The sequence below is a fragment of the Balaenoptera ricei genome, chromosome 7, assembly GCF_028023285.1.
Source record: "Balaenoptera ricei isolate mBalRic1 chromosome 7, mBalRic1.hap2, whole genome shotgun sequence".
In the NCBI taxonomy this organism is placed as follows: Eukaryota; Metazoa; Chordata; class Mammalia; order Artiodactyla; family Balaenopteridae; genus Balaenoptera; species Balaenoptera ricei.
Genome location: NC_082645.1, coordinates 119,263,120 through 119,332,026, shown reverse-complemented (window position 1 = coordinate 119,332,026; position 68,907 = coordinate 119,263,120). Strand labels below are relative to the sequence as shown.

Genomic DNA, 68,907 nt, shown 5'->3' with positions numbered 1-68,907 from the left:
ATCCTGGAGTCCCGTTCCCCCATGGTTTTTCACTCACAGATGGGGAGTAGGGCCACTCAGCTCAGCCCCTCGTACCCCGTCCACTCTGCGGTGACCCCAGGCACCTGCTCCATTCTCTTCCTGCCTCCTCCAGGGTAGTCTGTCTCACCTGGGCTGCTGCCTGTGTGCTGGCCACGGGGCTGAAGGCAGAGTGGTCTAAAGGGCCTCACGTCTCCATCAGAGGCGATACAGGCAGCGCGGCAGTCTCCTCCGACCCCACCCCCCAGTCCCGCCTTCCACAGCGATGAAGTCGTGCGGGGCCTGGTCAAAACAGTGGAGGCCTGCTCCCCGCCCCCCACACCCCACTTTTCACACCGGGACCGTATTGTGGTGTCGGAGCAGGGAGATGAATGGATTCTGGCCCTGGTGCCCAGCCTTCCAGAAGCTCCCTGAGCAGGAGGGAGGGCTCGACGCTGCTTCCTGTCCTGGCTGCCTAAATCCAAGTGGTGATTGGGGGCTGGGGAGGCAAAGTCCTCCCAGTGAGCATGGAGGGCTCTGCAAACCCGCTAAGTGGCCAGATACGGCTGTTTCACTGAACGTCTGAGTGCCTTCGGGGGCTCTTAACTGCATTTTTATCTACCATACATCCCCAAGGGCATGCCCTCCCCTTATTTCTAAACCAAAAGGAGCTTCTCCAAGCCCCTGGGCTGATTGCCCACAAGGGGCCTGGACATCCATAGGCTGGCCACTGTCTTTGTTCCCTGCGGATTTATGGCTCGCCACCCCTGCCGCTAACTGGTCCCCCTGTGGCCACTGCAGCCCTGCCCAGCCTCTGTTGGCCTCTGTTTTTGGATATGAGGGGATCAAAGAGCCCAAATGCTCAGGAAGTCTGTGCTCAGGCAACCTTTGAAGGGGGGATCAGTCCAAGGGGCAAATGGCAGGAATTGTGTCTGCTAGGGGAGGCCATGCAAAGGAGAAAGAAAGGGTGTGGTGGTCCTGAGACGGAGTAGCCAGGCTTCTGGGAGGAAAAGGCCAAGCCAGCCAGCCAATGGGCGCACTAAAGGAAATGGAGGCTGACTTCGAAGATGAGGCCTTGGGCAACTTCCAGTCTAACCAAGAAGGATTTTGCTGACTCACACTCCCTGCTCTATCCCTATACTTTCTTCCGCAAGGGTACTTGGTCAGACTGAGGCATATCCCAGCACTTAATTTCTCCATCCTTAACTCTAGACAGCATTCCTCAATCCCCCCACCCCATGTAAGACAAGGGTTATGAGGTCCCTAGCCCATGCTTCAGCCTCCTCCCTTCTCCTGACAACTGTCATCTGTCCTTTTGTTTTTACAAAGCAACTTTATATCCTGTAACCATAATTAAGCCTTCCTTGCCTTTTCTATAGATTGACTCTAAAATGTTGAAACCCTATGAACAGTGTTACATTGTTCTGACTGTGAAAGAATTGGCTACTGGGCCAAGTAAGCGCTAAGATTACACTTCTCTTCTTCAGCAGCTTTTTGTTTTTCCCGGAGTTCCTAGTTGCCTTTCTATTTTTGCTTGCACCGTTTGCCTTTATCATTCTTCCTCCACCTCCCACATTCAGTTCCCCATCCAATCAGGAAAAGATTAATAGTCTTTTCCCAGAGGCCTTCCCCAGAGCCCTGATCATCCTGTTCCAATACAAACTGCCTTTCAGGGAGAGCATTCTAAAATACTTGTTTGATCTTATTCAAACAATATAATCAATAACAGGAGGGGTATGAATCAGAGTACAAGAAATATCACTGAGTTTATTTTTCCATATCTGAGTTCCCCAGAATAGTAGAAACTTAATTGTAGTTTCTTGGGGTGGGGGTGGGATCTCCTTCCCTGGGGTGATGTCTAAATGGTGAGGAAAAGTAAAGTTATAGGCCAGCTATCGGCTCTCTTGGGGTTCACTACTCAAGCCCCTCCCCCACTCTGTCAGTCCCTCCACTAGGAGTATGGGGGAAGGGTAGTCAGGTCTCTGACCAGGCAGGGGAGGATGGGAGGAAGAGAGCTAAGCTTTCTGGCTTGTGGGGGAGACTGAGGACAACACAGGGTGATGGAAGGAAAGGAGTAGGTTCATACCTGGGTGAACAGCGCAGGGCTGGGGAAGTCTCCGGGCCCTGCTCACAGAAAAGCAAAGAGACAGCCAGGTGAGAATCAGCAGAAGGGGTTCCCAGGTACTTATAGAGGTCAGTGAGGTGACTTTGGGAACCATCAAGCCACTCACCAAACTTGCCCTACCTACGGAGGTCCCACTGGCGGGGAGCTGAAGTGAAACAGTCACCTGATGGGCTGCCAGATCCATCTTCAGATGGCTGGGGGCACAGGTGGGTGTCTGTGGCCTAGGCCTGCCACCCCACCACACTGCAGTCCCTGGATTTTTCTCTCCCCTGCTGCCTTCCAGCTAGGCTTGGGACACTCTCTCAATTTCCCTACCTACCCAGCGCTTCTGCTAGGCCAGGCTCTGTGCTGGGGGTAGATAAGGGGTCCTAGGTCAGACTGTACCCCCAGGGATGCTTGGAACCTGGAGGGGCACAGACCAGACCCTGACAATCCCAGTCCCGGGAGGGAAGCGGAGGACTGGGTAAAGGTGCAGCGCTACTCTAGAGCAGGTCCACTCCCGCTGGGTGGATGGATAGGGAAGCTGAGACCTGAACAGTGAGGAAACAGCCACTGAAGGGAGATCCCAGGGTGTTCCAGGTGTAAGGCGCTGTGTGGGCAAAGGCTTCACGGTCTGAAGGCAAACTGGTATTCTGGCTGTGCCAGGAGACGCCGTGGACCTAGGCCGGTGGGGCTGCGGCCAGGCTGGGGTCCCCAGGGAGCTGCCCCACCGCCCACGCACCCCACCCTCAGGGAGGCTGGGCCAGCAGATGGGCGGCCAGCCGTGGGGGTGGCGGTCGTCTGGCGGACACAGGCGCACCCACCGCTAGCTCCCGCCCGAGTGACAAAGCGGCAGAGACAAAGGCGCGGCCAACACCTGTCGCTCTTGGCTAGGCTGCCGCTTTTCTCCGCCCGAAGCGGCTGCAGCTGCCAACTGTCACGGGCATCAAGTTACGGGGACCAGACGGCGGCCTCCGCCAGCCGGGCGGGGAGTGGGGGGAGGGCTGGGGGGGAAAAGGGAGCCGAGGGGGGACGGGGAGGGGGACGAGGGGGACAGGAGGCGGGGAGGGGAACGGGTCGAAAGAACAAGGGTGCGCGGAAGGGTGGTTGGGCAGGGAGGGCGGGGATCAGGGAAGGGCGAGCTCGGGTTGGGGATCAGGGAAGGGCGGGCGGGGGTGGGAATCAGAGAACGTGGGTTGCGGGGCGGGCGGGCAGGGAAGGGAGGGCGGCGGTGGGTGCTGAGGGGGGAAAGGGAAGTGAAAGAGGGGTCGGGGAGCAAAGGGGACGAGAAGGAGATGAGGGGAACTCCGGTGCTGAGGGCGATGATGACCAGGAGAGAACAGACGGCCTGTGGGGACAGAGGATGACCCGAGAAGGAGGGCCTAGAGATGGAGAGGTGCGAGCGGGCCTGCGGACCCCGCCCCACTAGGATCCCTGAGCGGGCTGAAGGCGGTGTCGACGTTCGGATGTCAGGATCCACAAGTCCGCAAGAAACGCGCTGGGGCCAAAGGCCCGCTCCCACCCCCGCTGCCCTAGGGGCCCTCACCTCCCTGGGGCTCTGCAGCCACCCCAGCCCGGACCTGTAGCTCCCTCCAGGCCCGGAGACCTCGGCCTTTGCTGTGGCTCTGGCCGCCAGGACCCCGGCACTCGCGCAGGAGCGTTCCTCTCCTGTTGCACCTTCGGTGAACGAAGTCAAGCGTGAATGAATGAATGGGCAGATGGATGCGCCCCTGCTAGCACGCACCGCAGACCTGGGCGCCTTGCTTGGGGTAGGAAGGGAAACAAGCGCACCCAGGGCCACAGCTCTCCGGGTCATCGCCCCCTCCGGTGCCCCACAATGCGGGGGTGGCGCGGAGGCGCGGCTGGACCCCCCGAGTCCCCGGCCGCAGGCCACGCCCCGCCAGCTGCCGGCCGACCCCGGCGGCGGAGCCAGACAAAGCACGCCTCTGCCATTGGCTCTCACGAGCAATCGGCGCCTTGAGATGCAAATAAGGCGCTATAAAAGGGGCGGGCGCTGCTGCAGGCGTGAGGACGTGGCGTAAGACGCCAGGGGGCGAGGGCGGCGGCGGCTGAGGGCCGCTGTGCTGCTAGGGGCGCGGGCGCGCTGCGCTCCGGGCGGTGGAGGTCATGGCTCCGCTCCTGGCGCCCGGCCGGGACCGTGCGGCCCGGGAGGATGAGGACGGCTGCGAGGCGCGGGGGGACCGCAAGGTGCTGGCTGTAGCCGCGGATGGGCGGGCGGGGGGCCGCGCAGCGCCGGGGCTCAGTTGCTCGCTTCCCGCAGGCCCGGAAGCCCCTAGTGGAGAAGAAGAGGCGCGCGCGGATCAACGAGAGCTTGCAGGAGCTGCGGCTGCTGCTGGCGGGCGCCGAGGTGAGGCCGGCGGGCGGGCGCCCAGGGGCTGCGGGCGAGCGGGCGGGCGGGGGTCGCCGTCCGGCCTCGCCTCACCGACCCTCCCCACCGGGCGCTCCCGCCGGCGCAGGTGCAGGCCAAGCTGGAGAACGCCGAGGTGCTGGAGCTCACGGTGCGGCGCGTGCAGGGCGCGCTGCGGGGCCGGGCGCGCGGTGAGTGGCGGCGGGGCGCGCGGGCGGGGACGCGGGGCGCGTTCGCCTGGCCTGCCCCTGCCCGGGACCGAGGACTTCCCCTCCTGGAGCAGGGCGCGCCCCCCGCGTCTCCTGGGTGAGCCTTGCCCCCGCGGGCCGGGCGGGCCAGGCCACAGCAATCAGTTGCCGCTCACCGAACCGGGCGCGGCCGTCTCCCCTCCCACCCCTGAACACAGAACGCGGGCAGCTGCAGGCGGAAGCAAGCGAGCGCTTCGCCGCCGGCTACATCCAGTGCATGCACGAGGTGCACACGTTCGTGTCTACGTGCCAGGCAATCGACGCCACCGTCGCCGCCGAGCTCCTGAACCACCTGCTAGAGTCCATGCCGCTGCGCGAGGGCAGCAGCTTCCGGGATCTGCTGGGGGACGCCCTGTCCGGGCCACCGGGAGCCCATGGGCGGAGCAACTGGCCAGTAGGAGGCGCCCTGGGGTCCCCACTGCCCAGCCCACGGGGCTCCGGGGACGACCCGTCCTCCGACCTGGAGGAGGTCCCCGAGGCTGAACTGAGCCGGGCGCCTGCTGAGGGGCCGGACTTGGTGCCCGCAGCCCTGGGCAGCCTGACCGCCGCCCGCATAGCCCAGAGTGTCTGGAGACCTTGGTGACCATCGGCAGCCTGGGGCCTAAGGGGTGGGCCCTGCCTTCCCATGCTCTATTCCCTCCTCCCTGGGGTCCATATGTCTGGACAGGGGCAGGGTCCTGGATATCTCCCGGTTCTGCTGCCCTCCTCCAGTGGATGCCTGCAGGGCAGTCCCCGATAACCAGCCCAGCCAGGCCCCTGTTTCTTAAGGGAGTAACGTTTATGGACCATCCCACCCCCACCCTCTGCCCCCCTAGCCCTCTGGTGGGTGGAGGGAAGGAGCTACAGGCAGGAGGAAGTATCTTGCAGGGCTACCAGGTCTCTCACCTGCCCCAGACTTCTCAGGCACTGTGTGGGTCTGGGGGCCAGAGGTGACAGAGTGGAGCTGAGCCTCTCCTGAGTGCTGGGCACTAGTGTCCTGGCAGAAGGAGACCTCAGGCCCTGGCAGCCCTGGCCATTCAGCCAGGACACAGGGGGGGCATTCTGCAGCACTGCCCAGAGCTGCCAAAGAGAAGCATGGCTCTCTGTATGTCTTGCGTTTAGCACACTCGAGTTAGTGTATTAGGTTGCCATCACTTGTTCCAATTCTGTTAAGTAAAGGGTTTTGGAGAGTTAGTTACCCTTCTGAAGTATTGCTGAATGCTGTGGTGTTATTAAGGTGTCAAATGCATAAAGACTAAACCAAGCACATGTTTTCCCCCATATCTAATGCTGTGAGTGGTTTTAAAACTTCTGACCCTTTGTCAGCAAAATAAGTAGTGTAATGGCAGTGGAGATGGGACACCCCGTGTCATGTCTCACGTTGGACGGTGCTTCTACCTCCCTACTGCCAGGCCATTCCAGATTGGTTTCCCCTTCAGGTCCCTGGGCCTGGCCTGCGCTCCCTGGGAATTGTGTGCATCCTGGCGATGGAAACCACTGCATGTAGTTTGTCTCCAGAGTAACTAAGCAAGAGGGAAACGGCCTGTCCCTGGACCATTCTCTTGTTTGTGAGCTTCCAGGAATAAAACGAATGCCTGATTACTAGCCATGTGGTTTGGAAGTTTCTTTCAAAAGTCTGTGTTAAGGTCCATGAGTTTGATGCAGACGTCGGTCTACTTAGGTGGCCACTTTTCTTGACTGAAGAGGGAGCTTCCCCATTGCCAGTGACCTCGGGGGCATGGAGACCCACCCAGTTCACGGCCCAGGCAGTTTGGACTTAAGGCCAAATTGAGCCCAGGAGGTCAGAACCCTTGGAAGGAGGGTGACGGGATGGGCAGCTGGCGTGTAGGGAGATGGCCCTCTTGGCCTGGGTCTGCAGACAGCATGCAGTCAGCGGATAGCAGTCACTGCCACAGGTATCCCGGCCCCTGCATCTCCTGCTCCAGGACCCCAAAGCAGCTTGTTCTTGTTCTTACTTTGGGTTGGCGGTGCCCAGGCCGGGTCAAGGTGTGACAATTTAGGGTTGACACCTGGGTCTCCTCTCCAGTGTGTGCCTTTGCTTGAAAAACATCTCTCCCAAGAACCCTTTTACAAAAGCCCCCTAGCAGATCCTGGCCACCAGGGGTGTTTCACTGTGGCTCCCCGGTGATTCAGTCTTAGACCTCGGTCACCAGGCTATAACCAGATGCAGCCTAATTTTAGCCACTGGGGATGAGTTTTTGAGGCGTTGGGGTAGGGAGGCAGGTCCATAAAAGAGAGCTCAAGAGAGATGGAGACTTTTCCCTGGGATTATCTTAATCACCCCAGTCAGATTGATGTAGGATGTGTCCACAGGGACACGAGAGCAGGTCCACCTGTAAGACCTCTGTCCCGTGTAGCTCCCAGCAGTACCCAAAGGCCACTGTGATGAGCTCTGATGCCATTTGGGGAGCATCAGCCAGCGACTGTTTAGGAGGAACCACTCTTTCCTCTCATACCCACACTTGTCACATCCTCCCAAGGGGTCCTAGAAGGGGGCCCAGGGGAGCCCAAGACACGGGATTCGAGGTGCAGGAGGCTGACCTGGGGGGAAAGATGTTGCTGGGACCAGGACCCCCCTAAGGTCAGATGCCACTAACCCAGAACTCTGGCCCTGGGCCCCCTCCCACCTATGAGTCAGCTTCTCAGGACCCCCTCAAGAGCGGTGTCTTTTCTTTTTTTTTTTTTTTTTTTAATTAATTAATTTATTTATTTATGGCTGTGTTGGGTCTTCGTTTCTGTGCGAGGGCTTTCTCTAGTTGTGGCAAGCGGGGGCCACTCTTCACTGCGGTGCGCGCGCCGCGCCTCTCACTATCGCGGCCTCTCTTGTTGCGGAGCACAGGCTCCAGACACGCAGGCTCAGTAATTGTGGCTCACGGGCCTAGTTGCTCTGCGGCATGTGGGATCTTCCCAGACCAGGGCTCGAACCCGTGTCCCCTGCATTGGCAGGCAGATTCTCAACCACTGCGCCACCAAGGAAGCCCATGAAAACCCACTGAAAAATGAAAGTAGATATATTAAAACTCAAAATATTTTAAGTTTAAATATTTTATTTATGCAAAAACCAATTGATAATTTTGCTTTCCTGGTTTTAGTGGAAACAAATTCAATATTTCTAAAGTCTACTACTTATCCTTTTTTCTTTTTTTAACTTTTATTTTTTGGCCGTGCTGCGCAGCATGTGGAATCTTAGTTCCCCAACCAGGGATCGAACCCGCGCCCCCTGCATTAGAAGCATGGAGTCTTAACCACTGGACTGCCAGGGAAGTCCCTACTTATCTTGTTTTTAATGGAGAGAATTGCCACGCTAATTTCTTTTGACCAAGTGATCTTAAATAATTTTTCATTAACTGCTACTCACTGAAATGTCTTACATGATGCCATGGTGACTGGGAGTACTAACAGCCTTCTCAAGGCCATGTCCAAATTGGAAGGGATTGCACTAAGCAAATCTGTGAATCAGTCTTCGAAGAGCCAAACACAGTGTTAATTTTATATTATAAATTACTGACATTGCATGCTGCTTAAAACTATATCTGATGAAATCCCTATAGGACTTAAATCAGAATATTCGCATCAAATAAGTGGCTGCTTTGTGTAAATCAGATGTATCCATAGAAAATAACTTTTCTCCAGTTAAAAATTCAAAATGTAAAGACACTTTAATTTTTCATATCTTCGTATCAAATGTGAAATTAGAGCATCTATAATCTCCTTTCCATTTGATATGCAGGTTTCTCATAACTGACACTCATCCAGTGATTCATTTCCAATTTCTGTACTTTTATTTTAAAGCTGAAGTGCAGCATTTGTGGTATAGTGGTAAGCATAGCTGCCTTCCATAAAACTGAAGCAGTATACCCATATCTTTTGCTAAAATTTTACATTCATCAAACATTCTTTCAAAGTTACTGTTATTTATTGTAAGCAAAGGGACAGGCCTTCTGTTAGGCATGCAACTTTATGTACAGTCATTCTTTTTTTATTGTATAGCCTTAATAACTTTTCCACTTGGTTTAGAATATCATCCCACACAGATAGATTACATAAAATTATGCAATTATTTACACCAAGATGCTTTTGATGTTAGCATAATGTATTTTTCATTTGATATATATATGTTTCAATATTTATGTCTTTGTGTGTGAAGTGCCTTGATTGCATTTAATCTTGATCCTCATGGGGTATCTAGATGTGTTTTTAATGTAGGTTTTAGAACAGACATAAGAATATCCCATCTGCTCATCCATTTTTAAAAATTCACACACAAAATATATATGTATGCATATATATATCTTTTGTACAATGCTTAAAAAGTTATCAAATTTGACTTCCCAGAAGCAGCATTTTTGCATATTAAGGTTATGAGCTGAGGAAGGCACAAATCTGGCATAATCACATTTGGGGAAAATAATGTCTTATACACTCTTGTATAACCTGCTGTATTTTCTCCATTAGCATATACCTGGCCACAAGCATTTTTCATGTCAATATCTTTTTCCAACCTCTAATTTCATAAGCTAGATTAGAAAGTTTCTTCTTTCATTCCAATAAAGTCAATGCAACATATTTTATTGTTATGACATTGTTCTCAATGTGAGCAGACCTCATAGTCTGACACACTTGTTCACAACAGGCTACTTCTGGTGGAAAATCAAAAAGTAAAAAGTACTTGTTCCCGGGCTTCCCTGGTGGCGCAGTGGTTGAGAATCTGCCTCCCAATGCAGGGGACACGGCCTCGAGCCCTGGTCTGGGAAGATCCCACATGCCGCGGAGCAACTAGGCCCGTGAGCCACAATTACTGAGCCTGCGCGTCTGGAGCCTGTGCTCCGCAACAAGAGAGGCCGCAACAGTGAGAGGCCCGCGCACCGCGATGAAGAGTGGCCCCCGCTTGCCGCAACTAGAGAAAGCCCTCGCACAGAAACGAAGACCCAACACAGCCAAAAATAAAAAATAAATAAATAAATAAATAAATAAAAGTGAAATTCTTTAAAAAAAAAAAAAGTTATTGTTCCCTTCATTCTTGATAGTATTTCAGACCTCCTGTGATTTGCTTGTAGCATGATACGTTTGTTTGAATTTCATTAGACAAGACACACGGACTTCCAATAATTTCCTGTGATTCTCTAAGATTGACATTATGTTTTCCTCAGAGCGTAACATCTAAAATCACTCAGCATATCGTCCTTTTTGTTTCCTTGATTTTATCATCTTCTGCAAAACATCATCTATTAAACTGTCAGTTTGAATGTTTTTTATTATTTTTTTAATAGATCTTTATTGGAGTATAATTGCTCCACAATACTGTTAGTTTCTGTTGTACACCAAAGTGAATCAGCTGTATGCACACATATGTCCCCTTATCCCCTCCCCCTTGAGCCTCCCTCCCACCCTCCCTATCCCAACCATCTAGGTCATCGCAAAGCACCGAGCTGATCTCCCTCTGCTATGCTGCTGCTTCCCACTAGCTAGCTATTTTACCTTTGGTAGTGCATATATGTCGATGCTACTCTCACTTCACCTCAGCTTCCCCCTCCCACCCCGTGTCCTCAAGTCCATTCTCTATGTCTACATCTTTATTCCTGCCCTGCCATTAGGTTCATCAGTACCACTTTTTTTTTAGATTCCATATATTCTAGATTCCACATATATGCATTAATATACAATATTTGTTTTTCTCTTTCTGACTTACTTCACTCTGTATGACAGACTCTAGGTCCATCCACCTCACTACAAATAACTCAATTTCGTTTCTTTTTATGGCTGAGTAATATTCCATTGTATATATGTGCCACATCTTCTTTATCCATTCATCTGTCGGTGGCCATTTAGGTTGGTTCCATGTCCTGGCTATTGTAAATAGTGCTGCAATGAACATTGTGGTACATGTCTCTTTTTGAATTATGGTTTTCTCAGGGTATATGCCCAGTAGTGGGATTGCTGGGTCATATGGTAGTTCTATTTTTAGTTTTGTAAGGAACCTCCATACTGTTCTCCATAGTGGCTGTATCAATTTACATTCCCACTAATAGTGCAGGAGGGTTCCCTTTTCACCACACCCTTTCCAGCATTTATTGTTTCTAGATTTTTTGATAATGGCCATTCTCACTGGTGTGAGGTGATACCTCACTGTAGTTTTGATTTGCATTTCTCTAATAATTAGTGATGTTGAGCATCTTTTCCTGTGCCTCTTGGCCATCTGTACGTCTTCCTCGGTGAAATGTCTATTTAGGTCTTCCGCCCATTGTTTAGCTAGATTGCTTGTTTTTTTGATTTTGAGCTCCGTGGGCTGTTTGTATATTTTGGAGATTAATCCTTTGTCTGTTGTTTCCTTGCAAATATTTTCTCCCTGAATGTTTTTTAAAAACACTTCCATTTTAGAGAGCATCACAATGAGATATCAAATTTTCAAGGTCACAGCTTCTGTTTAAATTTTTTTAATATTTGAAACCTTTTTGAGGGTTGCAAAAATTTGATTCTGTTGTATTATTGTGGGAAAATATGCATGAAAAATAAAGACACTTCTTTGGAATAAATGAGCCAGTCACAGTGAATTCACTTGCTATTACAATAGTTAAAAAAAGAAAAAAAAAGATTTAGAATCTTTGGCCATCATGTGAAATAGATTCTCTAAAACTACCCTTGTCCTTTGTTGGGTCCTTTGTTGAATTACAATCATTTTTATTTTATCACAAAGTAACAGCCACAATGGAGAACTATTCAAATGTATTTCAAAATGGCATCTTCTTACTTTTACTCACACTCAAGAGTCACTAGTTTCTGAAATTTCTAATATTTCTCTTTATTTTCCAACTAAAAATCTTTAGCTCTGAATTTGATGGTAGCTCTGTTCTAATAATAGTGTTAAGGGACCCTCATTTTTAGTAGCTGGAATACTGTTTTTCTAGTCAAACTTGCAATTGTCCCCTATAATTTTGATCCATTTCTGCACATATTTTTCTTCCTTTCCTGAATATTGCACCACTTGGCTTTGTAGTTACCATATTTGTCTAAAACAATTTAGTATACATTTAAAACATATTTATTAATGAATTATTTAATTATAACATATATAATATTTAATTTACATTAACTTAATATGAATTATAATATTTAACAAGTAGGCATACATAAAGTTTTGTGTCAAAAATAGAGAAATCAACTGTTGTTTGGAATGTAAAATTGTATAGTCACAGTGGAAAAGAGTTTGATGGTTTTTCAAAAAGTTACACGCAAAAACAAAAAGAAAAAAAAAAAGTTACACGCAAACTACTTTATGACCTAACAATTCCACTCCTAGGCAAAAACCCAAAAGAAGTGAAAACAAGGACTCAAACCGATTGTTGTACATCAATGTTCATAGCAGTGTCAGTCATGATAGTGAAAAGGTGGAAACAACTCAAGTGTTCTTCAACAGGTGAATGTTTAAACAAAATGTGGTATATTTATACAATAGAATATTATTTAACCAAAAAAAAAAAGAATGAAGTTCTAATACAGGCTACACCATGGATGAATCTCGAAAACATTTTGCTAGGTGAAATAAGCCAAACACAAAAGAACAAATAGTGTATGATTCCACTTATATGAGGTACCTACAACAGGCAAATTCATAAAAACAGAATAGAATTGGGGTTACCAGGGGTGGGGGGAAGGGAGGGATAAGGAGATGTCATTTAATGAGTACAGAGTTTCTGCTTGGGATAGCGAAAAAGTTCTGAAAATAGATAGTAATGATGATTGCCTAACATTGTTAAAGTATTAAAAGCCACTGAATTGTACACTTAAAAATGGGTAAAATCAGAAATTCCCTGGTAGTCCAGTGGTTAGGACTCCACGCTTCCACTGCAGGGGGCACAGGTTCGATCCCTGGTCGGGGAATTAAGATACTGCATGCCGTGTGGCATGGCCAAAAAAACAAAAAACAAAACAAAAGAAAGAGAAGAAAAATGGCTAAAATGGTAAATTTTCTGTTATGTATATTTTACTACAATTAAAAAAAATCAACTAAAGAGAGTATCGACTAAGCTGAACATAAATGTACCCTATGACCCAATAATTCCATCTCTGGGCATATCCCAATGGAAATGGGTTCCAATGTTCACCAAAAGACTCATACAGGAATGTTCATAGCAGCACTATTTGCAATAGCCCTAGATTGGCTACAGCTCAGCTTTTCATCAACATGAGGATGCACAAGTAAGTGGTGGTACATCCAGATGAAGAAGTATTATACAGCAATGAAGAGGACTGAACTATGGCTAGCAACAATGCAGGTGAATCTCACCAACAAAATGCTGGGCAAGAGAAGTCAGAGGTGGAGGAACACAGACTGTATGACGCCATTTACATAAAATCCAAACCTGGGCAAAACAAATCTGTGGCATAGTGCTAATCTTGTGGGGGTCATGACTGGAAGTGGCCTCTGGGGTGCATGAAATGTTCTGTTTTTTGATCTGGGCCCAAGTTAATGGGCATATTTACTTTGTGAAAATTCATCAAGCTGTACACTTATGATCTGTGCTTTTCTTTAAGTATGGTTTTACTTCAATAAAAAAAAAAGCTTACTTAAAAAAACACACAGAAATCAATTACTACGAATAGCAGAAAATTATGTACCCAGTGGAGATAAAGTAGTAAAGACCTTTTCATATAAAAAGTAAATAATGCTGAACTATTTCTCACAGTCTTAAGTGAGTAGAGTATGAAAGTTTCCTGGTAAGTTTATTTTTCTGGTTAAAAAATTTCAAAAAATGTTTGATCAAGTCTCATCTAGGGAAGTCAAATTATATTCATAAATAAAATTTGTATTGCTCACCTAAATGCCCGAGATGGGGGGGATCTTCCAATTGGATGACTTAAAGCCAGGAGGGCAATGGGCTGAGTCATATTTTCAAAGAGCTCTCTCCTTTTCTGGAAAATCAGGAGAGCAAGGAATCTACCAGAGAGAAGGCAGTCTCATTTGTCTAGGAAAGAAATACCAGGGCTTGGTGTGCCATCATCATCACAGAAATGGGATGTTGAAGAGTTTTGGAAATAGGACAGGCAAGACCTACCACCTGAATTGGACGTCGGGGTGAAGGAAGGTAGGAATCAAGGGTGACACCTAGGTTTTGGCAGGAGCCACTGGGTGGATGGTGAGTTGAGAAAGACTGGGGAGAACAGGTTTGGGGGGAGAGGGCAGGAGTTGTATTTGGCATATGTTTAATCTGAGATGCCTGTTAGTCATCCAAGTGGGGATGATGAGGAGACAGGTGGAGATGTACGCATGCAGAGTTCCAGGAAGAGGTCAGGGCAAGAGTCATGCATGGATGTGTCATCAGAATATGGTATCTTTAAAGCCAAAGAACTAATAAGGATGACTTTGGAAGAGAGTAAACTGAAGACAAAAGAGGGTCTAAGGACTATGCCCTGGGCACACCAACATTTAAACAAAGAGAAGCCAAAAAGTTGAATCTGAAAAAAGGGGCTCAGAGTGGGCCCGCATTTCCCTCTAATGTGAAGCAGGTGGGATTGCAAGGCCTCTGGGGCTCTTTCTGCCCTGACAATATCTGGGGCTATAATTCTGTGAGACGGCTACAGATTGCAGACACAGGGTGGAGGCAGGGGAGGGCGCAACCGTCCACCACCTTTCAGGAACGTGGAGATTTTTCTAACGGTAAAAATGTCTATGGCTCCCCCATTGAGATTGGCTCACCCTCTTGGCATTTAGGACCCTTGCGAAGTGACCCCAAGTTAACTGTCCCACCTGCCCACCCAAGTCCTCCCCATCCCTTATGGAGGCCTAGCAGCCCCACACCCATGCCTTCCTGCTCTGCCCTCTGCCCACAGTGAATTTCTCATTTTGGTATCTGAACATCACACCGAACTCTCAAGGAAGATTTTCCACTCTGGCTAGTGGATATAGGAACTATTCCTGGCCCTGTGTGAACTGCAAGAATTAGGGTCCCTCTTCCTTCCTGGTTGTTCTTTCCTCAGCCTTAGGGAGATTTCTCACCCAAGCGCTAAATAATGGGTTCTCACCTGAAGCGCCAGGGGCACCCTGTGCAGCCTATCAAAAGGCAATATTACCTTCCTCACAAGTTGAGAGACCTACCTGTTTGGTCCCGAACAGGCAAGCGGTGGTCTCAGTTCTCTGCCCCTTTCCTTTTTTTTTTTTTTAATTTTATTTATTTATTTATTTATTTATTTATTTATTTATTTATTTATTTATTCATGGCTGTGTTGGGTCTTCGTTTCTGCGTGAGGGCTTTCTCTAGTTGCGGCAAGTGGGGGCCACTCTTCATCGCGGTGCGTGGGCCTCTCACTATCGCGGCCTCTCTCGTTGCGGAGCACAGGCTCCAGACGCGCAGGCTCAGTAATTGTGGCTCACGGGCTTAATTGCTCCGCGGCATGTGGGATCTTCCCAGACCAGGGCTCGAACCCGTGTCCCCTGCATTGGTAGGCAGACTCTCAGCCACTGCGCCACCAGGGAAGCCCCTCTGCCCCTTTCTTAAAGGACACGTTTCACAATAAAAATAGCACCGCCAATTAATTTTGCACAGTGTGAGAGATTTTCTGACATTTACTCCAATTTCCCCAAACCAGTGTTGCTATAAAGTTCCTTTCCCCATTGCCACAGAAAATAGAACAGTTATTTGTCATTTTCTTCCTTTTTCAGTCCTTTCTCACAGTGCACAAAACATGCCTGAATGACAGGTTGTTCAATCATTATTGCTGCATTTTACAGACCCCCAAACTTGGCAGTTTATGACAACCCCTTCATTTGTGCTTGGCCTGGCACTTCTTACTTCAGACCCTTCACTTGGTTGCAGTTGGAACTTCCGACATTTTTCCTGGCAATCTTCTCTTTTTTACTATTGTGGTACTGTTGTACATCCCAGTTATTGATTCATCTATATTTTTATTTTTATATTCTTTCTAACATATCTGTTAGTTTCCTAGTCTAATTTTATTCTTTACTTTGTTATTGTTCTTTGTTTGTTTGTTTGTTTTTGCTACCCCATGTGGCTTGGGGGAGCTTGCTTCACGAGCTGGGGGTCAGGTGAAACTCCTACGGTGGGAGCTCCAAGTCCAAACCACTGGACTAACAGAGAACCTCAGACCCCAGGGAATATCCATTGGAGTGAGATGTCATGGAGGTCCTCATCTCAGCACCAAGACCCAGCTCTACCAAACAGCCTACAAACTCCAGTGTTGGAAGCCTCAGGCCAAACAACCAGTAAGACAGGAACACAATCCCACTCATAAAAAAAATTAAAAAATGAGACAGCAAAAAAATATGTCACAGATGAAGGAGCAAGGTAAAAACGTACAAGGCCAAATAAATGAAGAGGAAATAGGCAATCTACCTGAAAAAGAATTCAGAGTAATGACAGTAAAGATGATCCAGAATCTCGGAAATAGAATGGAGGCACGGATTGAGAAAATACAAGAAATGTATAACAAAGATCTAGAAGAATTCAGGGCTTCCCCAGTGGCACAAGAGTTAACAATCTGCCTGCCAATGCAGGAGACATGGGTTCGAGCCCTGGTCCAGGAAGATCCCACATGCCGTGGAGCAACTAAGCCTGTGCACCACAACTACTGAGCCTGTGCTCTACAGCCTGCAAGCCACAACTACTGAGCCCACATGCCACAACTACTGAAGCCTGTGCACCTACAGCCCATGCTCCATATCAAGAGAAGCCACCGCAATGAGAAGCCTGCACACCACAATGAAGAGTAGCCCCCACTCGCCGCAACTAGAGAAACCCCACGTGCAGCAACAAAGACCCAATGCAGCCAAAAATAAATAAATAAATAAATTTATAGAAGAACTAAAGAACAAACAAACAGAGATGCTAACACAAAACTTAAATGAAAAATACACTAGAAGGAATCAATAACAGAATAACTGAGGCAGAAGAACAAATAAGTGAGCTGGAAGACAAAATAGTGGAAATAACTGCTGAGGAGCAGAATAAAGAAAAAAGAATGAAAAGAAGACAATCTCAGAGACCTCTGGGACAACACTAAACTCACCAATATTTGAATTATAGGGGTCCCAGAAGAAGAAGAGAAAAAGAAAGGGTCTGAGAAAATATTTGAAGAGATTATAGTCGAAAACTTCCCTAACACGGGAAAGGAAATAGTCACCCAAGTCCAGGAAGCACAGAGAGTCCCATATAGGATAAATCCTAGGAAAAACACACAAAGACACATATAAATCCAACTAACAAAAATTAAATTCAAAGAAAAAATGTAAAAAGCAGCAAGGGAAAAACAAAAAATAACATACAAAGGAATCCCCATAAGATTAGCAGCTGATTTTTCAGCAGAAACTCTGCAGGCCAGAAGGGAGTGGCAGGATATGCTTAAAGTGATGAAAGAGAAAAACCTACAACCAAGATTACTCTACCCAGCAAGGATCTCATTCAGATTCAATGGAGAAATCAAAAGCTTTTCAGACAAGCAAAAGCTAAGAGAATTAAGCACCACCAAACCAGCTTTACAACAAATGCTAAAGAAACTTCTCTAGGTGGGAAACACAAGAGAAGAAAAAGACCCACAAAAACAAACCCAAAACAATTAAGAAAATGGTAATAGGAACATACATATCGATAATTACCTTAAATGTGAATGGATTAAATGCTCCAACCAAAAGACACAGACTGACTGAATGGATACAAAAACAAGACCCATATATATGCTGTCTACAAGAGACCCACTTCAGACCTAGGGACACATACAGACTGAAAGTGAAGGGATGGAAAAAGATATTCCATGCAAATGGAAATCAAAAGAAAGCTGGAGTAGCAATACTCGTATCAGACAAAATAGACTTTAAAATAAAGACTGTTACAAGAGATAAGGAGGGACACTACATAATGATCAAAGGATCAATCCAAGAAGAAGATATAACAATTATAAATGTTTACGCACCCAACATAGGAGCACTCAATACATAAGGCAAATGCTAACAACCATGAAAGGAGAAATTGACAGTAACACAATAATATTAAGGGACTTTAACACCCCACTTACATCAATGGACAGATCATCCAACCAGAAAATAAATAAGGAAACACAAGCTTTAAATGACACAATAGACCAGATAGATTTAATTGATATTTATAGACGATTCCACCAAAAAGTGGCAGGATACACTTTCTTCTCAAGTGCACACAGAACATTCTTCAGGGTAGATCACATCTTGGGTCACAAATCAAGCCATGGAAAATTTAAGAAAATTGAAATCGTTTCAAGCATGTTTTCTGACCACAATGTTATGAGATTGGAAATCAATTACAGGAAAAAAACTGTAAAAAACACAAATACATGGAGGCTAAACAGTGCGCTACTAAATAACCAAGAGATCACTGAAGAAATCAGAGAAGAAATTTAAAAACGCACAGAAACAAATGACAGTGAAAACACGACGACCCAAAACCTATGGGATGCAGCAAAAGCAGTTCTAAGAGGGAAGTTTATAGCAATTCAATCTCACCTCAAGAAACAAGAAAAATCTCAAATAAACAATCTAACCCTACACTTAAAACAACTAGAGAAAGAAGAACAAAGAAAACCCAAAGTCAGTAGAAGGAAAGAAATCATAAAGATCAGAGCAGAAATAAATGAAATAGAAATGAAGAAAACAGTAGCAAAGATCAATAAAACTAAAAACTGGTTCTTTGAGAAGATAAACAAAATTGATAAAACCTTAGCCAGATTTATCAAGAAATAAAGGGAGAGGACGCAAATCAATAAAATTAGAAAGGAAAAAGGAGAAATCACAACCGACATGGCAGAAATACAAAGGATTATAAGAGACTACTACGAACAGCTATATGCCAATAAAATGGACAACCATGACGAGATGGACAAATTCTTGGAAAGGTACAATTTTCCATGACTGAACCAGGAAGAATTAGAAAATATAAACAGACCTATCACAAGCAATGAAATTGAAACTGTAATTAAAAATCTTCCAACAAACAAAAGTCCAGGACCAGAGGGCTTCACAGGCGAATTCTATCAAACATTTAGAGAAGAGCTAACACTGATGCTTCTGAAACTCTTCCAAAAAATTGTAGAGGGAGAAACACTTCCAAGTTCATTCTACGAAGCCACCATCACCCTGATACCAAAACCAGAATAAGATATCACAAAAAAAAAGAACATTATAGACCAATATCACTGATGAACATAGATGCAAAAATCCTGAACAAAATACTAGCAAACAGAATCCAACAGCACATTAAAAGGATCATACACCATGATCAAGTGGGATTTATCCCAGGGATGCAAGGATTCTTCAATATAAGCAAATCAATCAATGTGATACAGAACATTAGCAAATTAAGGAATAAAAACCATATGATCATCTCAATAGATGCAGAAAAAGCTTTTGACAAAATTCAACACCCATTTATGATAAAAACTCTCCAGAAAACAGGCATAGAGGGAACCTACCTGAACCTCATAAAAGCCATATATGACAAACCCACAGCAAGCATCATACTCAATGGTGAAAAACTGAAAGCATTTCCACTAAGATCAGGAAAAAGACAAGGATGTCCACTCTCGCAACTCTTATTCAACATAGTTTTGGAAGTTCTAGCCACGGCAATCAGAGAAGAAAAAGAAATAAAAGGAATACAAATTGGAAGGGAAGAAGTAAAAGTGTCACTGTTTGCAGATGACATGATACTATACACAGAAAATCCTAAAGATGCCACCAGAAAACTACTAGAACTAATCAATAAATTCGGCAAGTTTGCAGGATACAAAATTAATGCACAGAAATCTCTGGCATTCCTATACACCAACAATGAAAAATCAGAAATTAAGGAAACACTCCCATTTACCACTGCAACAAAAAGCATTAAATGCCTAGGAATAAACCTGCCTAAGGAGGTGAAAGACTTGCACTCAGAAAACTATAAAACACTAATGAAAGAAATCAAAGATGACATAAACAGATGGAGAAATACACCATGTTCTTGGATTGGAAGAATCAACACTGTGAAAATGAATATACTACCCAAAGCAATCTACAGATTCAATGCAATCCCTATCAAACTACCAGTGGCATTCTTCACAGAATTAGAACAAAAAATTTTACAATTTGTTTGGAAACACAAAAGACCCCAAATAGCCAAAGCAATCTTGAGAAAGAAAAACGGAGCTGGAGGAATCAGGCTCCCTGGCTTCAAACTATACCACAAAGCTACAGTAATCAAGATGGTATGGTACTGGCACAAAAACAGAAATATAGCTCAGTGATACCGGATAGAAAGCCCAGAGATAAACCCATGCACATATGGGCACCTAATTTACAACAAAGGAGGCAAGAACATACAATGGAAAAAAGACATCCTCTTCAATAAGTGGTGCTGGGAAAACTGGACAGCTACATGTAAAAGAATGAAATTAGAACACTACCCTACACCATACACAAAAATAAACTCCAAATGGATTCAAGACTTAAATGTAAGACCAGGCACTATAAAACTCTTAGAGGAAAACATAGGAAAAACACCCTTTGACATAAACCACAGCAAGATCTTTTTTGACCCACCTCCTAGAGTAACGGAAATAAAAACAAAAATAAACAAAATGGGACATAATTAAACTTAAAAGCTTTTGCACAGCAAAGGAAACCATAAACAAGACAAAAAGACAACCCTCAGAATGGGAGAAAGTATTTGCAAATGAAACAACAGACAAAGGATTAATCTCCAAAATATACAAACAGCCCATGGAGCTCAATATCAAAAAAACAAACAGGGCTTCCCTGGTGGCGCAGTGGTTAAGAATCCGCCTGCCAATGCAGGGGACACAGGTTCGAGCCCTGGTCTGGGAAGATCCAACATGCCGCGGAGCAACTAGGCCCGTGAGCCACAACTACTGAGCCTGCGCGTCTGGAGCCTGTGCTCTGCAACGGGAGAGGCCGCGACAGAGAGGCCCATGCACCGTGATGAAGAGTGGCCCCCGCTCGCTGCAACTGGAGAAAGCCCTCGCACAGAAACGAAGACCCAACACAGCCAAAAAAATAAAAAATATAAAATAAATAAATTAATTAAAAGAAACGTTAAAAACAAACAAACAAACAATCCAGTTAAAAAATGGGCGGAAGACCTAAATAGACATTTCACCAAGGAAGACATACAGATGGCCAAGAGGCACAGGAAAAGATGCTCAACATCACTAATTATTAGAGAAATGCAAATCAAAACTACAGTGAGGTATCACCTCACACCGGTCAGAATGGCCATTATCAAAAAATCTAGAAACAATAAATGCTGGAAAGGGTGTGGTGAAAAGGGAACCCTCCTGCACTATTAGTGGGAATGTAAATTGATACAGCCACTATGGAGAACAGTATGGAGGTTCCTTACAAAACTAAAAATAGAACTACCATATGACCCAGCAATCCCACTACTGGGCATATACCCTGAGAAAAACCATAATTCGAAAAGAGACATGTACCACAATGTTCATTGCAGCACTATTTACAATAGCCAGGACGTGGAACCAACCTAAATGGCCACCGACAGATGAATGGATAAAGAAGATGTGGCACATATATACAATAGAATATTACTCAGCCATAAAAAGAAACGAAATTGAGTTATTTGTAGTGAGGTGGATGGACCTAGAGTCTGTCATACAGAGTGAAGTAAGTCAGAAAGAGAAAAACAAATACCATATGCTAACGCATATATATGGAATCTAAAAAAAAGTGGTACTGATGAACCTAATGGCAGGGCAGGAATAAAGATGTAGACATAGAGAATGGACTTGAGGACACGGGGTGGGAGGGGGAAGCTGGGAGAAGTGAGAGTAGCATTGACATATATGCACTACCGAATGTAAAATAGTTAGCTAGTGGGAAGCAGCAGCATAGCACAGGGAGATCAGCTCAGTGCTTTGCGATGACCTAGAGGGGTGGGATAGGGAGGATGGGAGGGAGGCTCAAGGGGGAGGGGATATGGGGACATATGTGTGCATATGGCTGATTCACTTTGGTGTACAACAGAAACTAACAGTATTGTGGAGCAATTATACTCCAATAAAGATGTATTTAAATATATATATATAACTGAATCACTTTGCTGTAGACATGAAACTAACACAATATAGTCAATTAACTATACTTCCTTTTTTTTAATAATCTAAGAATTTTTTATTTATTTATTTATTTATTTATGGCTGTGTTGGGTTTTCGTTTCTGTGCGAGGGCTTTCTCTAGTTGCGGCAAGCGGGGGCCACTCTTCATCGCGGTGCGCGGGCCTCTCACTGTTGCGGAGCACAGGCTCCAGACGCGCAGGCTCAGTAGTTGTGGCTCATGGGCCCAGTTGCCCCGCGGCATGTGGGATCTTCCCAGACCAGGGCTCGAACCCGTGTCCCCTGCATTAGCAGGCAGACTCTCAACCACTGGGCCACCAGGGAAGCCCTATACTTCCATTTTAAAAAAGAAACCTTATTTTATTTTGCTTGTGGTTTTGTGGGTCAGGATTTCATAAAGGGCTTAGCTGGGCAGTCCTTGCTTGGGGTCTCTCATGAGGTTGTAGTCAGCTGTTGGCTGGGGCTCAGAACCCTAGTCTGAGTGTTCCCCTGGAATGGATGTCCAAGATGACTCATTCGACTTGGCTGGCAGTCACTGCTGGCTGTTGGCTGGCAGCTCAGCAGGGTTGTTGAATACAGTGCCTACGTGAGGCTTTTCTATCATGGCAGCCTCAGAGTAGTTGGACTTCTTACTTGGTGACGGACTTCCTCGAGAGCAAGCATCTCCAGAGAACCAGGCAGAAGCTGTGTGGCCTTTTATGACCTAGCCTTGGAAATCACATAATGGCACATCTTCCACTCCCTATCGGTCCAAATAGTCACAGCTCACCCAGGTTGAAGGGGAGGAGACTCAGAACCTACCTGTTGATGGGGGGAGTGGCAAGGACCCATTTAGAAGAGCACAGGGGATGGGAGACATTGTTGCAGCAAACTTTGGAAAATACCGTTTGCCACTCAGGCAGCTGATAATGTCCTAGGACATCCGGTACCTTCCTTACCTCTAGACAGTTTAAGCTCTCAAAATCAGAAATCTATGATCTTTTTCTAAGAGCACAACAGTGAACTTAGTCTGGGCAGTCCTGAGCAAGCACACAGGAGGCAGCACTCTTGCCTCCAAACTTCCTGACATTCCTGAGGTAGGAAGGCTTGTGTCATGAACTTTGAGCATCAAAAATGGACATATTCGGGCTTCCCTGGTGGCGCAGGGGTTGAGAATCTGCCTGCCAATGCAGGGGACACGGGTTCGAGCCCTGGTCTGGGAAGATCCCACATGCCGCGGAGCAACTAAGCCCGTGAGCCACAACTACTGAGCCTGCGTGTCTGGAGCCTGTGCTCTGCAACAAGAGAGGCCACGATGGTGAGAGGCCCGCGCACCGTGATGAAGAGTGGCCCCCACTTGCCGCAACTAGAGAAAAGCCCTCACGCAGAAACGAAAACCCAACACAGCCATAAATAAATAAATAAATAAATAAATAAAACACAAAACTGACTCACACTCACAAAATTAACTTTAAAAAAAAAAGGACATATTCATCCATTCACTCATTCGTCCATTCGTTCATTCATTCATTCATCATTCATCTAGCTAGTGTATGTGAGCATCTACTGTGTGCCAGATGCAGTAATGTGCAGAACCAAACATAGTTCCTGACCTCCTACAGCTTACATTTTGATAGGAGATCTAGTCGTTAATGACATAGTCACATAAATAACTGTAAAACGGCAACTATGACAAAAGCCATAAGGGAGAGGTGTAAAGGGGGATTGTACTTAGGTCACTCAAGAATGGTTTGCCTGAGGAATCGATGACTGAAATCTGAGGAACAGATGAAATTTTCCTGGAGTGGAGGACCTAGAAGAACAGCCCAAGCCAAGGGACCCACATGAGAAAATGTGCTGGGACCAGAGAGAGAAAACCTAGTACAGGGATTGAGAAGAGGCCTCAGGGAGAAGCCCAAAAGGAGGTCATGATTCGGTGACACAGACTTGGTGGGCGCAGCGGTCAGGGGGTGGATTCAAAAGGCAGTCAGGGGATAAAACTGATAGGACTTGGTGATGGAGGGTGTATTTGTTATCTATTGCTGCATAACAAATTACCACGATTGAGCAGCTTAAAACCACATCCATCCGTTATGGCACAGTTTCCATGGGTCAGGAGTCCAGGCACAATAGAGTCGTCTGCAAGGCTGCAATCAAGGTGTGGGCCTGGACTGGAGTCTCATCTGAGGCTCGACTAGGAAGGACCAGCTTCCAAGCTCACAAGCTGTTGCAGCACTCATTTCCTCGTGTGCTCCTGGATTGAAGCCCTCCGCTTCCGTCAGCTGGAAGCCACCCTCAGGTCCTCGCTGTGGCCCTCTCCATTCTGCAGCTCACAGCATGGTGTCTTGCTTCTTCAAAGTCAGCAAGAGAGAGTCTCTTAATGTTGCTGAAACTTGGCCTCTGTACACCGGCGCCGGATTAAATCTTGGAGACAGAGTTTTGGGTGAAATTAAAAGAAATAGCTTTATTGCTTTGCCAGGCAAAGGGGGCCACAGCGGGCTACTGCCCTCAAGACTGTGTGTCCCCCCTGGAAGGGGTAGTGAGGAGTCTTACAGTGTTCAAGGAACAGGGGGTGATCAGCTTGTGGACATTCTTCTGATTGGTTGGTGGTGAGGTCATTGGGAATCAGCATCATCAACCTTCTGGTTCCAACTGGTTTGGGGTCTACGTGCTTGTGGGCAGCATACAGTTAACTTCTTCCACTTGGTGTGGGTTTCAGTATCTGCAAAACAGCTCAAAGGATGTGGCTCAGAATATTATCTAGAGTCCTTGAGGAAGAACTAAAGGTCCTTGACTTTGTTTAATGGCTAAAGTATTATTATTTTGTCTTGTTTGACTGTTTTCCTTTCTGCATTTTCTCACTTCTCTGATTAAATTTATTCTTTGACTCAAGTTTTTCTACAGACAAAAGGCAGGTGGAGGACATGGGTGGGAGTCTATTCCGGGAAGGCCACATAGGATCCTGCTGGGTCACACTAGCAGGATGGGTGTCACTAACCTGTGTGAAGGAATCACATCCACGTAATCACATACCTCCTGACACTTCTGCTGTACTCTATTGACCAGAGCAAGTCACACCAGCCACGTTCAAAAGAAGGTGACCACACAAGAGCTGAATACTAGGAGACGGGGATTGTAGAAGCCACCTTGGAGGCTATCTTCCCAAGAGGGATTCTGGGGTAGGGACACAGGGAGGTGTCAATCCTGGAAGGAGAAATCGAAGGGGATATGGTGAGCAGTCGAGAAAATGAGTTTGGTTGGGACATGTTGAGTTTGAGGTACTTTTGAGACATCCAAGAGATATCACATGAGTGATATTTGAACATGTGGATCTGGAGCTGGTAGGAAACATAAATTAACGAATCACGTTTAGGTGAGTGGTAATTCAAGCCAAGTGTGTACGAGATTTGCCGAAGGAGGGAGTGTGGGATGAGGAGCACCCAGGATCAAGTCTTAAAGAATTCCATCAGTTAATCGCCGGGCAGAAGGCGTGGGCCTGCAAGGCAGACAGAGAACAGGAGTCAAACCAGGAGAGCGATGTGCTCCACAAACCAAAGGGGAAGAGACACTGACTGTGTCATACTGCTGGGATTCATGTATGGTGACGACTTAAAATCATCACCTCCATTTAGCCCCAGACTGGGAAATGACTGGTGAGCTTAGCAGGAGCTGTTTTGGGGAAGTGATGAGGTGAGGCCAGGTTGGGGTGGGCTGAGAAGTGGATGAGAGGTGAGGAAATGGGACTGTATTGCCACTTTAGAGCATTTCTGCAGGGACGAGGCAGTTCATCTGTTAAAGGGACAGCAGAGAGCAGTGAGGGTTTCAAATAGTGGTGAGTGAGCAGACAAGCAGATGAGAGGCATGAAGGCCCGCTGGGCCCAACAATGTCCTCAGCCAGAGATCACCAGAAACACACCTGCAGTCGTCGGAATTGGGTTATTACTCATCCCAGCCACGGAGACTGTTACCACGGGAAACCTCAGTAAACGGACGTGCAGAGGACTTACATTTGGGTCTGCGTTAGTTGATTTGAGGAAACATTTAAGGAAGCAGGGCTTTGCTCTGGATTGGATTATGCCAGGAAAAGGAGGCAATTCCTTGACTGGATGTCTTAATAAATCGTATCTCAAAGGCAGGAAGACTAGAGAAAGCCTAAACTTATAATTGGTAAAGAAGCAGCAGTCACTCTTTTTTTTTTTTTTTTTTTTTTTTATAGCTACTTTATTTATTTATTTTTGGCTGTGTTGGGTCTTCGGTTCGTGCGAGGGCTTTCTCCAGTTGCGGCAAGCGGGGGCCACTCTTCATCGCGGTGCGCGGGCCTCTCACTATCGCGGCCTCTCCTGTTGCGGAGCACAGGCTCCAGACGCGCAGGCTCAGCAGTTGTGGCTCACGGGCCTAGTCGCTCCGCGGCATGTGGGATCTTCCCAGACCAGGGCCCGAACCCGCGTCCCCTGCACCAGCAGGCAGACTCTCAACCACTGCGCCACCAGGGAAGCCCCAGCAGTCACTCTTATTGGCCAAGACAGAAGGATGTTTGGTCACTTTTGTGGCTTGGCCAACGCTTGTCTTTTCGTCTGTGTTCAGACATGAAGAGAGGGGCCTCGTTTGGGGCTTGATCCGTCATCAGAGCCTCATGTCGACGTTTTATGAACCCGTGTATATTCAACGGAACACCGAGGCCCAGCTGTGTGCCAGGCCAGCTTCCTGACATCACTGCTCTCTGGAACCTGCCATGGACGCTCCCTTTCCCCTCCCCCCACGTGCCCGGATCGCGGCAGTCGAGACATGCCTCCTCTCCACCCTGCATCTTAAGGGGCCGCTCTATGAGGCTTCGGCTTCTCAATCTCAAATTGGCCAGGGATGGAGGCCCACCGTGGTGGAGTGAGCATGAAGGGACGGAACCGATGTGAAAACCCCATAAAGCCTTCCGGGCCACCAGGGCTCACTACAGCTGCCCTCGAGCTCAGACATGTCTGTCTGGAAGGGCCTTCCTGGAATCGGACGCCCGTGCCCAGGGAGAGCAGGAGGGGCCCGGGACGGGCGTCCGAGAGAAACATGGCACCGTACGCTGCGCGTCAGCCCCGCCAGCCCAGGTACCCGCCCGCGCAGCCGGCGGAGAGTAGACCTGTGCGCGTGCGCGCCGCCGCCCCGCCCCCTCACCGCCCCGCCCCGCCCGCGCGCAGGCCGCTGGGGCGGCCGGGCCACGCCGCGCGCCGATTGGTGGCGTTCCGGACCCGCCTGTGGGTGATTGACGGCTCCCGGTCCGCCACCGCCCCGCCGCCGTCGCCGCCGCCGCCGCCTCCGCCTCCGCTTCAGCCGCAGGGTGTGGGGCCCGCCGCCGCTCGCGGGCTGCGCGTCTGCCGCCGCCGCCGCCGCCTCCCAGCCTCCGCCATGGACCTGTTCGGGGACCTGCCGGAGCCCGAGCGCTCGCCGCGCCCGGCTGCGGGTAAGCGGGTGGCCGCCCGGCCGGTGAGGAGAAGGAGGGCGGGTGGGCGGCTGGCGGCGGCCTGGAGGCCGCGGCGCCTGAGGCGGCGGCGGGGACGCGGGAGGGCGAGCGCGGCCTGCACCGGCGCGGGGAGCTCGCGGTCTCCGCCATGTTCTCTGCGCAGGAGGAGGGGACCGCGGCTCGGGGACCTTTGTGTGCGGCCCACAAATGTGGCTGCCGCGGCCCGCGCGCCGCCACCGCCGTCCCCTCACGGGAGCCGCGCCCCGGGTCCACCGGCCTGCGTCCGAACCGCTCGCCGTGTGGGCCGCGTCGTTCCGGGCGCGCTCCCAGTTCTGCGTTTTCTTCGGCTTTGTTTTTCGTCTCTGCCCCGGAGATGGAAGTGATCGCCGACTCAGTCCTTGTGGTTGTGAGGCCCAGAAGAGAGGGTTCATGCTCTCTGCTCCTCTCGTCGGATCTCACGATTCATGGTAGTTTTTGTTCCTTTCGGGGCCCCGGGAAGTGCCCGCTCTCCCCAGAGCGGAGGGCATTAGCCCAGGCCCGCTCCCCTGCCGGCCCCCGACCTCGGCCGCCGTGCCAGGTTCTTCCTGGAGGCTGGGGTTGGAGCTGCACACGGCAGCAGCGCGGGGACCGCACGGTTGGTCGTGTGTGTCCAGCGGGTGACGGCCACGCCAGGTTGAGGTTGGCAGGACCTGTGAGTGTTTTCACGGGCGAGGTGCGCAGCTGGCTGCTGTGGTTTAGGGCTTTCTTTACGAGCGCAGCTTGGTGGCAGAAAACATGGAAAACTCTAAAAACGCATTCAGACTCCAGGCTCACCTCAGCGCCGGCTCTCGGTGTGAAAGCCTGCGGGGGGCGGCGGGCCCGCGTCTGCGGTAGGGGATCCGCGGGCGATTGGGGACGGCCCGGCGCGGGTCTCCTGGAGAGCCTGGTGCGGGAACTGCCGTTGTAGTAGGGGAAGGGGAAGGTGACCGACGCCCAGCCTTTGCTTTCCAGGAGCCTGATTCTGCAGGCAAGTGATTAAAATTGAACACGGCTAAGGTTAGTGCCTGCGGGAAACGCCGAGTGTCCAGAGGAGCGACGTTTGGAGTCCGTGGACGGAGAGTGGGGAAGGAGGTGGTGCTGGAATCTGGTCTCGGAAGATGAGTAGACTTGGGATTTGCAGGGACTCTAGCAAGGGAACGATGTGCTCTTTGGGGAACGTTTCGTTCTCTAGTTGGCCTGGGCGTGCCAGCGTGGAGGGCTGCTGTGACGTGGGGCCCTAAAAAAAAGGCCCCCAGAGAAGGCGTTGTTCTGCCCTCCATGGGGCCTGGATTCTGGCTTGTCACACGTGGACCACCAGGCCGGCCAGTCTTTGTCGGGCCATTATTCCCAGTAACGGTGCCGTGACTTCTCCCTACCAAACATCCACTTTGTGGATTGTTTCTTAGATTTGTTTTCTAGATTGTTCTAGGTATGGGTGAAAACTCTGGCTTGTGTATGCACTCTTCCTTACTCTGTTGATAGAGTGTAACCTCTATCTGAATATGTTTGGGGCAGCGTTTGGATTCGCAGATGTGCCTGTGGGCCTGTCATTTTCTTGAATCGCAAAGGGACCCTTGAAGTGATACAGAACTTGACAACTCTTACAGGTTGGTGCTTGGGAGGGCGTATCCAGCCCTGGCTGAGATGACAGGGTGGCAGGGGTGCTGCGTGAAGTTTAAACGCCCCGTTCCCTGAAGCGTGGATTCGTGAACTGCTCCCTGCCTGTGGGGAGGGCACTGACGCTGTCACAGGTCCTGCTTGGCTGAGTGTATGTTTTTAAATAGCCTTAAAAACAAAGAAGGCACGCTTTCTGGATTTGTAGATGACAGAAAGCTGAGAGGGATAAGTACTAAAGTGAGTGACAGAATCGGGACCCAAAGTTATCTTGACAGGCATTTAGTTCAGACCAACGAGATGAGTCTTAACAGGTTAAAAAAATCATTTGAAGGAGAACAGAATCTGACTTCACAATTTTGTGGAAATGCTTTGATTTTTGAAAACTTAATTCAAAACGTTATACTTTTTGTTTCTGAAAAATTGATCATATTGATTGACAAAATTGAACGTAGAGTGAATGGAAGGAAAATAAAGTTGGTTTCATGAAGCGGATGGAGAGATGAGGCTAAATCGCACCATCATGACCGTCACAAAGGATGTGCAGGTGCCACCAATTTCTGAGCTAATGCAGGGAACAATAAAAGACCTAGACACTTTCGCAGTCCCCAGAAGGAGTTGTTCCAGACATGTTATCAGACTGTGTGGTTTCTGATCCCAACTCTGCTCTTGCTGTCTTCTGTGGCTGTTCCTGCATCTGGGAAACATGAGTGTTGCCTCCTCCTGTTCGCCCACAGGTTAGAGAGGGCGCTGTGTGTACAGTATTCAGCACAGGTAGAGCACGAGGTCTGCGCTTAGTAGATGCTAGTGCCTAGTAGACACTACTCTATGAGCTAGTTTTCACAGCCATTCAAAAGGGGAAAAAAATGCACTCTTAAATGGATTTTGTGAAAACACTAAGTGTCCAAAGGGAGGAAGTATCACACTCCTCAGATCACATCAAGTGTATTTTATTTAGTTCTTTGATTTTTGTTGTAAACATCACATGTAATGTTCCTACCCCAAGCCTCTTAATTTTTATGGTCTGAAGAAAAATGTGGAAAGAACGCATTAAATGTTTTCAGATTTTGTGCTAAATTAGGAGTTTTCATCCCAGCCCCTAACATGTTTTGACTGCTGAGTGAAATCAAGTTTTTTATATACAGTATACATAGCTTACCTAAAAAAGGAAGTATGTTTGTTATTATCAGGTAGAAATGGAATTTCTCTGGTACATCATGCTCATAAAAGTGCTGACTTGATGTCTTTAAAGACTGATAGCTTACATTTGGCAGTCCAAACAAGTTAAAGGTGTCCTGGTTTAAAGTTGGGCAGTAACCTGGTCGCAGTTGTATAGGGGGGCTCTCTCACTGCACCGGTGCACTTTAAAGCTGATGGTCAGCTGTCAAGGACTAAACAAATATTTGCTTGGCAGACTATCTTCAAAATATTTCCTTTTAGAAAATTGGAGATCTAAATATAAAATAAAGGCTAAGATATTAGAAAAAACTTGGACTAATTGTAAAACTTCAGGGTTAATAAGAAAAAACTCAAGTCATAAAAATTAGAATGGACTTAGCTATGTAAAAATAAAAAGTTTCTGCAGGCAAGATAGCACAAAAGCAAAAGACAGACTGAGAGAAAGTAGTTGTGGTACACATTACTAAAGGTTACTATCCCTAGTAAGGGAAAGGCGCAGATAAATTAATAAGAAAAAGAAATGACCCGTTAGAAAAATGGTCAAAAGATGTATCCTGACAGTTTATGGAGGGAGAAATGCAAATGACCCATCAACCAGATGCTCAGCTTCCTCCGTCACTGGAAAGGAATAGCAAATCACCGATGTGCCATATTTTTAACCCATCAGATTTAAAAATTGGCAAGATGGTAATGAGGATGTAGAGAAATGGACATTCTCATAAAGTGTGTTGGGGGTGAAAGTTACCACAACTTTTTTGGGAACAAATTTTGGCATTTGTCAGATTTATTTATTTACCCTTTGACCAGCAGTTAGCAGATAAAATAAGGATATAAGCCTAGGGTTGTTTATTGTGGCATTATTTGTCATGTAAAAAACCAGAATCATCCTGCATGCCCATCAGTAAGGGAACCAGACCAAGTGAGTGGCAGTGCTTCCCGTAGAGAATAGTGTGCGGCTGTTGAAACGAATCATTAGACCCAGTGTGATGGCTTACGTGAATAATGATATATATATTGTGTATAGTATACTTCTACCTTTTAAAAATTAAAATGCACATACACAAGTTCAAGAGCATAAAGGAAAGTGGAAAGTATACAATAAACTGTTACAGTGGTGGGGAGGCGGGGCCTTTTTCTAATACGTCCGTGGTATTTGGAAAACATGTACAGTAGTCCCTCAGTATCTGTGGGGGATTGGTTCCAGGATCCCCTTCGGATACCAAAATCCAAGGATGCTCAAGTCCCTTATATATCAATAAAATGGCCTAGTACAGTGGCTCTCCGTATCCACAGGTTCCACATTCTCGGATGAGGAGGTCAACTGTGTCACATTTGTAGTTGAAAAGAAAATCCAGGTGTAAGAAGCAATTTAGGCAAAATATTTAAAAGCTTGTTGTTGCTTTACTGTACATAGCAACTTATAGCTAATCTGAATATAATCAGCCCAAGAGTATTTTTCTCAGCATAGTTTGTAACTTTCAGTAGACTTAGCTTCAGAATGTAGGTAACTTAAAAAAAAATAAACCATGGCTTCCCTGGTGGCGCAGTGGTTGAGAGTCTGCCTGCCAATGCAGGGGACGTGGGTTCGAGCCCTGGTCTGGGAAGATCCCACATGCCGCGGAGCAACTGGGCCCGTGAGCCACAATAACTGAGCCTGCGCGTCTGGAGCCTGTGCTCCGCAACAAGAGAGGCCGCGATGGTGAGAGGCCCGCACACCGCGATGAAGAGTGGCCCCCGCTTGCCGCAACTAGAGAAAGCCCTCGCACAGAAACGAAGACCCAACACAGCCAAAAATAAATAAATTAAAAAAAAAATAAACCACAACAACCTAGATAAGATTTTTTAAAATAAATAAATAAATTATTTATTTATTTATTTTATTTTTGGCTGTGTGGGGTCTTCGCTTCTGTGCGAGGGCTTTCTCTAGTTGCGGCGAGCGGGGGCCACTCTTCATCGCGGTGCGCAGGCCTCTCACTATCGCGGCCTCTCAGGCCTCTCACTATCGCGGCCTCTCTTGTTGCGGAGCACAGGCTCCAGACGCGCAGGCTCAGTAGTTGTGGCTCACGGGCCCAGTTGCTCCGCGGCATGTGGGATCTTCCCAGACCAGGGCTCGAACCCGTGTCTCCTGCATTGGCAGGCAGATTCTCAACCACTGCGCCACTAGGGAAGCCCAGATAAGATTAACTGTAGTGAAAAACTTGTTTTCTGTCTTGTTTCTTTCTTTATGAGAGTTCTTATATTTAGAACTCAGGGGCCTCTTCCAAAGTTTAGGGTCAAGGTCACGCTTGGTCCAATGATTGCAGCTCCAAATACTTTGAATTACTGTTTATCCAAAACAGAATGTAAGGTTCTGGCTAACCAGAAGTTCCCTTTGTAGCATCTGTGACCTACAGATAGTTGTTAAAGAATCCAGATACAAGCTATTCTAACTCTGATCCTTTTGATGATGTAAAAAGGTGTTCCAGAGATCTTACAGAGCCTCGGGATTCTCTTTGTGGGGTTGTGTAAGGGTTAAATGAGATGATCCTTGTGAAGTTCCTAGAACAGTGTGGGGTGGGGGCAGTGTAGCACCTCGCCAAGAGCATGGGCTGGGAAAGCAGGCTGCCTGGGTTTGGATCTCCACTCCTCACGGGCTCTCTCTTGGACAGTTATTTAACCTAAGTGCCTCAGTTTCCTTATCAGTAAGTAACAGTAATAACAGTACCCACCTCATAAGGTTATTGTAAGGATTAAATCCATTAAAATATGTAGAGCACTAGAATAGTTCCTGGCAGGCAGCGAATGTTAATTATCATTTATATAAGCCATTTTCAGTTGTGGCCAACAAAAATATGAGATGATCTCATTGTGTTTAATTGAAATACCACTCACAGTATTGCAGAGTGACAAAGAGAGGAGAGGCTCATTCTGTTCAGCATGGGAACATAAGCCCTTCTCTGGGGCTGGTGGTAGGTTTGGGGAACTGACTTAGACTGAGTTGTCGCCAAAGGAGAGAGGCCAGGCTAGTGCTAAGCTGGAAACTCTATTATGAGGAATGCTTGCCAGGACCGAAAATGTATTAATACCTGGGTAAAAAAAGGACTTTGCCCCACTGGACATTGGATTTGGAAAGACCTGGTTTAGATGGGTAGTTTAATTCAAAAATTAAAATCAGACCCTGCGTAAGTGGAAGGGTTGGTTGTCTTCAGGTTGGCCTCCTCCCTATAATGTCCCCCTCTCCCAAGATGCCTGGTGCTCTGGCCCCGCTGAATCCAGTGTGATTGTTCTGGGTCATCCTCTTCAGTTCTGAGTCTGTTAGAATGGGCATGTTGATGCTTAGACCAATACAGTTTGAGTTTCCCTTGGAAGCGGCTTGCTAGAATATTAGCAATTCTTGTAGGAGGATTAATACAGTGAGTAAATGGTTATCCTAAATGCCTTTAGTGTCCTCCTAATGCTGTTTTTGGATACTTCCCCCAGAGTCTTTATGTCGCCTGTGAGGAAAATGAAAGTATTTGTAATTACTTAATGTCTTTAGGGTAATCCTAAGGGATAAAAATGTAATTTATGGAGTAGACATTTCCCATTTGCATTAGGGGTATAAAGCAGAAGAGTTACTTTTTGTTAAATTAGGAATTACCAGGTATTTAATGTACTTCTGACCTAAAGACTCCTGAAGAAATTTCCTTTCTTGGAGTTTATAAATTTTAATTAAAATTTTTACTTTTTTAAAAAAGTAAAATTGATACCCAGCTCATTTCTAGGCAAAAAGACAATATGGATGAAACTTTTGGAGCACACACGTTGAATTGGTTTTTAAATGAGTACATTTCTGTACTTGAACTCAGAGGAAAAAGATCAGTGTGTTGAACTTCATAGGACGTGGATGTCCACACCTTCATCTTTATCCCTCTGTTTCCCCCACGTTCCTGTGGGCCAGTTCATGTATTTCATAGCTTCAATAGAAATTTTGGGGAAAGCTGGAGAAGGAATAATGGTTAAATTTTATGTGGAAAGGGATAATTGAGTATAGAACACTTCAGATAAGTACTGTTGGTAGGTAAATCTTTAGGTTTTTAGATAGAAAGTTTCCTGGCTTTCTCCTGAGTTTATCTTGGAGTATCTGAAATTCCTCATTTTCCTCATAGGTATTTATTGAATTGGGCACTGTGCTGGGGGTGCCAGGTTAAGGCAGATTGGCTTCCCTCAGGCCTCTCACCATCTCTGTGCTCCGTGTGTTTAAGATTCTTCCTGGTGGTTAATTCAGAATGGTACTGAAATAGGATTTTTTAAGACCTGTAGATCTTTGAAGAGTCCCTTTATCTCTGAAGTTCTGTATTGAGGTACCAAGATAGAATTATTGTTTTGCCCTAGAGTCAGTTTTTTCTTCCCAGGATTCACTTTTAAAGAAAGATTTTAAAATATTTGTTCATTCAATAGTGAAATTATCAAAAAAAATACTTGTTTCCCTCAAAACACCCAATAGCCCTTAAAACACCTGTTGGGTCATCTTTCATTGCTTGTATTATATGTTGACTGTAACTTTTGGAAACAAATATCCGTATTAAATGGCTATCAAGAAAATATTTTTTAAAAATAAGCTTTGTCCAGCAGGGGGGAGAAGATTTGAATTTAATGGCAAACTTAAAGATCTCCCCCTTTGAATCCCATCTGGCCAATGACCAAATGCTCTCTAAGCAGGTGTTCCGTGTTCTAGGGAAAGAAGCTCAGAAAGGATCTCTGCTCTTTGATGATCTCCCTCCGGCCAGCAGTACTGACTCAGGTACAGTCTTCAGGCTCTCCCAGGTGTGTGTCAACATGTCATCCTGGGATTGTAGTTGTCTCAATCTTTTTCCCTTTCCCCCATTTTCAACACACAGATGTTTTAGGTGTTGGACTGTCTTAAGTTTTGAATCCATGGCATCAGGTAAGGCAGAAAAATCCACTAGTTGCTAGCCCTGAGAAACTGCATAAAAGTGTTGAGCAGTTTTCTCTGGTTCATTTGAGTGTTTAATATACTAGCTGGAATAAGATTTAACTCTTTAAGGCAGATTTTTTTGTTTCCTTTGAAATGGTAGGACTTTAAAATAAAATAGGTTCAAGACATTATTTAGCACAGTATGAGTTGCCACTGGATTGACACAAGAGTTTTGAGTTTATTTCAATGACCTGTGTAGGTGTCCTAGTGGGATGGATTCTGAAACTTAAGCCTCCTCCTGGTTTTGTGGGCTCACTCAGTGTTCTGCTGTGTTTCAGGATCGGGGGGACCTTTGCTTTTTGATGATCTCCCACCAGCCAGCAGTGGTGATTCAGGTAAGTGGTAGGGAAAAATGTCCAACGTGCTGATGGAAATAATATGTAGTATTTTACTCTTACGTAAAATTTATTTATTTATAGCTTGTAACAAACCTTAGGATGACATTAAATCATAATACAACATAAGGTTTATTAAAACTAAATAGATACCGGGAATTTCTTGGCAGTCCAGTGGTTAGGACTCAGTGCTTTCACTGCTGGGGCCAAGGTTTGATCCCTGGTTGGGGAATTAAGTTCCCACAAAAAAAACCCTAAATAGATACCATTAAGTGGGAGCAAAAAGACACTTAAATGCTACATCACTTTTTGGTGATTATTTTTTACTTCTTGGGGTTTAACCTCTTGCAACTGACTTTTAAGAAGTGAGAGTCCAGTAATTTACTTTGATCTTTGTTATTAACGTTTAAAAGAAAATCTCAGTCTGTCATTCTGGTTTTGCCATGTTATATTCCTGACAGACCCAAATGTATCCAGCAGAAGTGTCTGAATATATGAAGTACAGTTAAAATATTTTCAGTATTCTTGATAAATAAGTCATCTGTTTTATGCCACTTACATTAAAAAGAATTCTGATTTTAAGAAAATGAAGTCAGAATGACACTGCTTTACTGACTGGTACAGACCATGTGCAGGAATTTGAATTCTTGAAATTCAAGACCTTAGTTAATTATTTTCCAGTCAGTCCTTTTATGTTCTCAAGATTCTTTTTATTGATTTGATTTCATTTTTGCCAAGCCTGTTAACATTGGCTCTACCTGTTCCTGTAAATGTTTAACTTTTCCTTTTATGTCCCAATTACACAGAAGGGGAAAATAGAGCCGATTCTTCTAGGTTGTCATATGTGACGAATGTATTATTCCACTAACTGAGAACTTCTCACATGGAATTCCCCCAAAGGGAGGGGGAAGGTAGGGCAATGGTGGGGGACAGTGGGGATGCAGGCTGTCCTTTTTCATGTGCAATTATCCTCTAGTGTAAAAAACCTTCCTTATGTTGTCAAATAGAACAGTTGCTGCTTTTCAAGTGTATTTTTTGAATTATTAATTCTTTACCATAAATTCATTGGAATTAGTCTAGAAAGTATGGATTAAATTAGGTACCATTCCTATATTTAGAAAAAGTATCACATTCATCTTACATAAGAAGTCTCAGGTTTTCAGGCTATGTATCCATACCAAAAAATTACAGCATTCTCATACAATTTACCCTAAAACCTTCCCAATAAAGACAGTGCACTTAGTTGAAATGAAAGTTAACATGTGCAACTAGGGCTCTTAACAGATTTAATTTAAAAAAGGAAGATTCAGCATAGTTATGTCTTAGTTATCCACAGGGCAGGAGGCAATAAACTAGTAGCAACTTAGAAGAAAGACGTCAACACCATTGTTAACAAGCTTGATTTTTTTTTTTTTTTTGGATGTAGAATCCAATCTTGTATCCAGTATTTAGGCTTTCTTGAGAAGACATATTTTTCTTCTCAAGCAGGCAAGAGCCATTTACAAAAATTGACTGCATTCTAGGCCATAAAGTAAGTCCCAATAAAGAGTCAGCTTCATACGTAGACCACATTCTCTGATGACAATGTGATTCACTTACAAGTCAATAACAGTTTAAAAAATTTCTCTGTTTTTCAATTTAAAAGAAAGGAAGATTCTTTTACATACACATTGGGAAAACTGGAACATAAACAGTAAGTGACAGGAGGCTAATGAGACCATTGGGAAATCGTGACATTGTCCCAGTTGATTTGCCTTACTGTGTGGGGTGGGATGTGTGTGTTATACTGTTGCAGAAATCTGTCCTTTGCAAGTAATTGACCCTTCTTGAGGGCAGGGACATTTCTTTCCTTTTTTTCCTCAGTACTCAGAAATGTCTGGCAAAGAATAGTTGAATGAATAATAAATGGTTGCATGCTTTTGTACCTAAATGCAGAGAATACTTAGGGCCATTTATTGGATATTTGATGGACCAGGCACTGTGATGAATGCTTTACATACCTTCTCCCCAGCAGTTTTCAGACAACCCCCTGAGAGGACAGTATTCACTCTGTTACGGGTGAAGAAACTGAGGCTGGAAGGTTAAGTAACTTGCCTTAAGGGCACACCCCTTGGAAGTGGCAGAACTGAGATTTGAAACTAGACTTCTGTTGTTCCAAAGTGCATACACACTGCAGGTGCTCTTAGCTCTGGCTTTGAATACAAGTTCGTCCCTTTGCAAGTGGGAATGGCTTCAGCCGTCCTATTTTGCCTTTCAGGATACCTACAGTTCTTAAAGCCTGATGTTTATTTTAAGCCTGTTTTGGCACTTGTTACTTTTTTGAACTGGTTCAGGACATTTCACTTTGCAGATTTTGGAAACTTATTTATAAGTAAGGGCTTGTGGATGTAAAACATCATGTATGTGCCGTAGCCCCAAGATATGAATGTGTATTTTTACCATTGAGAAGCCTCTCTTGCATGTCCTCTTATGCCAGTCTGAGCAGGGCCTGGATCTTAATTTGTGGTCTCCCACTGTGGGTGCCCAGGCACTGCCCCACGCCTCAAAATCATAGCCGTGACTGCTGTGCCTCTCTCTCTGCCAGGCCTCTCTCAAATGTCTTTTGTCTCTGAGGGTTGGGAGGGAGCCTGGTCTGCTAGGGACTCTTACCATCTACAGCTGTGTTTCTGTCTGCTTTGACTTTATATTTCCAGGTTCTCTTGACACTTCGATATCCCAGGTGGTAAAGAATGAAGGGAAAGGAGCAAAGAGAAAAACCTCTGAAGAAGAGAAGAATGGCAGTGAAGAGCTTGTGGAAAAGAAAGTTTGTAAAGGTTTTCAGACAGTTTGAAAACAAATGTATTAGACTTCATATTGTAAAACAACCCAGAGCAAAAAGCAAGCTCAGCTTTCCGACGATAATATTGGATTGGCCAAAAAGTTCGTTCAGTTTTAAGTAACACTAAAAGACGTTTTTCATTTTCACCAAGAACTTCATTGAACAATGTATTCATTAACTGAATGACCTTTTTGGCCAACCCATACTTCCTTTTTATGTCCGTATTTAAGAGGTGGATAGGGTTTCTTATTTGCAAACGGATTTCCAAGTTTACTTTTACTTCCCCTCTCTCTTGGCTCTCCATGTACATCTGTTACCTTTGGTCAGATAGGAAACCTGCATTTGTCCTTCAAGGGTTAAAAACCACGGGTAGTTCTTACTTAGCCTTCGGCAGTGAGTGTTTAGCTTATTGGCCCCCCAGTTTCTCTCTGGCCACCTGTCCTTGTCCCCAACCTGTTGGTTAGCACTTGGAATTCTGTGAATGGCTCAGTAGGCAGGTCCCAAGAGATAGCCTGAGGCTGGAAAAAGTAATTGAAATTTGTAGTCAGCTTTGTAACATGTCTCAGTGAGTGGGGAAGAAACAAAAAGTATCAGCTAAAGAGAAGAACTGTGGATTTTCACTTATTGCACCGGCCACTTTGTCTTATGCCATAAGTGATCTCAAGGCAGAGGCTGTAGGCTGCACGTGGAGGTATGAGAGGACCTGCTCCGCCTCTGCTGTGAAGACGTGTGCTCAGCTTGGCTTGTCACTGCCTTGAGCCTGGAGAGCACTGTGCCTGCCACCAGCCGCTCTTCAGAAAGCGCTCATTCTATCACTTTTATGGCTCTAGGTGTCAGAAAAAGCTTAAACCAGCCATTAAAGAGATTTCTGCGCCTCCAGTGAACTCCTTTTTCCTTTCCTTCCTCAGTTAAAGTAAAAGCAGCTGATCTTACCATGTGTTCAAATTCTTCCAGCCTCAAGCATGGAAATATATATTTCCAGTGTATCCAACAGGGCATTAGGGATAAACTCTACTTGCTTGCATTCCTCTAAACCAGGAATTTTTCTGTCCTTATTAAATTATTGACAGACTAGATATGCACAGAATTCCTTGCCCCAGTTCAAATCCCACTTCTGTGGGATGACAGCACATTCCTTGTTCTGGTGCTTTGACTTAATGCCTTCTCAAGAGGAGCCATTCCGTACTAACTTGCTGTCATCTGCTGTCTCCTCTCCACTGCTCAGCCTTGCAGAGACCGGCCCTGTCCAACAGTGGTCTGAATCTTGTAACAGACTTGCAGCCCGGGAGATACCTTGAGGGGTATAGCTTATTTGTTTGCAGCATTAGGGCATTGCTGAGTAGAACAGCCATAGTTCCCTCTCATTTGCTCTGGGACTAGGGCTTCTGGAGAGAAGGGCACAGTTTTGTATTGGTTTTTTGTTCTCTTTTTCTTAGGCTCTTCGGTGATCTTTGGTTTGAAAGGCTATGTGGCCGAGCGGAAGGGCGAGCGGGAGGAGATGCAGGACGCCCATGTCATCCTGAATGACATCACCGAGGAGTGTAGGCCCCCCTCCTCCCTCATGTGAGTGTCTCTGCTCCAGCAGCCTGGTGGCATAAAAGTCTCTGTTCTGATGGGAACTTTGGACTGTATCCAGTTTGTATTTATTAGAAAGACGTATTTTTTGAGCTGCTTGGTTCAACATCAGTAGTTCTCAGCTGGGGTTGGTTTTGCCCCCCAAGGACATTTTTGGTTGTCACAATGGGGGATGTACTACTGGCATCTGGTGAGTGGAGGCCAGGATGTTATCCTGTAGTGCACGGGTTAGCCCTACAACAATTGTCCTGCTGAACTTGAGAAACCCTGCTGATTGGGAAATGACTCTCCCTATTTTGGGTCTTGGGGTGTGCTGCTTTCCACCAGTATCTGAAGAGCTTCTGGCAGATAGTATTCGTATTCTTTGACCCAGGAGATAGAGGTAGAAGCTGCTAATTACAGAGGGGAATGGCGATCAGGGAGAGCTAGTGCATATAGTGAGGGCCCAGAAAGAGAACAAAAAAGCAGAAATGGCATCAAGAAGAAGACAGTGAAAGATTTCCTGCAGTTGTACAAACTAAAATGAAGGAAAAGGCATGGAGGAAAAGCCATTGCTCACCAAGAGCAGGAATATGCTTTGGAGTTGCTTTTAACCCCAGGAAAGGGGCTTCTGGAGAGCCCCACGGGGGCACATATTTTCGGGTTAGATTTAATTGAGGAACACTAAGCCATAACTAGCAATTACTATGCTGTAAGATTCTGAGTTATCAGCCACATGAAGTTTATTTTTTCATGGCTTGTGATGTCCCAAATTGAAAAGGAATTCCAAAAATGTTCGAAAAAAGAGCAGTTCTGCAGAATAAATGTCATTTCTCATAGGCATTTTTGTTCTATCCTTCTTGAAACAGTTTTTTAATGACATTTATTCTATTTATGTTTTTTGGCAAAACTTGAAAGGGGGATAGGAATAAGACTAGTAAGATAGGCTTTAAGAATTCTGTATCGGTCAAAGTTTGAGCAAGAATTCTGAAATTACCTATTCTCTGTCTCATAGATTTTTTTTTTATAATTTGTTTTAATATCTTTATTGGAGTATAATTGCTTTACAATATTGTGTTAGTTTCTGCTATACAATAAAGTGAATCAGCTGTAGCTCTTACAGATATTTTTGACCGTCTTGGATTAGTAACTGTTTATCTGTGTGTTGGTGTTTGAAACTAAATCTGCTCTAAATAGAAAAAAGTTCTGAATTTTAATTTAGTGAAAAATCAGAGTTAATAGATCTGATTTTTAAAAACAAGTGTGAGTTTTTAATTCTTAATTTAAAAATGTCACGGAAGTAACTTAAATGTTTGTCTCAGGTAATGTTAATGTTCGCTGTCTAAGAGTTAACAGCTTTTATGGAGAAGAGTAGTCTTTGCCGTGAGAATCTCTCTGACTCTCAGTTCATTGTTCCAGTACCCGGGTTTCATATTTTGCTGTTTTCGATGGACATGGAGGAATTCGAGCCTCAAAATTTGCTGCACAGAATTTGCATCAGAACTTAATCAGGAAATTTCCTAAAGGTGAGACTGAGCTAAATCGGTTCATGTTCATCTTGGTGTTGGCTGTTTGTGCTGATCAGTGACATGTCACTGGCTTTAGCAAAGAGTCCTTGGTGACTCTGAAAGAGCAGGGCTGAGAGAGTCCTTGGTGACTCTGAAAGAGCAGGGCTGAGAGAGTCCTTGGTGACTCAGAAAGAGCAGGGCTGAGAGGAGGCGGCTCCGAGGTGAGCAGGTGCAGTGGCCGTGCAGGTGTGCCTAGCATGGAACTTCTCGTGGCTCTGAGTGATTGGCCCCTCTCGTGGAATGTCTTTGGGTACAAGTGAGTGTCTTGCCTTTGTATTTGGGAGACTACTAAAACCAAATGCAGATGGCACTTAAAGGTGAGGAAGTACAGGTTGTTCTTGGTCGTAATACAGAAACAAAATGACAGTGGCGGGAGGATAATCTTCCCTCCTTAAGAGTTTGTTTTCTTTTGTTCCTTCTGTAGGAGATGTAATCAGTGTAGAGAAAACAGTGAAAAGATGCCTTTTGGACACTTTCAAGCATACTGATGAAGAATTCCTGAAGCAAGCTTCAAGCCAGTAAGTGTAATAACCACATGAAGACATGTGAGTGGAGTGTGCGTGTTGTTTTCCTAAACGCATTCCAGGCCTTCTAATACAGTTTAATGCTAATGCTCACTGTCTGAAAAGTTCCTAGCACCAAGTAATCTCTTACAACTTAACGAAATTGGGAACACAAAAAAGCACATATCAAAGAAACCATCCATTTTAAAAGTATAAGACACTTCCCATTCAACTCTGGAAATTAGTCTCAAAGTGCTAGCATGTTGGTGGTGACTGTATTTCTGATGTGTTTCCCCCCAGGAAGCCTGCCTGGAAAGATGGGTCCACTGCTACATGTGTTCTGGCTGTAGACAACATTCTTTATATTGCCAACCTCGGAGATAGTCGGGTATGTGGCTCTGGAGCCGCCCACTTAGATAACAGCGTGTCATGTGGGGGAAGAGCTGTAGAAGCACTTGCTGAATAAGATTACAGTGATGATGGCTGGGTTGGAATCTTTCTTCTTGTGGGGTTGCTGCAGGGGGTTCTGCTGCAGAGTTTAAGTTCTGGGTCAGGGAACAGCAGCTCAGCTTGAGGCCGTTTGTTCTCTGGGAAGGCTTATACCCTGTCTGTCAGATACAGAGCTGTGAGTTGGAATTTAATTGGCCTGCAAGTACCTTAAATACTCATCTTCATTTCTCTGACCTCCTACCGTAATGAATGAATAACTCAGAAGCTGTAGCCAAAAAGTGCTAGATGATGTGACATATGTCCATTGAGCCCAGTACACATGGCTGAGGGAGAAACCCGATTATTTCCCACTGGTGACGTCCTGTGTCCCAGTCCCAGTTGTGGGGAATGACTCAGAGCTGGAGGGCGGTGCTCTGCAGGGTCTCTGCAGTCCCTCCCACCTCCCCTGCCAGGAGCGGATGTTCACCTCCGTTGCCGCTTGCTTTTCAGCCATTCTCCATGCTTGTTCAGCAGTCACTGGGCAAAGTGACCTTCCCACTCTTAATAGCATCTGCAGACGTGGAAATAGCTGCTCCCCACCCCTGTTGCTTTTAGGGTGATTTATAAATATGGAGCACTAGGAGCCGTGAGCATCACAGATGATGGCCCTGCCCTAGTGGAGTTTATATTCTGGTGATCCTTTAGTGCATCTATCTAGGGGACTGTCTCTTGTACATAGGTGTTTAGATCAAGGGACTTAAAAAAACAACATGAGTAAAATTGGCCAAGAAAAGAGAGACTTTGGAGTCAGGCCCAAGTTTGAGTCCTGGCCTTGCTCTCTGACTCTAGGCACGATGCTTATCCCCTGGCCCTCAGGCTTCCTCCTCTGTAGAATAAGAGGTTTGTCTGGAAGTTACCACACAGTAAACATGGTGGCGGGAACCCATGGAGAGGTACTTGGTCAGCCCACCAAACTGCCCTTGTCTTTGCCAGTGTAAACTCTTGGAATGGTAACGCCTAAAGGGGCCTTGGTACTTGTTAGGTCCTCCCTTTCACGTCACAGATGAGAAGATAATGGCCTAGTGAGGGTGAGCAGTGAGCTGTGGTCACCCAGCAGGGTTTGCACCAGAGTTGAGACCCAAGCCCGGGGCTTCTCTCCCTGAATTTTTTTTGTGACACCACTTTGCTACTTGTACTTTTTTTTTTTTATCACTTTTAATTATTATTTATTTATTTATTTATTTTTGGCTGTGTTGGGTCTTCGTTTCTGTGCGAGGGCTTTCTCCAGTTGTGGCAAGCGGGGACCACTCTTCATCGCGGTGCGCGGGCTTCTCACTATCGTGGCCTCTCTTGTTGTGGAGCACAGGCTCCAGACGCGCAGGCTCAGTAGTTGTGGCTCATGGGCCCAGCTGCTCCGCGGCATGTGGGATCCTCCCAGACCAGAGCTCGAACCCGTGTCCCCTGCATTGGCAGGCAGACTCTCAACCACTGCACCACCAGGGAAGCCCACTACTTGTACTTTTGATGCTTGATCCACTGAACTCAAGTTTGTCAGCAGGAGGCTGAATCTGAAACTCCGTTGTTAACCTTTCTCTTCAGCTGTCAACTTTAGGTGCTGGGCTCATTAAATTTCACAGCCATTGTACTCTCCATCTTCCCAGGCAATCCTGTGTCGCTACAATGAGGAGAGTCAAAAACATGCAGCCTTAAGCCTCAGCAAGGAGCATAATCCAACCCAGTATGAAGAACGAATGAGAATACAGAAGGCTGGAGGGAATGTCAGGTAACCAGGGAGTGACGGGAACTCTGGGAAGGAGGGTTCACTTATGTAAAAGCAGCCTTGAGGCCTCTGAGGGTGGAACGTTCTGTGTCGTGCAGTCTTCAGCGTAATGAGACTGACTGAGGTCTAACCTGGTGAAGTCGAAGTAGGTGACCGAGTGTTGTAGGATTTCACCTATGTCCAAGTGGGAGCAAAAAATGTATGCAAGAAACATGCTTCCCTGCGTTTGCAAAAGGAGGAGACCTGTCTCAAATTCAAGTTCACCATTTGCAGCATTGTCTCTGGTCCTGGTAACTCTCATAAAAGCTGTCATTTGTCACAACCCGGTAAGCTACAGTTTTCAGCAAATTCTCCAGAGAGAAAATCTGAAGTGGTTAAGACAGTAAATGTAAGACAGTAGTGTGTGCTGATCACCTCTGGTCTTCCTGGGGGACAAGTTATCTGGCCCAGAGGGCCACTCTTACCTGGCTGCGTCCGCGGCAATTCCATTTCATCTCTCTTTACACCTTTGAAGAGTGTGTGCCGGCTCTAGTTTACCATCTGCCATCTCTCAGGTAGTTAAAGGAGGGCTTAAGTCTTTTCTTCACTTTAGGAGAATTATACTTTAAGGACATTGCATTATGAATTTGATCAGAGGTGTTTTCTGGTTCATCTTACAGTTTGACCCCATGAGGATTTTGTTTCCTGTTGGAGATGAGGGAGAAGTAATATATCAGTGTAATAGTGCATTTATTTGTCCTTGGATGTGTAGTTTCTCTTCTGTTGTTTATTTGGGGCAGTTTTTGTTATTGCTTCAGGCTCTTTCTAGCCAGGGGTGCAGGGAGGTCTCTGGAGAGCAGTTAGAATTCTTAGGGTTGGTTAAAAAAACTCCTGGGTTAGAAAAAGGTGATTTGGGTCTTGGTTGTGGCTGTCTGCGTGAGCATCGACGGAACTGTAGGCTGGGTTCAGACCTTGGCCAGTGCTGTGTGCCTGCCTTTTCCCCCATGACTGCTGTGGAAGTTAACGCCCGAGAACGTGACCCCAGTGTTAGTGTCCGCATCACCTTTTCTGCCCTTTATTATAACTTTCAAATTCTGCTCTTGCCTGAACTCCTTGAAAAGATTTTGACATTGGCAGTCCTACGGCTGAAAGTAAGATTAGCTGCATTGCATTTACTTCCTGTTTCCCAGTCCCTACTTACTAAGAACAGCGTGGGCTTAGGGTGAGCCCCTCAATTTAGAGAAGCGGGCTGGGAGGCTCAGAGACAGCAGGGCCAGGCTGTGGCCCATCTCCTGCCTGAGGCCAGGGTTGGCATGCTTTTTCTTTTCCTCCACCCCCTCCCGCTTTTATTATTAAAATTTTCAAACATGCAGAAAAAATTTTTAAATAGTAAACATTTCAATATCTACCACCTAGATTCAGTAGTTAACATTTTGCCATTTTGCTTTGTCTGTTTATGTGTGTGTTTGGCTGAACTATTTAAGTTTGTTGCAGACATAACACCTAAGAAAATAATAATTCCTTAGGTTGTATTAGGTTATCTAATATCCCGTCTGTACTCGTATTTCCCCAATTGTCCCCAAAGTGTCTCTGTTTGAAACCAGGGTCTGGTCCGCGTTCGCATCTACCTTGGACTCACATCTTTCCGTGTAGAATCGTCTCCACTTGCACTAGGCTTGGATCATCACTAGTCAGCACTTGTATAGGGTCACCAGTGCTGTTTTTTCATGGTATCGCTTAAGTTGCTTGCGTGTATTTCTTGTAAACTAGAAGTTAGGTCTAAAGGCTTCTTTAAATTCAGATGAGACATTTTCAGCAAAAATACTTGATGGGGGATGCTGTGTACTTTTGATAGTCCCTCACTTCAGGCGCCGTGTAAGGTCACTGGTGTGATACTGATGCCATGCTGGCCACCATGGCTGCCTTGTGGTGACAACATACGGCTCCAGAGTGAAAGGACGTGTTTCCGTGTAATCAGCCCATGATCCGGGGAGATACACTTCAGCACCTTGTGAACATTGTGGCCCACCAGCCTTTCAGCTGACGGTTTTAGCATCCCTTAGTGATCCTTGCGTGAATCTGTTATTTCATAGGGATGGCAAAGATGATCATCTACTTCTGCGCTTCCTTCTACATGTATTGGCAGGCATCCTATAAAGAAAGGCTTTCCTTCATCAGTAGGGGATGAACCATAGTTTCTCCCTGAAAGCAGGGTAAATGTTGAATTCTTTAATCACCATTTGCAGAGTGAGAGCCACCCACAGTTGTGGAAACTAGTGTTTTCTTTCCCTTCTCTGCTTCTCTCCGTCCCCTTTTCCTTGCTCCATGAGTCACTGCAGGTGGCTTTATGTATTCGAGGCGCTGGTTCTCACTGTAGAGGCAGGGTGCTCTTGGTGCTCACGTGACCTCATCTCTGGCCAGTGGGAGGGAGCTTTGGCTTGCTGCAGACACTTCTGCCTTTGTCTTAAAACTGAGCTCCATGTGCTGGGGATGCTTGTTTCAACTGCAGCGTCATCAGTTCTGCATCTGTTCTAGGACAGAGCCAGGAAACACACACACACACACACACACTCTAGGCTGTGAGCTTAGATTGCTATTTCTCATTCAGATTGGACACTTATAGGGCTTTTTCTCTTAACTTCTTTGATTCAGTAGTTTTAGTGTCTTCTTTTATGCTGAAAATCTTGGTTCCTAACATTAGTATATTTATTTGCCAAAATAGCTTGGAAATCATAGTATCAACAGTATCACTCACTATTAATGAATTTGAGTTCTTTGTGGTTCTCTTATCCTTAGTCTATGCTTCACTGAGGATATACAGAGTACTGTGTGTAAACATGGAATAATTATTTTCACTGCGGTATTGTTACACTCTGGTTATTATGATCATTAGTTTCATTTTGCTTTCAGCTTCAGGGCTTTTCCTGCTGGTGGGAATGTAAAATGGTGCATCTGCTGTGGAAAATAGTTTGGCAGTTCCTCACAAATTAAAAATAGATCTACCATCACAACATTGTAAATCAACTGTACTTCAATAAAAAATAAATTTAATAATAAAAAATAAATAGATCTACCATATGATCTAGCAATTTCACTCCTGGGTATATACCCCCCAAAAATTCAGAGCAGTGGATTTGAAGAGATAGGCGTGCACCCATGTTCATAGCAGCATTTTTCATAAGAACCAAAAGGTGGAAGCAACCCAAGTGTCCATGCATGGATGAAGTGATGAACAAAGTATGGTTTCCCCATACAATGGAAATACTATTCAGCCTTAACAAGGAAGGACATCCTGTCGCATGGATGAACCTTGAGGACATTTTGCTAAGTGGAATAAGCTAGTCACAGAAGAGCGACTGCTGTATGGTTTCACTTATATGAGGTCCCTGAGTGGTCAGAATCGTCACCGGGACAGAAAGGAGGGTGGGAGTTGTTGGGGAGGGGGAGAAGGAGTCGGTGTTTAATGGCCGCAGAGTTCAGTTTGGGAAGATGGGAAGGTTTTTGGAGATGGATTGTGGTGATGGTTGCACAACAACGTGAATGTACTTAATGCCACTCACCTGTACGTTTAAAAGTAGTTAAGATGGTAAATTTTATGTTACATGTATTTTTACCACAATTTTAAAAATGAAAAACCCCCCACATTTACGTGGTTAATTATCTAAATTAAAGGCACAGTTAGACATGCTTTTGTCTCTGTTCCCTTCACCCTTATTTCCTGATTCTTTCCAGTGTTTCTTTTTACAAAAATAAGCAAATCCATGTGTGTATTTTTATTTTCCTACTTGCTTACACTGAAGGTAGTATACTGTATGCAGCAGCGTGTTACACTCCTTCAGGTGACTTCCTCGGAGAAGGTGAAAACAGTTTTGTGTTTATTTTACAAGGAAGGCAACTGAACAGCTGAAGGGAAGCTTGCACATGTAGCATTTAGTGTCAGATTCGCAGTACTTGTGCTGGTACAGGTCTCTGATGGCAAAAAGAAACGGTTCTGGTATCACACCTGCAGTCTTCTCTGTAGCACCCATCGTGTTAATACGCCGGATCTTGGCATCTGCAATCTTGGGAAGGTCAGAAGAAGATGGAGCTTCCACCTCCCAGCCTTAGCTTTGTGAGCCTGTCAGGACCACTGAGTCCCTGCATTTGCTCCCCTGCCAGAGTTGCTGAAGTCCGAGCAGGGTCTGGCTTGTCCTCACAGCCAGATCAGCTGTCTCAGTGCCTCCCTCTCCGATTGTGAAGGGAGAACCGGAACAGAAAATGGCAGCAAAAAGAGCTACGGTCAGGGGACTCTGTTGAACGACTTTCCCACCAATAGGACAGCAGTTCTCTGATTGCTGGACAGATGGGAAGGAGATGAGGAACAAAGCAGCATGGAGTATAAGTTGCTTGAGGGCGGGAGGCCAGGCCTGTGGACGACTGGTACCGAGGGAAGGCACATGGGTCGTGAGTGTGGACCTCAAAACCCACTCCCTCCTCAGCATGGTGGTCTTGGGGGAGAACTTTGAGGGTAGCGGGAGGAGAGTGGATTTTCAGCCGTTTGTTGAGGGAGAACCCGCTGCAGAGCACGCAGCTTCCTATTGTGCGTTTAGGAAGCTGGCCACGTATCAGGTGCGTGGGGAGGAGCTCTGCTGAGGAGGGTTGGAGCAGGCCGGGAAGCGCGAGCCCGCACATCCACGTGGCTGGTTCCGGACAGGCCTCGTTGGGTGTGGTCCTGTTCCGCTTGTCACTGACCACGGAGGGCAGGTGGTGTGGCTTCGTGCTCTTGTGATGCACAGCCTTAGAGTTGGCACTGGCCTCTGGCGCTGACTGGCGTTCGCACATGCACGCCTTAGATAGCCTGTCACACTGAGTGCAGGCAGAGTGACAGCCAGCTTGCAGTGTCCGTTTCTGAAGTGTAAGTGGCTTTTCCTGGGTCTGCGATTCTGTCCGTTGTTGCTTTCTCCTGTCACTCCAGTAGTTGAGTGAGTGTAAGATTTCCACTCTGTGCAGAACTTTGCTCAGTAAACAGGAATGGAAATGGCAGCTTCTTGTTGTGGCGCACACATTTTTCTTCATCAGACTCAGGAATTGTTCCACGTCTTCTGTACTGAGTTGTGCTGGTAGTAACTGGGGCTTTGAGACCTGCCATTGCACACAGTCTCGTTGAAACAAGCTGGGTTTATGACTTGGGGGTGGGGTTGGGTGCGCACCAGGCGTCCAGTCCCTTGGTCCTGAAGAAGCGCTTCGCCGGCTTCTCGCGGTGCTCGTGCTTTGAGCTGCTTCCTCAAAGGCGCGCTTGAGGCTGAGGGGTCCCGCACCCCACCCCGCTGTGCTCTCAGCTCGGCTCCCGCGCACCTCGGCCCCTCCTGCTGCTCGCGGTACTGCTGGTACTTGAGAAGACTGCGCAGCTCTTCACAGACACCGGCAGGAGGCTTTGTTGCTGGTGATTCAACTGTGACCACTGGGAGGGTGAGGGCGACTTGGTGGGCACAGTGAAGGGCCGGGAGCCAGGCTGAGCTCTGACTCTGAGACAGCAGCCCAGACCCAGGCGAGCAGCTTCTGGCCACGTGTGTCCATCACACAGCATCTCCAGAGCTTGTTCCGTCGTTTGGGGGCCCCGTGGTGGCAGTACACCTCCACGCACAGCTTTGCTGTTTGCTGAGTGCTCTGACACAGCTTGTCGAGCGTGGGTTCTGGTTTTACACACGAGGGTCTAGATGCTTGGGAGGTTGCAGCTGCCCGAGGTCACACAGCAAGTACACCGCCAGGATTGTCCTTGGGAGTGTCAGGCTAGGGACTCTTTCTCCTGCTGACAGAACTCTGTCTTACAATATGGAGTCTTTTTATAGGTCACCTTCCCATCTCCCTGTCCCTCATCTAAAAATAGAATGGGTGGAAGTATAATGCTGTGCAGAACACTACCATTTGTATTTAAGTCATAGTAAATCATACTCATACCCAGTGTAAAGAAAACTCGCTTCCAAATCTGGGAATAGTCACTTTCAGGTATTTTCCAAATCTGATTAGAGTGAAATGCAAAATATCCCTCTGTTCCAGCTATTCTTAACTCTGGTGACATGGTTGAATCACGTAAGAAGCTTTAAGATAAAAACAAAGCCAGGTCCCCATCCAATCAAGTTTGACCCTGGGCTGTGGGCAAATCAATGGATTAGGCCCAGCGCTGCCATATGCCAGCTAGAGGGGGCGCTGTCCCCATCAATGTGCTGTTGGGCTGAGGAGCCAGGGGCAGCAGGAGTGTTAAAGACCTAGAACAAAGAAGACTCAGCACAAAAATGCTCAGACATTGCTATGTATTAGAGGCTAAGCGATGTGGATTCCACAGGTTACATCTTTTACTCTATCCCATTTTTCTGCTTTTAAGATTAGATTCTGAGCACTGTGACCCGTGATCTGTCAGATGGAACCTGAATTTGCTTTTCCCCTCATTTTAGGGACGGGCGTGTCCTGGGTGTGCTGGAGGTGTCCCGCTCCATTGGGGATGGGCAGTACAAGCGCTGTGGGGTCACTTCTGTGCCAGATATCAGACGCTGCCAGCTGACCCCCAACGACAGGTAAAACCTCCCAGAGGCACAGGTGTGCACACACATGGTTTTGTTTCTCTTCTGATTTCTTGCAGTTTGTGTAGTGAACCTGGGGCGGGCAGCCATGTCTCGGGCACTGTGCTAGGCCCTAGAGGTGCAGGGATAAATAAAACACCGTTCCTGCTCTCGCGGGGTCCACAGTCTGCCGGGGGAGCATCTGTGAATGGGCGGTTCCAGTCTAGTGTGTCTCAAGAGTCGGGGGTGCTCTGGGAGACTTTGGCCGTGGGGGGAGGGAGACATCCTTGCTGGAGAAAAGAGAAGGGCTTTCTGGCAGAGTGGACACACACAAGGGACAGGATGAAAATGTGGCCAGGCAGATGCCATAATAGGGAGTCAGGAAAGTGATGGCAGGGTACCTGGGGACAGATTGTAAAGGCCCTGGATTCTTTGCTGAGGGGCTTGAATTTTAGCTCATAATTGGTGGAGAATTGTGGGAGGTTTTTAAGCAGAGTCAAGTTAGGTTGAGAAAGAGATGCCTTGTTTAATTGTCCAGCCCCTAATTCTGAGCTGCTTGAAGGTGAGGCACCATGCCTGGCGCCAGAAGCCCTCAGCAAGTCAGTGTTGGAGGCTGGAGTAGGACGGAGCCCAGAGGCCAGTTAGGAACTGATGCACTGGCCCTTGCTGCGGGTGGGGATGGGGGAGGTGAACTAAGGCAGCAGTGGAAGGAGACTGGGGCGGCCAGTGCTGCGAGGGAGGAGTCTTACCCCGGCCCCCCGCCTGCTGAGCGAGCGTCTTGGGACACGGTTCCACCAGCTCCTCTGGTTTTCTAGCTGATGCCTCAGGGGAGTCTCGTCTGTCCCCACGTTAGACCAGGCCCCCTGTTGTATGTGCTGCTCGCGCTCCCTCTGCTTTGGATCGTGGTTGTGTGTTTGTGTGGCCAGTTTCTCAGGGTCTGTCACCGCAGTGGAAGGGGCCGGCACCTGCTTGGACCTGTGCCCTGCTAGGTCCCAAGCACGAACCATGTGCCTGGTAGATAGATTCTTGTTGAATGAATGCCCAGTCAAAAGAGGAAAACCAGCACCTGGGTATTAAAATGAGGAGAGAAGGGTGTTAGATCTGTGGGGAAACTGTCCTAGGAGAACCAGAACTGTCTCGTCTCATCCATCATTGTTCAGAAAGACTTTCCTTGGGAAGTCTAGAGGGGGCTTTGAAAGGGAGGTAGTCCTGTTCTCAGATGGTGAAAGTGGAAGGTGGTTCTCCCTTCACGTGGGGAGTGAGTGCTTGAGAACATTCCTTAAGTCCACAAACTGTCAGTTTATTGGGTGGGCCTAAAAGTGCCTTCGCTTTTTTAAGATAAAAGACACATTTTTCATTTTCACCAAGAACTTTATTGAAAAACGTATTCACCCTTTTGTTCCACTACCTTCTGCCATTTTTCAGGCAACTTCACAATCCCATCTTCCCAAAACTTTTTATCTTTTTGAGCAAAGAACTGTTCCAGGGGCCTTTTACAGTCCTCCAGGGAATTGACATTTTTTTCCATTGAGAGAATTTTGTAGAGACTGAAATAAATGGAAATCCGAAGGTGCAATGTCTGGTGAATACGGTGGATGAATCAGAACTTCCCAGCCAAGCTGTAACAGTTTTTGCCTGGTCATCAAAGAAACATGCAGTCTTGCGTTATCCTGATGGAAGATTATGTGTTTTCTGTTGACTAATTCTGGACACTTTTCGTCGAGTGCTGCTTTCAGTTGGTCTAATTGGGAGCAGTACTTGGAATTAATCGTTTGGTTTTCCAGAAGGAGCTCATAATAGAGGACTCCCTTCCAATCCCACCATATACACAACATCACCTTCTTTGGATGAAGACCGGCCCTTGGTGTGGTTGGTGGTGGTTCATTTCACTTGCCCCACGATCTCTTCCGTTCCACATTATTGTCACTTTTCATCACCTATCATGATTTGTTTTAAAAACGGAACGTTTTCATTACGTTTCAGTAGAGAATCGCATGCGGAAATGTGGTCAAGAAGGTTTTTTTCGCTTAACTTACGTGGAACCGAAACATCAAAGTGATGAACATAACCAACCTGGTGCAAATGATTTTCAGCGCTTGATTTGGATATCTCGAGTATGTCGGCTATCTCCAGCATGGTATAACGTTGATTGTTCTCAGTTAATGTCTCGATTTGATCGCTGTCTACTTCAACTGGTCTACCTGACCGTGGAGCAGCGTCCAGTGAGAAATCACCAGCATGAAACTTCGCAAACCACTTCTGACACATTCGATCAGTCACAGCACCTTCTCCATACACTGCACAAATCTTTTTTTGCATTTCAGTTGCGTTTTTACCTTTCTTGAAATAATAAATCATAATATGCCGAAAATGTTGCTTTTTTTCCCTCCCATCTTCAGTATTAAAACGGCTACACAAAAATTCACCAATTTTGATAAGTCTTTTTTTAAATGTATGCTGATATGACAGCTGTCACATACAATCTAACAAAATTGTTTCGAATTAAGTTAAAGACAACTGAGTGCTACTAGAGCCATCTTACAGAAAAAACCGAACGAACCTTTTGGCCTACGCAGTATGTTTGGGAAATGGCTCGAGGCATGTGGTGATAGAAATTTAGCATGTATTTACCATAACACCTGGTGGATTTTATTTGGTGATTTTTCTAGAGTTTGCTTAAGAAGTGGGTTTGGGTTAATCCATAATTTTTGGTGAACAGAGAGGAGTCCCAATTTTGATGTATAACATTTCACCTACAAATATTTTTAAGTAGTTTTAACCTTTGTCTCGTAGAAGTTAAATTGGTTTTAAAAAATGTTTAGTCTTTGAGTAGTTGGACAAATATTTTTACCTCCACTGCCAGGCCATTTAGTAAAGTTTGCTGCTAAAACCCATTTATATTTTTTCTCTGTGTGTAGGTTTATTTTGCTGGCCTGTGATGGCCTCTTCAAGGTCTTCACCCCAGAAGAAGCCGTGAACTTCATCTTGTCCTGCCTTGAGGTAAGAAGTCTCACAAGGGAGAGGGCGCCAGTCGTTCCAGCTGCACTTGGGCTTTAGAGGAGAAGTCCCGAAGCCCCCTTCCTCCCCCGTGTTCCCTGTAGTTGGGAGTGGGAACTCCACCCCGGGGACTCACCGGTCAGTTTGTCCTGCCCGCCCTGATGGGGACTGGGGAGCACTTCTTCCTCGTGGCAGTGGTGTCTCAGGAGAGTGATGGGGTGCAGGATCCCCACTCACCAGTGCCCCTTTCCTGTCCGGTAGGATGAGAAGATCCAGAGCCGAGAAGGGAAGCCCGCCGTGGATGCCCGCTACGAAACCGCCTGCAACAGGCTGGCCAACAAGGCGGTGCAGCGGGGCTCGGCGGACAACGTCACCGTGATGGTGGTGCGGATAGGGCACTGAGGTGCTGCGGGCCGGAGCGCGGCGTGGTGTTGACTTCCCATGTTCATTTTGTGTGTTGTGCACATTATGTGTTTCGTGTACTCCTGTGGGATTCCCATGGTTGTAAATAAAGGTTTCTTTTTTTTTTCTAGACTTTTGAGTTATCTTATTACATTTTGAGCAACTCTTGACCTTTCAGAGGTTGTGTTTGCTTTCGAATATGCTTTGGGTCTCTCCTTGTTAAAGTCATTATAGGTATCTTGGGTTGGCCAGTGATAACGGCCCATCGTAAGCTGCTCATTGTGCAGTGCTTTGTAGTTTGTGCGCACCTTTGCTGTGCTGTTTCACCCTCGTGATAACTGGTTGGGGAAGTGGCATTTTACAATGAGGAAGTCGAAGTAATGACTGGCTTGGACAGGCCACGACCAGAGCCCAGGGCTGCTGGAGCGCTCTGGCTGCGTTCAGCTTTCTATACAAAAATAAGGTTACAAAACGTTATGTGGCATGATCCCAGGCTCAGCCAGGGGGACAAGATGAGGTCGTCACTCTAGAGCAGTGTGCCCCCAACGGGCCCTCCAGAAACGCCACGGTATTCTGCTTATTTCCAGTTCTGTGATGACAGATGCAGTCTGGCTGAGGGGCTCTGTGAAGGGCTGGGTTTACTGGGTCTCACGTCTGGGTCCCCTGGGTGTAAAATGCGTACTTTTCCCGGTTTGAGCAGTCAAGCTGCTGTTCCCTGTGGCCGAGTCCAGCCTCCCGTCTTAGGAATGTGCATTCAGTTGGTTCTGTGCTGGGCTGAGGTTGATGTTCACGGTAACACTTCTGTCGAAGACGTTAAAAATGCATGATGAGCCTACTCAGAAAAACAAACGTTAAACTGTCCAAGCCCTTATTTCTATGCAAAGCAGGCCACTGGTACTGCTGTAATTACTTAGTAAAGCAGCTGTCAGGGCTGTCTGTGTGAGTGCTGCCTCAGGATGATGTAAGATTCTGAAAATTTGCTTTTGAAGCTGTTTTGTCATGTTTGCTGGCCCTGCCCAGCCTGCGCACATGGCCTTATCACCTCGTCAGTTCTGTCAGTGGGCCCGGCCTCCCTACAAGTACCTCGGGAACGTTTCCAGCACACCCTTGCCCAGCGTGTTAAGAGCCAGGTTTCATTTCTGCTGAGGACTGGGACGGCGCGGTGTGGCGTCGCGGAAGGAAAGAGCCTCAGCGTCTCAGCACTGGGAAGCAGAACGATTCTTTTTATTCAATAAACATTTTCTTACAGCAAACAAGGCACCAGTCTGTGACCACGTATCCCTAATCCCCAGACCGCTCGTGTCCTAGGGCTGGGAGAGGCGTGGCGCTGGGCTTCCCTGGACGGGCTCTCCCTGCCGCCTTCTCCGTGGGTCTGAGGGCCCCCGTGGGCTGGAACCATCCTTCCACCTCCCCTCCCAGAGCTCACCCCTCTGTCCTTGGTGAGCCTGGCCTAAATGACTAAGACTCTATATATTTTAAGGTCTGTCCTTTGTTTCTGTAATTTTATATAATCACATAAAACAATTCTCAAAAGTCAGTGTTTTTTATATATATATATAAATATATTCCACCTGACAATATTATACAATAAATACTTCAATAAATTGCTGTGTGACACACTCATATTGAGAAAATGAAAGAGATCTGTGGGTTTTTCAAGGGTAAAAGATAGCTTCTCTAAAATATCTGTGCCCACTGGATACAAAGTGAAATCCAGAAAAGGGCGTGGCCACACCATCCCTTATCAAAGAGCATGGGCAGGCAGGACACCGGCCAGCTGGCACTTCCTGGTAGGGTGGGTACGAGTCCTACTGAGAACTGTGCCAGGACTGCCAAAGGGCACAGAGTGGTCGGTTTGTGTGCGTTGCACCTGGGGTCCCCCGGCTGGGAGGGGAACGTCTGAGCCTGACTGTGGCGCCGGAAGCTTAGGGCTCCAGGGGGTCAGCCAGGCCTGGCCACAGTCACCTGCTTATCCCAAGGCCAGCTAGAAGGTTACGCTGAGAGGTGAGTGCAGCCGCTGCCCCTTCTCTCCCAGGCCTGAGAAGGGGGCAGTGGCTTGCCAGACCAGCTTGGCCCCCAGGACATCTTAGGGTACCCCGTTCCTGCAGCCTGTTTTGTGTGTAGGGACAGGGGTTGGGTAACTTCCTCAGCAGGCAGCGGGGGCCCTGCGTCTTGAAAGAAATTGCAGCAACTCCCAGACCCCCATCCCCACCGCTACCCGCATCCCATCACTGCTGCAGCAGCACAGAAGGACTTGGGACCCGGTCTTCCCAAGACACCCATCTGAGCTTGGGGCCACATTCCCACCCCTGTGGGGAAGATGCTTTCAAGAGCCCCAGAGCTGGACGGACCCAGCGGGGCTAGGCTGCGGTTGGGCACCGAGAGCCTGTCAGCTTGTGGGAAGCGTCTGCTTCATCCGTGCAGATGGGCAGGCGGGGCCTGGCCGTCCCTGACCTGCAAGGGTGTTCTAGCTCTTTCATCTGGTGGGTGGATCCGAGCAGTGAGCCAGGGCCGCAAGGGGGTAGGCAAGGGGCCCTCATCCGTGAGAGGGTCTGCGACGGAGGGGGAGGGTGCAGCTCCTGTGTGGAAAGGCTGGGTGAGCGTGCAAGTGACCCTGCACACGTCACAACTGAAAACAGCTCCAGACTGCCACTGTCCCCCGTCAGCCCTTATCCAGTGTCTCTCTGGTGCCTGAGGCTGTTATGCCCAGGGGCCACAAGGAGAGGCTTGGGCCCCGTGGTCCCTGCAGGCCAAGCAGGGCCCTGAGGTCCACAGCAGGCTAAAGGCATGGCTGGGAGAAGGGCAGGTGGGGACCAGGCAGGCTAGGCGGCCTTTGCCCTCCATCCTGGCACTCCCAGCAGGCAGCCCATGAGAACACGAAGAAAGATGGAAAAGGTGGGGCTGGGCCACAGCAACGAAGCTGAGGCTGCCAGGGCCACTGGGGCCAGGAGGGGCCCAGGTCTGCAGCTGGGGAGGGACAAAGCACGTGCTCCTGGGCACGCTGAAACGTCTCCCCTTTAACTTAAGTTGGCATCCTGAAATCACTTCCAGTCGGGGACTGCCAGTTTGCGTGTCACCTCCCCGGGCTGCCTGTAGTGGCATCTCTGGGTTGAACTGCGGTGGCCAGTGTGGGCAGTTCGGCGGGCTCCCTCCTGCGTGTGGCCTCCGCCACCCCGCCACGGCCCCAAGATTGTTCGCACTCCTGCTCCGTTTGCCCGGCGAGAGGGAGGGCCCGGGGTGGCCGGTCATACACCGAGGAGGACAGCACTGAAGTGGGAGCCACCGCGCACCGTGAGGGAGGAGCTGCTGGCATTGTCCAGGAAGACGGAGGTGTACTGCCCCGCCTGCGGGAAGGTCGGAGTCAGCCTGGATGCCGCCGGCCTGCAGGTGCGCCGACCACACACCGTGCCCACCCCGCCCCGCCCGGGGACAGCAGGGAGGGCCGGCAGGCCTCGCCCTCAAACCCAGCACCCCTGACGCCTGGTCTAGTGCCTCCTCCCCAGCTCCATCAGCCCCCTGCACCAACAGGCTCCCTGTGGTGCGTGTGCAGGGGAGCAAGCCTCTGCTCAGGGCCAGAGTGGGGCTCGAGCGTCCAACAGTTCCCTCTGCTGCACTCGAAGCCTGAACGGGTGCTAAACGCACGTGTGAGGGTTCCCCTTCCCGCACGGGCCTGGCCACTGACCCGTATGGTAGAGCCACGGTGGGACTGGTACTCCGGCCTGGCTACTCCGAATGTGGTCCAGGCATCAGCAGGGTCACATCCCCAGATGTGAACTGGGAACTCCCAGAGATGCAGAATCTGGGCATTTGCATCTTAAGACCCCAGGCACGCTGTGTGCCATCTGAGTTCACGCAGCAGTGCCAGGGACCAGACCTCTAAACGCCTTCCAGCAACCATAGCCACCTGCAGCCACAGCCTGGCCTCCAATCCTGGCTTTGCTGTGCGAGCTTGGGCAAATTACTTCACGCTTCTGTGCCTTAGTTCCCTTATTTGTAAACAGGGGAATAATAATATTTTCTCTCTCACAGCGCTGTGAGTAATGGGTAATTTATGTTAAGTGCTCAGAACGGGCCTGGCCTAGTTAGTGCTATTTACATGTGAGCTTTATTCCACACATCTGCACCTAAATTTTTTCTTTTTTAGGAAATCCCATCTTTTCATCAATTTCTCAAGCACTTGCCCAAATCCCCACAGTTCTAGAAAAAGACTGTCACGTGGGGTTTTGTGTAGCAAATAACTGCATCTGTTTCCCGAAGTCCCGATGGGCCAGGGGGTCGTGATGTCATCCTGGGCAAAGAGCTGACCTCTGTCACTGCCCCCCGCCCCCTTGCCCACTGAGTCCCTTCCGAAGGGCCCGTTACGGCCGGAAGCACCAGTCCTCAATATGGGACGCCTGGGAGGTCAGAAAACAGGAGACTGAGAAGCAGAGTGTCTGTGGAGGACAGGAGTCTGTGGGGCAGGGCCAGGTCTGGGGAAAGGAGACCTGGCCTCGGCCTGGCTCTGCCCGGACCAGCGGGAGTGCTCCGTGCCGCCCTGACCCTCGCCCGGGCCTGGAGGCTGAGGGCACGGCACCCAGAGCTCCTCAGCACCCCCCAGCACCCCTCCCCGCCCAGTCACCCCCATGGCTGTGTCCAGCTGGGGGCCCCCCCATAGCTGAGCCTGCCCCACACACCTGCAGATACAGAACGCCGTTGACCGAGATGGTGAAGAGCTCGCTGCTGCTCTCCAGCCCCATGACAGCCTCCAGGGAGCTGCGGCCAGAACAGAAAGAGGGTGGGCCTGAGACCCCTGCCCCGGAACCACCAACTTCACCCACAACATGCTCACAATCACCGCAGCGCCCGACACCCAGCAAGGTGCCATGAGCACGGCAGTCTTAGCCAGGGCTTCTGGCGGAGGTGGCATCTGAACGGGGCCCCCAAGAGGAGTAAGAACAGTCTCCACAGGGCTGAAGGTGTGCTGTGAGGGCAGGGCAGCAAATCCTGGCTCTGATGGGAAGCGAGACACTGGCCGGTGCACCTGGAGGTGCGGGGCTGGCAGCAGTGAGGCTGGGTTCAGGCCAATCGGTGCAGGGCTTTCCAAACCAGAGTGAGAAGATTTGAACTTCACCCATGCGTGCCTTCTGCAACCGCTGTGGAGCACCTGCTCTCTGCCTGGGCTGTTCTGGGTGCTGGGGACACCGAAGGAGCAGCCCTGCCCTCCCGGACCAGCAAGCCACGGACCAGCAAGCGACGGGAAGTTGGACAAGTTCACGGAGAGGGGCTGGGAGAGCGACTGGGGAGGGTCCGCACAGACTGGTCAGGACAGGCCTGGGGACGCGACGCTGGCGCCTCGGGTCGCCGGATGGGAGTCAGTCCCCTGTGGGGGGCGGGCCGGGCCCCCACGTCCCGGGTCGGGGTTCGGGGAGCGCGCGCCGGGGCGGGAGGAACGCCTGACAGTAGCCGGGTGAAGCCCCGAGGGAGGAAGCGGGCGCCCGAGCTGCGCGCCCCGCCCGCGCCCACTCACGCGTGGTGCTGGCACCGGGACTGGATGCAGATGAGCAGACGCAGGCGGTCCCGGGGGCGCGGAGGCGCCCGTCTCGTCTGCTCGGCCAGCGCTGCGGGGGAGGCGCGGGGGCGGTCACCGGGCGGCGGGAACCGAGCGCGGCGGGGCGCCCCCCACCCAGGCCCCGCCCCAGCCCCGGGCCTCACCCACGTGCAGCGTGGCGGCGAGCGCGTAGAAGCCGGCGACGGGCGCCGTGTACTGGCCGCTGGTCAGGTTCAGGCCCGGGCCGCGGCGGAAGGCGCCCTCGGCGTCGGGCTGCGGGCGCACGTACGGTCAACCCCGGGCCCGCCGCGCCCGCCCCGCCCCGGCCGCCCCGGCCAGGACTCACCACGTAGTAGACGCCGAGCTCGTGCAGCGCGCGCCGCTCCACCGACGCGTCCCGGCGCAGGCGGCAGTGGAAGGCGGCCTCGACGCGCGGCGCCCGCGGGCCCGGGGCCAGGGGCGCAGCCAGCAGCGCCAGCACGCCCGCGCCCCCCGCCGCCGCCTCCTCCTCCTCGTCCTCCTCCTCGTCCTCCGCGGGGACGGCCGGCACCAAGGCGGGGCCGCGCGGGCGGGGCTCGGGCTCCGCGCACTCGCGTGTGCGCACCGCGCCTGGCACAGAGCGAGCGGTGGCCGCGCCGGGACCGCCTCGCTAGCCTTTCCGTGTCCCGCCCCAACCCCTTCCCCAAACCCAGGCGCTGCTGAGAGCGCGGGGGACCATTTCCGGTTGCCCCGGAATCGCGCGCCGGGCGCACGCAGTCGGGCCTGGCGGGTCTTCGAAAACTGCCTCCTGATCCTGCGGCTGCACCTGTTTCCTTTCACGCTTTGGCTACCAGGAAGCTCAGGGCTGATTCACCCAGGACCCTCGTTCTCCTGCCTCACCTGCCTTTCCTACCGCTTCTTCCCCCTTCCCGCTGCTGCTGCTTCTCTGTTTACATTTTTGTTGTATCAGGGAATGCAATAGTTTAAGCCAGACTGGTCATTTTTGAAAAGAAGCTGGGTATAAATAAATAATTATTGCAGCTCTATTGCACATAATATGTAGGTTCTTCAGCCGCTGAAGCTGGTCTATTTAAATGAACAGTACATTAAATTAAAGGGGGAAAAAGACTTAATAGCTCTTCACCATGAAATTAACTCTAGTCAGTAATGTGAGCCGCGACTCAGCAGCTGGCCACAGTGCAGGGACATCGCCCTAGGTGCTAGAGCTCCGCTCAGCTCTGCTCTCTCCCTCTGCGGCCTCCAGCTCAGCCGCCCCATCCTCCTCCTCCCTGTGCTGCCCCCAGACACCATGCTCCTTGCCCCATGAGGGCAGCCTCCTGGTGCCCTCCCATGGGGCTCTGAGGCCAGCAGCAGAGATCTGTCAGAAGAGGCGGGGGCAGAGGTGATCAAGGGGTAGAAGGGGGCCTGTGTTACTGGGGTGAGCCTCCGATCTCCCTGGTGTCACCGCGGGGATCAGAGGAGCCCTTTGCAGGCTTAAGGGGCCCTGACCCCTCCCTGACAGTCCCCACTTTGGGGGCACGGGCTTAGATCTCTCAGCCCTCACTAGGCTCACCAGACTCCCAGGCGGGGCATGGATGCTGGTCCCCAGGCACCTACTGAACACCGAGCGGCCAAGTCCACCTTCCTCTGTGAAGCCACCTCCTCACCACACTCCTCCCACCTCCCCCGCAAGCTCCTGACCCATGGCCTTGACCCAGGCCAGCACCAGAGCAGAAGCCTCCTTGGGATACTGGTCAACAGACAAAGGTCTAGCCCACCTCAGCTCCTCCAGGATGCCCTCCCCAGCCCCACTCACACCGGGGGGTGGGGTGGGTGCCCTCCCTACCTTTCAGCAGCAGCTGGAACTCTTTCAGCAGGACCTCAGGTGGGGTGATGGGGCCCGGGGGGCCCTGGGGGCCGGGGGGCCCTGGGGGACCTGGCAGGCCGAGCTGAAAGAGAAGCTTGACGGTGAAGACATCTGAACAGGCAGGCTGGGGACCGCGGGCACCCCCGCTGCAAGCTCTTGCCACCAAGCCTGGCAAAGGGGGGCTCCTGCTTTGACCCCTGAGGTGGAGGTCAGCCTCCGGGGCCTCCGATTCCCCTGAGGAGGCAGTGAAAGCTGCAGGCACAGGGCCTCGGGGTGGTGGGGCCCCTGGGGGCAGGGCTGGGGGGAGGAAAGTGCACGAGTGGGTAAGCAGAGGGCCGCAGCCCAGCCCTGGGGCTGGATTTGCTGATGGAGGGAAAGGGAGGGAGGGACACGCCAGGCTGCTTTCCACTCTCAAGGTCAGTCACTGCACCAGTTGGCAAGTCCTCCCTGTGCCTGGCCCAGCACCAGGGCCTGGGGTCCTCAAGGAGCCCTCACTGGGCTGGCTGGGACCCACCCAGGAGCAAGGAAGTCCGCTGCAGGGAGGAGCCTGGGGGAGCCCCCAGCTCAGCGTCGGGGGTGACGGGTCAGGCCATGGTGACAGCCCAGCAGCCCAGCTGCCTCAGGCTCAGAGCCCGGCACTCGGCCACTGGGTCAGACCTGGGGCAGGGTGAGGCCCGAACTCAGCGTGGGCAGCAGAGCGGTGACCAGAGCGCCTCACCCCAGGGGACACAGCCCTCTTTGGGGCTCAAGGCAAGAGTCAGCCATCAGGACCAGGTGCCAGGTCCCTGGCCAGGCTGAATGAGAGTGGGGGCCAGCAGCTGCCTGGGCCCCCATGTCCCCCAGCCACTAGGAACCAGACTGTGTCACCCCAGCCCACCTGTAGGCCCCTCCAGCTTGGTCCCTGTCTTCCCCACCAGGCCAGCCCAGGCCTCCCGTGCCAGGATGCAGAGGGAAGAGAAAGCGAGGAGCCAATAAGGCTGCCTGGCATTCTAGGGGTGCAGGGTAAATGGTTGGAACAGGCCCCAAACTCAGGGTCACTAGGCCCCAGCTTGACGCTTCTGTGCCCTCTGGCCCGAGGGTGAGGGTCTGTGCTTGTTGGAAATGCTCAGGGTGTCCAGTGGGAGCCAGTGGTGGTAGTGGACTGGGGATTTGGGGAAAGGCCCGTGGTGGAGGCTCTCACACACACACACACACACACACACCCCCAGGACACACACACACCCAGGACACACATACACACACACCCTAGGACACACACACACACACCCTAGGACACATACACACACACCCTAGGACACATACACACACACACCCTAGGACACACACACACACACCCTAGGACACATACACACACATCCTAGGACACATACACACACATCCTAGGACACACACACACACACACACACACACCCTAGGACACACACACCCAGGACACACACACACCCAGGACACACATACACACACACCCTAGGACACACACACACACACCCTAGGACACATACACACACACCCTAGGACACACACACACACACCCCCCAGGACACACACACACCCCAGGACACACACACACACCCCCTAGGACACACACACACACACCCCCCAGGACACACACACACACACCCCCCAGGACACACACACACACACACCCCAGGACACACACACACACACACACACACATGCTGGCTGGGGCTCCGGTGCTCACCTTCAGCTTCCTGGCTTTGCCTCTGCTCCCCTTCTTGCTGTTGACGCCCTTGTCGCTCTGCCTAACGAAGAGCATCCAGGCATCGCGGGGATCGATGCCGTGCACCTGCTCCACGGTGGGCTCCTGGAACACAGCGGCCGTCAGCTGGTCTGCCTCCCCTGGACGCTTTGCAGGAGGTCGCTGTGCAGGACTGGCCTCCGGCACCCTCGGGCCCCTGCCACTGCGCCCTCCAAGACAGCACAGCCCCCAGCCCCGCGGAGGACGAGCCCTGGGGAACAGGCCACTCCACTGCCTGGACTTTGCGGGAGAAGAGGCCCCTGGGCATGGGGGGAGGAAGACGGGCTGCAGAGCTTCAGAGCAGGTGGGAGTCGGGCTCTGCTGGGCCACCAGGCCTGTCCCAGCCTCCGTCCCGGGAGCTGCAGTGAATGCCCCTTCCTGGGAGTCAGAGGATCAGGCCACCGGCATCCACGGGTGCTCAGGCAGGGGCCCCCGACTACCAGCAGGCCCCCCGACCAAGCCCGATGGTCCGAAGTTCCAGGGAGGCCAATTTCAGCCCTCAGGGATGTTGAGGCCTACAGTCCAGTGCTGTTAGGGGGACCGGGGTGGGGGGGTGTCCAGCACTGAGATATCATGACTCCAGGTGCCTGCACGGCATGTGACACCACTCATCTGCCTCAGGACTTCTGAGACACATGACCTAAGCAAGGACAGTGATGGTTCCAGAAATGTCCATTCCCCTTCATAGTGCCTTCTGACTAGTCCTGACATGGAGGAGAGTTCCAGGAGGTACCTTGCAGGGAGAGGCCCTTGGCCCTCTGGGCAGTGGGCCTTGCACAGTCTGAGCTCCAGGCAGGGCTGCCAGCTGGGACAGAAACTAGCTCAAGAGGGCTTAGATGAGGTCATGGGCGCCGACTCCGGTGACGGATGGAAGGACCCTGGGATCTTGGAGCCACCAGGCCCTTTCATCAGAGGCAGACCCAGTGGTCTGGCAGCCCCTCTGCAAGGATCCGGGGCCTCCCATCCAGAGCCAGTGGGCTGTGATGGGGACGGGGCTTCTGTGATGGGGACGGGGCTTCTGTGATGGAGGAGCCTGGGTGGGACGGAGAGGCCTCGGAAAGGCCTCAGAGTGCCTGGGGCTTCCTCACATCTCCCTGGGTGCTGGGCCCCGCGAGGCACCCCCCGACTGGTTCCTCTCCACGGACACCAGGACCTGTGGCCCCACTTCACGGCCTCACGCTGCCCTCAGTGGAAACACGTGGCAGGAGGATTCTACATGGGCTGGACGGTGTGCCGCACGGGCCCTCCCAGCCGGACCAGTAGCCTGTGCAAGGACTCAGACCCCAGTTTGGTTTGGGGAACAGAAACAGGTGGGACCACGTTGGTCTGGGGGTCTGGGAGACGGGCCTGCGGCATTGTGGGTGGGTGTCTGGCAACTGCCCTGGCCGACTGAAGTCTCCAGCCTCCAGGGGCGCTCAGAAAGGAGCCTCCGTGGACCCAAGGAGGGTCCAAGGCCAGAACCCCGCCTGGAAGCACCTGAAGCCCCCTCTGCTTCCCGGCCACCACAGCCCGACACCTGGCAACCCTGCCCCCCAGGGGTTGTGGCTGGCTGGCTGGGTAGGGTTTGCCTTCAGTCCACGGGAAGTGGCGGGAGGTGATGGGAACGAGGGTTTCGGGGAGGCCCCTCCCAGGGAGCAGGCAGGGCTGGCTGCCACCTGCACCTGTCTTTAATGGGGGTGTCCTTTAGCGGGGGCATCACGCTTCCCAGAGTGATGCTGAGAGCAGAGGTGCAGGCTTGAGGCCCCAGCAAGGCTCTGCCCTCTGCACTGCCCACAGGCATCTTCAGAAAAAAGAAACTCAAAGCTCCTTCCCCAACGGCCCTCACCTCCCTGTCTGAAAGGCCCCACCCACACTGAGGGCCCCTCTGAAGGCCCCAATTCCCCAGCCTCCTCCAAGCTGACCACCCTCTTGTGTAGCAGGGGAAGGAAGGAGCAGGCAGGGCTAAGCATCACCGGCCTCGGCCAGAAAATCACACGTCACTGGGGGCCCGGCACCCCATCCCTTTCTCCCCTGCACCCTCCCCAACCGGCAGGAAGGCAGTTTTTGTTTTTCAGAGAGACTTGCACCAAACAAACAGATTGGGGGCAGGAATGGGGTGGGGTGGTGGTCAGTAACTTGCTCACACTTTTACAAATACGTTCTTCCCAATTTCAAGAGAATGAAGTTATTTACACTTTACTCACTTCCCGACCTAGAAGCCCCCAAAGAAAAGGCATTTCCCCCGGTCTAGGAGAACTTTGCTTCAATGCCAAAGAACTACCCAAAAAGCCAAGGTCAAGGCTGGCCTCTAAGGCGCCCGTCTGTGCAGTGGGGCGGCGTCCAGACCTCCCGGGCCTCCCCCGCAAGCTAAGCGTTTTTCTGCCCACTTTACAAAGGAGGACACCCAAGCCAGCCCAGGTCCCCGCTCGCGGCGCCGCGCTCCCCACCGCCCCGGAAGCAAGCGCCCTCCGCCTCCGGGGCGCCCTGGAGCTCAGGAGGTGCGGGCTCCGGGTGGGGAAGCTGAGGCCCGGAGGTCTCTGGGGCGCTGGGGCCCGGGCGAGTAGTCGGGCGGCGTCTTACCTGCGGGCGGGCGGCCGACCCCGCGGGCAGCTCGTTCCCGGGCGGCGGCTCCTCGCGGGCGCGGCTGCCCGAGGGCGCGCCGGGCTCCGGGGAGCCGAGGCCCGCGGCGGCGGCCAGCAGGCCCGCGTACGCGAGCATCAGGGCTCCGGCAGGGCAGCAGGCGGGGGCCATACGGGCGGCGGTTGCCTCTCCTCCGAGCGCTGCGTCTGGGACTCGCCCTCCGGCTCCGCGCCTTATAACGCGCTTGAATCCCCCGCGTCGCCCGGAGAGCGCGCATCGCCGCCGGCGCCCCCTCCCGGCTCCCGCGCGCGCTGCAGCCGCGGGCGGGGGGAAGCGGGGGCTGCGGGGCGGGGCACGCGTTAGGAAAGGGGGCGGGGGGTCGAGGAAGGCAGTACGGGGGAGGCAGGGGGCTCGGGGAGCGCTGGCTGGCGGTGGCCTGAGCGCCCCCTCCTGTCGAGCGCGTTTCCACCCCAACTCGGGGCTCCCGGTGCCTCCTGCGCTCTGTCCCGCGCTTCTGCTTGGCGGGGAGCCCGGACGCCCCTTCTCCCGACCCGGGGCATCCCTTCTCCCCTCCCTATCCCGCGCGTCTTCTGCGGGGACCTCGAGACGCCTCCTCCCCATTCTCCCGGCCGCGCCCTGCGTGTTAGATTGAGCACATCGGAGCGCGAAGACCGTCAGGGTCCCTCCTTGGAGCCCCTTGCCCAGGCGGCGGCCCCTCCCTTCCGAGGCAGCCTTCTCCCCAAGGCTGGGGCGCCCTGACGTCAGGGATGGGCTCTTCCTCCGCAGCAGGGCGCACCTGCAGGAGCCTCCGGGGGCGGGGGCGTGGGGCACGGAGCAAATCTACAGCCGGGGACAGGCGCCCTGCACTGAAGCGGGCGCCCTGAGGCCTGGGCTGGGAGGATTGAGCCCTATCTCGACCTGGGGGCCGGGGGGCGGGGGGTGGGGCAGATCCGACCCGGGACCAGATTACCCGCAGCCCACCAGGATCAGCGCAGGGCACGCCGCAGGCACAGGTGGACCAGACCCTGCAGGCCTGGGGTCCAGGCTCCTCCCTGAAAAGAGCCAGCCCCTTCACTCTTCCCTGGGCTGTTTGTTCTGTCACCTGCTCGTCGCCTCTCCACCCGTACCGTCCACTCCGCCCACACCCCGCCCCCACTGCCGAGGCTGGCACTCCAGGCTCTCCTGTGTCCCTCCCCGAGGTGCCTGAACCTGGTGGGTAAACAGTGCATTTTATTCAGGGGGTTCAAAGGAAGGGCACAGCTGAGGATTGCACCTTACAAGGGTCTGCCACCCTCACAAGGGATGATTTCCACCTCTTCTGAGAAGAGGGGAGACCTCCCCACGTCCTGTTTCAGAGGGTGGCTCCACCAACTTCAACAAGAGCAGCCAGGGCCTGGGGGAGGGGCTGGGGGTCATCCTCAGTCAGGGCCTCACCGCATCACCTGCGGTCTCCGCCACCCCTGCACTGTTTCCAGGGGACAGCAAACACTTAATGCTTTAGAAAAAGCCTGGTATTAGATGTTAATTTTTCCCTGTGATTCTGTCTCTTTTCCTGTAGCATGGGGGGATGGTGGTAGTTTTGGGGGGTTTTAAAGAGAAGAATACCCTTCCCACCCTGAGAATGTGTCCCCGCCAGGGTGTGTCCTACAGACTTACTCTATGAGACTTACTGAAAGGCAAATTAGAACTGCAAAGGAGTTCTGTCTTTATCTTTATACAATTTGGGGGGGAAATTATCAGTGGAATGAAAAAATTGAAATTCCTATAGAAATTGCAGGTCTCCAAGAAGACATTTGAGAAATACTGGCTTTTATAATACATACTCAATAAACTAGATGAACTTATTCCATTGGCAACCATTTGTTACAAATAAGGCCATTTGCTCCAAAATTTGTAGGTGGTGTTGCCGGAGTTTCTCAAAGAATTCAGGATTTCTTGAGTGGCTTCTCATTTCTGGTCCCACAAGGAACATCTGTTAGGAAGCCGGGCATTGGAACTTTGTAATGACATGTGTGTATGTGCTGGGCGTGTGCTTCAGCGTTAGGTATTAAAATTTTGTTCACTTTCATTTTGCGGGGGAGACTTCATCTGGGACCATGGGATGCCGAGTGTGGGGTGTCTTCATCGCTGAAACCCACAGTCCGCTGGCAGAGAGGGGCTTCTGTCCTCAGGAGATGCAGCTCTGTGAACGGTACCTTCATGTTTCTGAAAAAGCTTGTCCACATCCAGCACCTCATTCACTTCTCACTGGTCAGCCCAGCGAGATGAGGGCTCGCTAGGGACTCACAGCCTGGGCTCGGGGCCGGGGCCGGGCTGGGCCCTCTTGCCCCCTGGGCATGGTCACATCTTCACAGCCACGTGTTTTGCCCATCAGGGTCCTGCCTATTCTTGCTGATGAACTTGAAGGTTATTGAAAATACAGCTCTGTCTTTTCCCTGAGATGGAAACCCCTTAGGTGTGGGGTTTCCTATGGGGGTCTGGCTGTGAGGGAAGCCCAGGAAAACGAGTGCGGCTGCCACTCTTGAACCAGGGGGCTCATCATGAGCTTTCCCTTCCTGGGGGGATGGAAGTCCAGGGAGGCAGCCCGATGTGGTGGGAAAGGGGCTCCACCTGGGCTCTGCCCCTCACCTGAGGGTGGCCAGCCTGTCCTCGAGCTCCTTGGAGTCTCAGCTGCCTTGGCTGAGAGCTGGGATTAATGCACGTGTCCTCAGGGCCTGCTCTAGGAGGAGCTGAGTCCATGGCGGGTCCTGTGTGGAGCCACGAGCGAGGCCTGCTTACCTTCCAGGCTGCCTGAGCAGTGAGGGTCATCACATCACATCATGGGGGGGCGGGGGGTAGGTGCCCTCAGACCTACCTGAAGACAGAGGCCCTGGGCCGTGGAGGCCATGGCAGAGCATGGTCAGAGCCCAGGTCACACCCAGCCACGGGTCTGCTCAGCAAACCTGGTCCTCACACGGCCCTCTGAGGCTTTGGAGGAGGCACACCTCAGGGCCTTTAGGCACTCATCCCTTGGAGCCTCAGTTTGCTGCTCTGTACAATGGGCTGTCGGCCCCGAGCCCTCGTCTGGGACCCATTCATTAGGGAGGTGTAAGGTGGCCGGTGATGATCCCCCCCAGCACGGAGGCCGGCTGCTTGGGGACTCTGCTTCTGGGTTGCTGGCCTGTATCCAGTCCACAGCAGGTGAGGCAGGCTGCTCTCAGGACCAGATACCTTTAGTCCCAACCTGCACCCTGGGAAGGTGAGGCTCAGGCTCTGTCACTTTTGGCAACATGGGGGATGTGTGGGCAGGGAGGGAC

The 68,907-nt window shown here is 49.6% G+C and overlaps 3 protein-coding genes across 9 annotated transcripts; 2 read left to right on the top strand and 1 right to left on the bottom strand.

Annotated features, from left to right (window-relative positions):
• The first annotated feature begins 4,148 nt into the window (after positions 1-4,148).
• HES6 (hes family bHLH transcription factor 6) lies at positions 4,149-6,289 on the top strand. The gene is made up of 4 exons (XM_059927513.1): positions 4,149-4,309; positions 4,383-4,469; positions 4,579-4,660; positions 4,876-6,289. The coding sequence occupies exons 1-4, from the start codon at positions 4,229-4,231 to the stop codon at positions 5,298-5,300; spliced, it is 675 nt and encodes a 224-aa protein (XP_059783496.1). The 5' UTR covers positions 4,149-4,228; the 3' UTR covers positions 5,301-6,289.
• A 20,797-nt stretch (positions 6,290-27,086) lies between these two features.
• On the top strand, positions 27,087-54,052 carry ILKAP (ILK associated serine/threonine phosphatase). 7 transcript variants are annotated; one of them, XR_009504335.1, is made up of 13 exons: positions 27,087-27,251; positions 34,759-34,824; positions 35,298-35,354; positions 37,000-37,047; positions 38,048-38,167; positions 39,609-39,735; positions 41,146-41,252; positions 41,719-41,812; positions 42,098-42,185; positions 43,888-44,009; positions 50,417-50,536; positions 52,508-52,635; positions 53,440-53,523. XR_009504335.1 is itself a non-coding variant. In XM_059929066.1 (13 exons), exons 1-13 carry the CDS (start codon positions 27,197-27,199, stop codon positions 53,918-53,920), a joined length of 1,227 nt encoding a protein of 408 aa, XP_059785049.1. In that variant the 5' UTR covers positions 27,096-27,196; the 3' UTR covers positions 53,921-54,052. The 7 variants fall into 7 exon arrangements, 5 of the variants coding, with proteins under 5 accessions (XP_059785049.1, XP_059785053.1, XP_059785052.1 ...); XR_009504334.1 differs by having other exon boundaries at positions 52,505-52,635; XM_059929066.1 differs by lacking the exon at positions 52,508-52,635 and adding an exon at positions 53,780-54,052 and having other exon boundaries at positions 27,096-27,251; positions 53,440-53,521.
• A 1,451-nt stretch (positions 54,053-55,503) lies between these two features.
• ERFE (erythroferrone) lies at positions 55,504-65,782 on the bottom strand. Its single transcript, XM_059929072.1, has 9 exons — positions 65,631-65,782; positions 63,167-63,215; positions 62,996-63,118; positions 61,273-61,375; positions 59,794-60,056; positions 59,612-59,720; positions 59,427-59,517; positions 58,594-58,672; positions 55,504-57,264 (listed from the first exon to the last, which is right to left on the bottom strand). The coding sequence occupies exons 1-9, from the start codon at positions 65,780-65,782 to the stop codon at positions 57,166-57,168; spliced, it is 1,068 nt and encodes a 355-aa protein (XP_059785055.1). The 3' UTR covers positions 55,504-57,165.
• Between the last annotated feature and the right edge of the window lie 3,125 nt (positions 65,783-68,907).

What these genes read in the sequence shown, in the direction of transcription:
- HES6 (XM_059927513.1), top strand. Translation starts at nt 4,229, where the DNA reads ATGGCTCCGCTCCTGGCGCCCGGCCGGGACCGTGCGGCCCGGGAGGAT. An exon ending in TGCTGCTGGCGGGCGCCGAG is followed by an intron (nt 4,470 to 4,578) that starts GTGAGGCCGGCG and finishes CCGCCGGCGCAG; the next exon opens with GTGCAGGCCAAGCTGGAGAA. An exon ending in GCTGCGGGGCCGGGCGCGCG is followed by an intron (nt 4,661 to 4,875) that starts GTGAGTGGCGGC and finishes CCCTGAACACAG; the next exon opens with AACGCGGGCAGCTGCAGGCG.
- ILKAP (XM_059929066.1), top strand. Translation starts at nt 27,197, where the DNA reads ATGGACCTGTTCGGGGACCTGCCGGAGCCCGAGCGCTCGCCGCGCCCG. An exon ending in AAGGCTGGAGGGAATGTCAG is followed by an intron (nt 44,010 to 50,416) that starts GTAACCAGGGAG and finishes CCCTCATTTTAG; the next exon opens with GGACGGGCGTGTCCTGGGTG. An exon ending in TCATCTTGTCCTGCCTTGAG is followed by an intron (nt 53,522 to 53,779) that starts GTAAGAAGTCTC and finishes CCTGTCCGGTAG; the next exon opens with GATGAGAAGATCCAGAGCCG.
- ERFE (XM_059929072.1), bottom strand. Translation starts at nt 65,782, where the DNA reads ATGGCCCCCGCCTGCTGCCCTGCCGGAGCCCTGATGCTCGCGTACGCG. An exon ending in GTTCCAGCTGCTGCTGAAAG is followed by an intron (nt 60,057 to 61,272) that starts GTAGGGAGGGCA and finishes GCTCTGTGCCAG; the next exon opens with GCGCGGTGCGCACACGCGAG. An exon ending in ACGGCGTTCTGTATCTGCAG is followed by an intron (nt 57,265 to 58,593) that starts GTGTGTGGGGCA and finishes ACCTTCCCGCAG; the next exon opens with GCGGGGCAGTACACCTCCGT.